This window comes from Taurulus bubalis (genome assembly GCF_910589615.1).
Source record: "Taurulus bubalis genome assembly, chromosome: 1".
Lineage (NCBI taxonomy): Eukaryota > Metazoa > Chordata > Actinopteri > Perciformes > Cottidae > Taurulus > Taurulus bubalis.
Window position 1 is genome coordinate 17,377,782 of NC_136589.1, and position 65,683 is coordinate 17,443,464.

Sequence of the window (65,683 nt, forward strand, 5' to 3'; positions counted from 1 at the left end):
ATCACATGGGCACACATGAAGCAATAGATGTCATGTGACCAGAATGAACAACGTAACATAGTTACAACACATTACATCAATATGACTGAAATTGAATAAATTGCACTCTGCCGCATTAAAAAATCCCTTCAAAATAAAAGCACAGGATTTTTTTTTTTGCCCATGCAAAGGCCCGTGATGGATTGAAAACGGCTCCGTGAAAGACTGAAAACGAGTCCGCGAAAGACTGAAAACGGGGTCGCGATTTCATAGCTTTCAAGCCGTCGCGCCTTGAGTTTGACACCAGTGGTCTAAAGTATTTTTTTTTTAACACAAACTTCATATGAACGTAAGAGCCGCATGAAACCAGGCAAAGGAGCCGGGGGTTGGCCAGGCCTGCTCTATAGTTACTGGTAGCTACCGTTTGTGAGTGCACTGCGTGTACCGTCAGTTTATCCAGTCTTACCGTCCGTTCCCTTCATGTCCCCAGGTGATGCACACCCTGTTAGAGGCAGAACAGGTGTGTACAGAGCTGCAGCACAGTGTGTCAGGTCTGGACAGTCGCCTGGCTGAACTCCTTTACTGGGAGACTGAGGCCCGGGAGCTCTACCAGCTGCTGAGGGCCGCAGAGCGACAACAACAGCAACAGCGGGGCCAGGACCCACGAGCCAGGGTAAGATGATCCATCGAATAAAAGAGGTCGTTCTGCTGCCAACGATCGAAGCTCCAAATGACAAACTTATTGTCCTTTTTATAAAGAAACCTTCTGGCGGACTTGATGAAACACTGATGGTTGTTAAACACCGTTTATTCCTCCAGGTCCTGATCTCGCGTGGTCTGCAGCTGGAGGGCCAGGTGGTCACAGAGGAGCAGGACCTGCAGGTGATGGTAATGACGAATCAGAGGACCTCTCCTATCCAGTACCTCCACGCCTCCGCCATGCAGGACCGAGTCCGAGCCGCTGTTGCACAGTCACAGGCCAGTTTGCTTTTTGTAAATTGTCTGAGCAACCTGTACTTGAGGCTGTAGGAAGGCCACAGCAGCTTAATGGGTTATAATGACTATGTCAGCTTTTCTAATGTGTGTGATTTCAATTCCAGGAAGCTGTAGGCATGCTGAGCAGCCTGGGAGCCAGAAGAGACCGAAGCAGAAGCCCTCCAGAAGGGTCCCCTCCATCAAAAGTCTTTAAACAGACCAAAGAACATCTGAGACAGACAAACTCGGTCAGATGGCCAACTCAGCAGACCGATACCAACTTAGTTGAGTCTCATGGAACCTTTGTGCCAAAGATAGTGGTGCAGGAATATAGTGACCAAAAAGTGACTTCTCCTCCAATGCCATATAGTTACGCACAGGCTGTGATGCAGACCGGGACAAAATCCCCAACAGAAGTCCAGGTTCAGGCCTGGGTAGAGACCACTGGACCACAACAACAACAACAGCAGCAGACTCAGGAACAGGGATGGATACAGCAGCAAGAGCAACTTAACAGACAGATGGAAGAAGAGCTGAAGCAGCAAGAACTCATGCAACCACAACCAGTGCACCAACATGGGTTAATGCAAACACAACAGCAGCAGCAGCAGGAACAACCACAAGTGGTGGAGCAACAGCAGCAGGTAGAAATGCATCAATACCAAGTTCAACAGCAGGTGGTGACAGACAGACGAACATCAGAGTCCCAAGAGCAGCCTTTACTTGAACAACCACCCGGAAAGAAGCCGCCTCTTAACTCCCAGGAGCTTCAAAGTAGAAAGACTCAGTCGATGAAGAACCGACCGTGGCTTCAGAAGCCCGCTTCAGGAACAACTCAGGAAACAATTCAGACGAGACAGACTCAGCCACAGTCGGACAGAGAAACAGCGGGATCAGGTCAGGTTGTTTCACAGCATACAACGACTGCCAGGCCACCGCCTGAGAAACATGCAAAGGTCACAGAGGCTCAACAACAAATGGTGCAACAAAAACAAACCCAGCCTCAAAATCTAGAGCTGCTACAGCAACAACAGCCACATCAAGAACAATGGCTTCAGCAACAGGAAGAACCACAGCCTACTGAAAGACATGCTCAACCAGATTCCAAGGCCAAATCCCCGACTGTATCGATAGCTCAGCCTCGCCCACAAACAAAAGCCCAAAAGCAGTCACAACCCCAAACTATGGTTCAGTCTAAATCTCAGACAGAGGTTCAAATGCAAATGCAGTCCACAAGTGTGTCCGACGTTACCACAGATGGTCAGCAAGCACTGAAGTCCAAGTCTCAAACCGTAGTGAGCCAAGGTCAGTCACAGCCACAAGTCCTTCCACAGCCCCATGGCCCCATGAAGACACAGCCAATGACCAAGCCACAGACACAACAACCGCTCCAGCACAAGGTTCAGACTCAGTTTGAAACATATGTCCCAGCTAGACCTCAGCTGTCTATGCAGCCACAGGGTCTAGCCTATGGCCCAGCTGTAGCTCAAATGCAGACATGGGGTCAAGTCAGACCTTCTCCCCCTATGCAGGCTCCACTGCAGGGCCAAATTCAGCCTCCAGTGCCATCCCACATTCACCTCCGTAGTCCTCTGCAGTCATGGGCCCCTCTCGGGCCGCCCTCCCCTAAGTCACCAACACATGGCCATATTCAAACCCATCCTCAGTCCATGACCCAGTCTCAAACCCATCCTCAGTCCATGACCCAGTCTCAAACCCAGTCTCAGTCTATGATGCAGTCTCAAACCCATCCTCAGTCCATGATCCATCCTCAAACCCATCCTCAGTCCATGACCCATCCTCAAACCCATCCTCAGTCAATGACCCATCCTCAAACCCATCCTCAGTCCATGCTCCAGGCTCAAACACATGTTCAGCCAATGGCCCGATCAAGTCACGCCCAACCTTTGACTCAACATCAAACTCAGGCTCAACTTGTAGTCCAGCATCAGGGTCATCCTCAGTCTATGACTCAGTATCCCACACATGCTCAGCCAGAGGTCCAACACCCAGCCCATATTTCCCAGGGCCAACTCCATGCTTGGACTCAAGTTAGAGTCTCATCTCCAATGTCTGTCCAGCATCTGCAGGGTTCAGCACAACCTCCACTCTACCCCCAAGGCTACTCTCAGAATCAGTCCCCATCCCAGCACTGGACACCCACACAGGAGCCACAAAACCAAGCCATTTCCCAGCAGAGTCATCCAATTCCTCAAACCTACCATCAGCAAATAGGTCAAGTGCCACAGTCTCAGGCATATCCAGCAGTTCAGGCTCTGCCTCAGTGGCCCCAGACTGGACCCCAGCAAGGACCTCAGGTCGAGCTCCTCGGCTATTCTCAAATGGGGCCATCATATACTCAGCCTCAAATGCAAGCACAAAACCAACCCTGGGCTCAAACACAACCTCAAATTAGAGCCCAGAATTCCATGCAACAACAATCTCAGATGAGTGCTCAAAGTCTGTTTCATATGCAAACGCAGCAAGGCCAAGTTCAGCAACAGACTTGGGTTCAGCCACCGCCTCAGCTTCAGCCCCAGGCTTATCTCCAGCTTCAATCTCAGCAATGTTCACAGATTCAGCATCAAATTCAGCGTCACCCTCCGCCTCAGATGCAAGCTCAAATACCTCCTCAATCACAACCACCTAATCAAGCCTATCCTCACCTTCCTGCTCAGCCTCAGCTCCAACCCCAGCTGCAGGCACAGTCCCAAGCACACATCCAGACGCAGTCATCGGTACAAGTAAAGCCCCAGGCCCAGACTCAGCAGCCTCAGCTCAATCTTCAGTTCCAACAGCCACCTCCACAACCCAAACATCAGGCCCAGCTCCAACCAAAGATGAAATCACCAACCCAACCAAAACTTGAAGCACTTCCACAACTCAAACCTCTGGCCCAGTTGGCACCACAACCAGGCGTTCAATCACAAACTCAGTCAAAGGTCCCATCACCAACCCAACCAGAGGCAGAATCACTGCCTCAACCATTACCTGAGCACCAGTTGCAACCTCAAACCCTGGCTCAGTCACCAATCAAGGCTGAAGCACCACCACAACCCAAACCACAGGCCCAAACAGGACCACTACCCAAAGCTCAATCAACAACCAAGCCCAAAGTTCAGTCACCAACTCAACCCAATGCCCAAACACCACCACAGATCCAATCACCCCCACAGGCCAGACCTCAAACCAAACCACTTTCACAGTCTCCTCCGCAGCCCAAACCTCAACAGCCCCAAACGATTCCCCTCTCCCAGGTCAATGTACTGCCTCAGTCCCTGCCTGAGTCACCAGACATATGCATCAAACCTCCGCCACTGGCCCAGGCGCCTCCCCAGGCCTACACAGAGGCTTATGCCAAGGCCCAGGCTTTGGCCAGAAATGGCTTTGAGGAGGCCAAGCACTGTCTGCAGGAGCACATTCTGGAAACCATTAACGTTTTCAAAGACAAGTGTATGTCGGCCGAGCAAGCGTCACTGAAAGAGGTAAACATAATCACTTTTGTTGTTTTAATATTCAAATCAATGAGTAATCTTAATTAGTATGTTTTAATCTGCAAAGTTATGCAAGTAGAGGTCTGTTTTGGTTTCTCCTCTTACCTGTCGTGCTATTTATCAATCTCAGGTGTTTGGGTGTGAGTTGCCGAGTGTTGGAATTATGGAGTGATGCCAATGCAAACATTAATGGCGTCCTCCTCTGCGGAGCATTAACGTTAGCTATTGGTTAGTGGTGCTAGGTGAGCTAGCAGTATCTAGTCTAGATGCACGCTTCCTTCTGCACAGTGGTACAGGTGCCGGCTGTAGCTTGGTAGAAAGAAAATGGTTCCTCAATCTGTGGATTTTATTGAGTAACCGGGTTATGATTTCTGGAAAGAGACATTGCTGATGAGGGCCATCTAGTTGTATTAGATCAAAGAGAGGGCAGACATCTCTACGGCAGACATCTCCAACACTCGCCAGCTCACAACAAAAACAATCTAGATGGATAAATAACACGACAGAAAACGTATAGCATATGCCAAACAACACACTTTTTTTTTTTTTTCCTACTACAGTTTTTAACTGAAGTTTACAAGCCAGTCCGTAACGTAAATGCTTTTCCCCTCAGGAGACTCTGAAGACCCTGGATCCAGAGCTGTTAGAGGAGTTCCTGAGAGCAGCCAAGGGAATGGGGGCCTTCTGTACCCCCCCACAGCTCAGAGACATGGAGTGCTTCACCCAGTCTGTCCGGACCCAGTGGGAGGTAGGACACGATCACCTACTGTGACTGTTGTTCATGTGCTGGACTTTAATTATTGTTAACAGGGAATCGATCACAAGTTTTATTGAGGCCTTATCATGCTCTTTGAGGTTAAAATAGAATTGCATGTGCTTGTGAATTATACATGTACTAAAGCCAGTCAGCTTTTAGATATGAATAAAGCGTTCATACAATACATATTTCATTGCGTAATATGTTCTAACATGTCGTGTGGTTTGTTTTGAATACATTTTTTATTTCATCTCCCAGGCTTTGAGAGCTGAGATCTCAGGCTTTTTGCAACAATTACATTTTGAAGTAACAAGGAAAGACTTTAACAAAGCTGCCGTGCAGTGTGAGACACTCTTAAGCTCCCGCTTAGAAACCCAAGCGCAGGTAGCTAAACTCCTGGAGCCAGTACTCTTGACGGGTGTGCTTTTGGTGGATGGGAACCAGTTATTCTTCTCTGCTTAACTAACCCGTTTCCCTCCGTCTTCTTTTGTATGCCTCCGAGGAGACTCTTCCAATGGGACTTGGTAATTTGCAGTCCAATATTCTGGGTGCTCGCTATGGGAGTGCTGTTTTTGTCGGGTGTGTTTCCAGTGTCCTATAAACCTATTTAGTGTCTTGATTTTATTGTAACTTGCTGGGCCATAAAAGATGCATACACAACGTTAAAAACTCATTGAGATTAAATGCTCAGCAGTTCTACACTACATAGTAAGTATAATGCAGAAGAAGCCACATGTTCAGTTGAAGATGAAAACAGCATTCCTTTATCTGTGGGCTGCTGTCATCTGGGGGTTGACTTATGTGTTGCAGTTTGTCTGTAAAGCTGTCAAAATAAGCTGAAATGAGATTATGTCATATTAGATGCTGTCAAGGAAAATGAAGTAAACCTTTCAAGTCTGTTCAGATTTTTATAAGTCTAAAAAAAAAATGTTTTGGCTTCGTCGACGTTCCCCAGGCTTGTTTCTCGGCGGAGGGGAGCTTTGCCCAGGCAGGGCAGCACCTCGAGGCCCTAAACGAGCTGTGTGACACCCTGAGCCCTGAGGACTCCCACCGCCTGGCCCAGACTCAGCTGAGGGAGTGCGAGACGAGGCTGGCGGCCATCCAGCGGCAGTTCAGCGGCGATCAAGACGCACCACTCCCTGATTCTAGGTCAGATATTACAAGTGTGAAATGGAGTCCTTTTAAAGCCAGTTCTTCTTCTCCTGAATCTTCTCCTAAATCAATGTGTGTAACTAAATTACAGCACCTCACCCTATTGACAGATGTTTTTTTCTCATCTTCATAATAAAGCCTGAATATGAACTCTTAAACTTGATGTTTGAAGTAGAAGCAGGATCGTTTTCTGTCTTATGTCATTTTAGATTTGTGGGTCATGAAGTCCGTCACACTTCACAAGCCTTCATGGATGTTTAAAGACAGACATTGTTTCATGCAGCAGTGAGGATGAAATGATCAAAGGAAACACATGGGAAATTATTACCCTAATTTCTGTTTCACAGGATTCCTGTTGACTTCACTGAAGATGTGAGTGCACAAACGGACTCCACAAGACCAAGTGACAAACCTCAGGTCTTCGCTGAGGTACGACTCCCTCCCATTGAAAGTGTGTTGGGATGTTTTCAGACCATGCAAACAGCTGTTTCACATTTCTGTGTAATCTGCATGTATACCTGTAAGCTTGTGCCCTCTCCTGCAGACGTCCTCTGATCAGCTCCGGAGTTTGGAGATAACAGAACACATGCTCCTCCTCTTTCTTTAGGTGTTTCCAGTGACAATGAAGCCAGTCGGTCTGGAGAGGAGGGAGATTGAAAAGCAGCCGTCCGGAGAGGAAGAAGTCACTAAAAAGGAGACTTTAGAAAGGTAGGAATATGAATTCAGCGCGGTTCAGCTTTGATGAGCTGAACAAAGATCAAAACTATGAGAAGGGTGTTATATTCATTATTATCTTGTTGTTTTAACGTCTTCCAGATATGAGAATTGTAAGAGGTCTCTGCAAGCCCAACTGGCTAAAAATGAGCAAAGCATCAAGGATGTCCCCTCTGACTCTGTCTCTCTGACCGGTCTGCATACACGGCTCCAGGAAATACAGGTACAGCATAAGTCTGTGCATCAGAATTAGATATAGACCAGAGACTGTGTTTAAGAAGTAGCCATCGTGATGTCACCCGTTGGTTTGTGGACTGATGTTTAGAAGCCATGAGTTTGGCATTTTAGTGGTTCGCCATCTTGTTTTTTTATATTTAAACAAGAAGGTGGAGCTGGAGAAAAGCAGTTTGACTCTAAATAGACCATAATTTACTAAATGAACATCATGCTGTATTAAAGAAGACTTGAAACTAGAGATTGAGACATAAACTCATGTTTACAATGCTTACTGAGGGAATAAATCAAGAGAGAAGTAGAGTCATTTTCTATAGACGTCTATATAACCCGAGGAGTCGCCCCCTGGGGGTCAGGAGAGATAATGCAGCTTTAACACATGAAGCATATACTTCTATACAACTAGAGGAGTCGCCCCTGGTGGTCAGTAGAAATAATGCAGCTTTAACGAATGAAGCATATACTTCTATACAACCAGAGGAGTCGCCCCCTGGTGGTGACGAGAGATAATGCAGCTTTAAAGCATGAAGCATAGACTTCTATACAACCAGAGGAGTCGCCCCTGGTGGTCATGAGAGAGAGTGCAGCTTTAACACATGATGCATATACTTCTATGCAACCAGAGGAGTCGCCCCTTAGTGGTCAGGAGAGAGAATGCAGCTTTAAAGCATGAAGCATAGACTTCTATACAACCAGAGGAGTCGCCCCCTGGTGGTCAAGAGAGAGAATGCTGCTTTAAAGCATGACGCATAGACTTCTATACAACCAGAGGAGTCGCCCCCTGGTGGTCAAGAGAGAGAATGCTGCTGGACTTCTATACAATGAAAAGTGATTCAGTCCCCATGACATGACAATAATCTCGAGTTGAACTCCCTCTTTCCCAGTTCTTGAGGCAGGAAACAGAGTCTCTGTGGTCTGAGTACACAAACCAGTGCTCCCAGTTGAGCGGTACCACTGGCCTGGATCAGGAGAAGGCAGAGCTGCGGGAGCAGTGGCGCGGCCAGCAGTCCAAACTCCAGAGGAGGGGCAGCTCACTGGGCGCCGCCCTCAGACAGATCGACTCCACCGAGAACCACATGGTGGACTTCACAGACCGCCTGGACCGCTACCTGAGGCAGCCCAAAAACATCACCGCCTTCACGCTGGCCAACACCAACATCCTGAAAGACATCAAGGTATTCCCTCCACCAAGAATACTTTTCTTGTGTGTCTCACAGAAGTCAAGGATGCAATAACAGATTTTATTAACGGATTTACTAGAAGGGTTTGCAAAAAACGTATACTATAAATCCCTGGGAATTGTATTATATTCATATCATATATCATGTATCATGTTAAAACATCCACAAAATTACCTTATTTACATTTAGAACAATTGAAGTAATATATGATAGATATGAAACATTCCTTAAGCCCCATTTACAGTAGCATGTTATTAAAACATTTTGGGAGCAATTATATGATTTAAATATGAGTCCAACATTTTTCAATTTTGAATAAAAACATTGGCGGAGAATCTGTGAAAATGGCAGAATATATTTGGGAAATAAAACATTTAAACACAGCTTACATTTGAGTAAATGCAGACAATGAAAAAAAGCGTTGCTTCCGACTGAATGCACCATAACATTGAATCAGCACATCTCACTCAACTGCCGTCTCCTCTCACGTTGCAATTTGTCTCCTTCTGCGACAGGAGCTGGACGACAACATCCAGAGCGAGCTGGACCAGCTGTCCCGTCTGGACCCTGAATCCAGCGACTTGGACCCCAGAGACTGCCTCCATCTGTCCCGTGAGGTGGAGACTCACAAAGCCAGCCTGGATCAGCTTCGACAGCAGGTACGGAAGAGCGAGGCAGCCGCCCGCGCCCTCGACCGCTTCCTCATGTCCTTGCGCACCGTGGACGAAGACGTCTCCGGGGTCCAGGGCGCCCCATGCAGTGACACTGTGGTGCTGCAGGACTGTCGCTGCAAGCTGGCTCTGATCCGGCAGAGCATCGACAGTCTGAAGGAGAAGGCGCCTCAGCTGGACGCACTCCTGCAGGGCGCCCGGCTGACCGTCACCAGGGAGGGCGTCCCGGCCTCCTGCCTGGACATGGTGACGGCCCTGCTGTCCAGGCTGGAGGAGGCAGACGGCGGGCTGGCCGGCCAGCAGAAGGGCCTCCAGAAGGAGACGCAGGGCAAGTCGCTGGGCCTGAGGAAAAGGACGCTGCTGGGGGAGCTGAGGAAGCTGCAGGAAAGCACCGAAAGTCAAGGCCTGAAGGAGCCCACCATACCTGCCGTGCAACACAGGTATGCGTTGTGTAAGATAGTAGTAGAGTCAGTAGTAGTAGAGTCAGTAGTAGTAAAGTCAGTAGTAGTAGTAGAGTCAGTAGTAGTAAAGTCAGTAGTAGTAGAGGCAGTAGTAGTAGTAGTAGTAGTAGTAGAGTCAGTAGTAGTACAGTCAGTAGTAGTAGTAGAGTCAGTAGTAGAGTCAGTAGTAGTCGTAGTAGAGTCAGTAGAAGTAGAGTCAGTAGTAGTAGTAGAGTCAGTAGTAGTACTCCTCTTGTTGTATAGAAGTCTATGCTTCAGGTGTTAAACAGTTTATTTATCCATTTACTGTAATGTAAAGGTGTATTATATTATATATAACTCCCAGCAATATATATTACAAAATAATATATTTAAAAAAAGCCTGATTACCTAAAACAAAGCCTGGATGATGAATAACCCGTCATGTCGCTCAGGCTTCGTGCGCTGTCGGACTCGGAGGCTCAGCTGCAGACTCAGCGCTCAGAGCTCCAGAACCTCCGGGAACTTCACGAGAAGCAGGGAGGAGGAGAGCACCTCCTCGAGGAGCTGGAGACCCAGTGGAAGGAGATCCAGAGAGCTTTCTCTGACAGGTGGGCATGTTCAGCTCAAGTAACTTTAACAAATAGTGATCAAATAAATAAAGCTCTGTTTAGATGAATGTTGACAACAGCAGTGGAGACTTTAAGCTGTGGTCTCCTCCCTCTGGCAGGAAGAAGGAGTGCAGCGCCGTGCTGGAGCTTCTGAAGAAATTCCAGAGCTGCCGCAGTCAGATGAGCAACACAATGCAGAAGGCCGAGCAAACCATCAGCGACCAGGCGTCCTACCTGAGCAAAGACAACCTGCAGAGGAGCATCATTAGGGTTCGTGCACGAAGCAACACGGCTTCCTTTGCAGAAGCCCTTCATGTGCTGTGAACGGGATTTACAGAGTGTTTGTCAAGTTATTATGAGTGGACACAACAAAATACAGTTAGAGTAGATTTAAGAAAACCAAAAATAACAGTGCATTTTTTTTTGCGGATAATATGGCCGGCGCCTCACATAGAACGTACGTCTTTGACTACGTTTGAGACTTAAATAAAAAAATATTTATTTACAAACAAGACTAGAACAGCTGAAGACACTAAACCAGAAACAACACGGCAAATACGGCAGGTGTCTTTTTCTATGGCGCACCGTGTGACCGTAGTTATGGCGGGAGTAAAGGAGGAATAACGGTGGCGTGATAGCGATAGAGTTCACAATGGGACGGGTCAAACACACACAGGTATTTCACACAGGAGACTTCTGTTCGAGTCAAACGTTGACTTAGAGATTCTGAAATAAGACCAGTCGTGTGCTCTATGTTCACACGTGTGTGTGTGTGTGTGTGTGTGTGTGTGTGTGTGTGCGTGCGTGTGTGTGTGTGTGTGTGTGTGTGTGTGTGTGTGTGTTTGTGTGCGTGCTCCAGATCCGTGAGGTTAAGGAGGGGCTCGGCGGTGTTGGGGTACACATGGAGGAGATGAGGGCTGTTTGCAGACAGCTGCAGGCCCAACTGAAGAAGTTCCCCGACTGCAGTGAGACGCCTTTTGAAGCCGAGGCCGACGCACTCATGGACAACTGGCTGGATGTGAGCGTCTACGTGTCTCCTACCCCGCAATCCAGACGGGACATATAGATAGTGCACCTTAAATGTTTAAAACACAACTGCACTGGGTCCAAGGAATAGGCCAGACTCCTGATTCTGCTGCATTGAAAATGTAGTGACTGCATTAATCACATTGCTATATACGGGTTAGATACCGAGGTCTCGTTTGGGATCTGAACTTGACTGAATGCAGTTGATTTTCTTGCAGATGACGGAGAAGACGGATGCCTCCATGGACAACCTGCAGGTGGGGCTGGAGCTGTGGGACAAGCAGCTCATGCTCGGGGAGGAGGTGGACGGCTGGGCGGGGGCCAAACTGTCCATGTTCGCAGAGAGCCACCCCTTCCACAACGAGCAGCAAGTCCTCGCCATGAGGGTACGATTCCCAGTGGTTTAGATGAAGAAGATTGATAAAGATGAATTTATCCCATAAATGAAGGTGAGAGTTGTGCCAAACATCTGTTTGATCTGTAGGATGAGATCCACGCCAACGAGGACAACGTCGAGCATTTCCACAAGAAGTCAGTCGAGATCCAGAAGATGCTGCAGAGTCCCGAGTCCCCGCTGGAGCTGCAGGTGAGTCTGAGCGATGGCTTCTCTTGCTTCTCCAGGCTGACGACCACGTTCAGCGCTCACAGTGCCGTGTTCTCGCCGTGGAATTAGGTGACGGAAACCCAGCTGAGAAAGAGGATGGAGCAAGTGAAGGAGCTGTTTGCCGACTGCACCGACGTCTTCGAAGAACTGGTTGCTGTGAAGAAGCACCTGGCCGAGAAGATCGAGGAGTGCCAGTCGGCCGTGGAGGGCATCCAGTGCTCCGTTAGTAAAGTGGACGCGTCACAAGCAACGTTCGGAGAGCAGATGCAGGTACACAGCTGTTTGAACTCACTTCATGTTACAGGCCTGGGATTATCTTAAATGTGTGGTTATGATAGAATTAATATAATAAATTATAAAACTTGGACACCCTCTTGGGGATATGAAAATACTAATACAGGGTGTTGTTCAGAAAAAGGAAATTTAAATGTTCTTTTGAATAAGTTTTGTTTCTTATCTATAACAATTATGAATAATTAATTATATTTAATTGCACCTTTCAAGTCCTAAAATAGGGCGAGATATTTTTTGTATCAAATACCTCGTTAATAATATTGTGACTATATTAACAAAATATTTACACAGAGATTTTTGAGTATGTATTGTGGATATAGTGATTAATAATAATAATAAAAATAATAATAATAGTGATAGAATGCAGCATTTAAAATAGGGAAGACTCTCTCAGGAGATTTCTAGTCTCGAATCACGACATCAGCGTCACACGTCATCATATTTTAAATGCCTTTCACACGGGGGAGTTTGACTGCGACTCTACGAGCGCCAACAGGATCTCACACGTCGGTTTGATCCCTCGTCCTCACCAGCGGGCGTGTGCCAACCTGGAGGCTCAGGAGCAGCAGGCCGATGCCGTGCTCGGCGAGGTGGGTCTGCTTTCCAAGGTGGCCAGTCCTCAGGTGCTGGAGGCGCTGTCTGCAGACGGCAACCGGCTGAAGGAAGCTATCGCCCGCACCAGGGACATGATCCAGCTGAAGGAAGAGGAGAAGGACAAGGGCCTGCTCAAGGTCATCAGAGGTGAGTGGGTCTCCTGTTTGAGTGGATGGTGGTCTGGTGGGAAGTAAAGTCCAATCTGTATCTGACAGGGGAGCAGTCTGTGGCTCAGGCTTCCTCCCACAATGCAACTAAAATGCTCTTGAATAAAGTTTGTATTGTATTATTCACATATATTTGCACAACAATTACAGGGGAGCAGTCTTTGTCAATTATTTTTGCTCAGGCTTCCTCCCACATGCAACACAAACATGTAGAGAAAAATGCTCTATAAATACAGTTCATATTTTTATTATTAGCATATCATTTTTGAAATTATTTTTATTAATTATATTACCTATAGCACAAATCATGTTTTGTCACCATAGATTTTTTTTCTATTTTTCTTCAGATGAAAGGCAGTCGTTTGAAGAGTGGTTCCAGGACCTGCAGCTGTCAGTCAACGAGTGCTTTGAGCACCCCGAGAGCCGAGCAGACGTGGAAACGTCCCTGCAGAGACTCGCTGTAAGTGAATGCTGCACTTTGACGACTCCATCGAAGGTGCTGGGTTGTGAACGGTCCTCTGGGTGGTAAACGGTCCTCACGGTGGTGAACCGTCCTTGCGGTGGTGAACGGTCATCTGTGTCGTGAACGGTCCTCTGGGTGGTGAACGGTCCTCTGGGTGGTGAACGGTCCTCACGGTGGTGAACGGTCCTCACGGTGGTGAACGGTCCTCTGTGTGGTGAACGGTCCTCTGGGTGGTGAACGGTCCTCACGGTGGTGAACGGTCCTCTGGGTGGTGAACGGTCCTCTGTGTGGTGAACGGTCCTCTGTGTGGTGAGCGGTCCTCTGGGTGGTGAACGGTCCTCTGGGTGGTGAACGGTCCTCATAGGTTCTCTCTCTCACTCGTCCCATCAGGGGTTCCTGAAGTCGAAGGACGCAGAGAGACGTCTGGAGCAGCTGAAGGAGCAGCTGCAGCGAGGCGTCCCGCTGGTTCCTCCACAGCAGCTCTCCGAGTTCAGCGACTGGCTGGCGGAGCAGCAGAAGGATGTGGGAACGTTCAGGACGCACTGCCACAACCGGCAGAAACAAATGGAGCCGCTCCTCAGGGACCTGAACAGGTAGTTTTAGTCTCCCTTGATTAATTCTGCAAAATGAATATAAAAAGTGTAAAATCTTCCCTTTTGAGCAGGAAGCTTACAAATGATGTGCAAAGTTTGATTTATTTTTGTTCCCTAGTCTGCAGAAGCAGCACAACAGCTTCAGTGAGTGGCTGCAGAACAAAGAGAAACAATCTGTGGAGTCGCACAACGTCAAACTTCTTCTGAAAGACCTTCAGGACGAGAGGTGATCATTCCTTCAGAGGCCCAAAGATTCGACCATGAAAACGCTGTCATGTTGGGATGATTTACCAAAAAGATCAAAGATTACATCCAATAATTATGAATAAAAAACACAAATGCAACAATATATATATATATATATATATATATATATATATTTTTTTTTTTTTTTTTTTTTTTTTTGAAACAGGGTGAAATGCAAAACATGCAACCTGTAGAACATATTTGCTATTAAATACGCCATTATTAATAAATCTGTGACATAAAACCATAAAAAACATAATTATAAAAATATAGAAACGTGACCACTAAATCGTCTCGCCATTGTAATGCCTGGTTAAAAAAATTGCAGACCCATCTAATGATTACTTATTATTATTATTATTATTATTATTATTATTATTATTATTATTCTGTAGGCTTTTTTTCTCATTCTTTTTTAGGCATCAATTTGACATTTACAGATGTTTTTCAGACAATTGACATTGCATGTGCACATTTTTAGATGAGGCTCATTTTAGTTATACACATAAGGGGTGTAAAACAAAGAATAAACAACAAAAAAGAAATAGAATGAAACGAAAAACAAAAAGAAAAACAATGTATAACTAGGGAGTGATAATTTGGTAGGCTTTTTATTTATAATTAGCTAAGCTACCAACAAACTAGAGAGGAAGCCATATTTTGTGTCCCTTGTGTTTCCTGTCTATCGTCTCACACCCCTCCCGTTGTCGCATCAGTGGCCGAGCAGACGGCATCGGGCATCTGTTGGCATCACTGCGCACGCAAGGCGTCCGAGCCGAAGTCCTCCTGAAGGACGGGGACAACGTGATCCAGCGCTACAGGAACCTGCGGAACCGGCTGCAGAGCCGAGCCGATGCCCACAGCGCGCTGGAAGGGGAGTGTGACCGGTTTGCCGGCCAGGCGGCGAGCACCAGGACCTGGATCACCGACCTTGCTCGACCCCGCAACTCCTCAGACGGAGACGCCCAGAAGGAGGAGATAAAGCACGTAGCGCAGGTGGATTATTTTATTAAAATATCCATGTTGGCCTATTATATATATTGTAGTATATGATTATATGTGAGAAATGCTCCATGCACTGTTTATACAAGTACATATTGTGTGATCGCAATTTATTTGAATTAAACTCACCTGGAAGGAAACATGAATGTTTTGGGTTCGTGGTGCTCTTCAGCCTCTTGTGGTCGAAATGAGTACTACAACAATAACTAGAGAAAAATAATCCTGACCAAAAAGAAAAAATGTTTTTCAGGTTTCACAGAAGAATAAAAAGGTAATTGAGAAAAAATATTATTTATTAATTCATTAAAATGATCAGATTTGTTTCAGTTGAGGCCGAAGGAAATTAAGACATTAGAAGTATTCTATCATAAGTCATTGGGATGCCATATTGAGAAGCTTCATCCTCTGAGGACCATGAATATCAGTACCAAGAGTTGTGTTGAGATATTTCAGTCAACAGACTCACATGCTGGTATTTGTACTTCCAACAGCTACTCCTAAAGTTTGCATCATCTTTCTTTCTTTTCTGTTCTTGTCTCCAGGCCGTCCTGAACTCCAAACCAGAGGGAGACTCGAAAGTGAACGACCTGAAGAGACAAAGTGAGAGTCTGTGTGAGCAGCTGGAGCAGAGCAGGAAACAGGAAGTTCAACAGTGTCTGAGAGAAACAGAGGAGCAGTGGAGGAAGGCTCTGCGGACGGCTGAGGGGAACCTCAGCGAGGCGGAAGCACAAGCCCTGCTGCACAAAGACTTGGACGCCGTCAAAACCCAGAATGAAACGGCCCAGTCCTGGATCAGAGACCAGGAGCAGAGCATCCAGTCCCTTGGTGGTCGCATCCCAGTTCAAGAAAAGCTCAAGGTTGTAAAGGTAAGTTTAGAAAGTGCATCAGATGGTGAAGTTTGTGGTGGGTTAGTATGTTTAGATCATCTCATGAAGGCTTTGAGGCAAAAGGGGTCTCCTGAAGGGATATTCAGGGTTCTTACGGTCATGGGAAACCTGGATAAGTCATGGATTTTTAAAGTGGTTATTTTCAAGCATGGAAAAGTCCTGGGGTCATGGGGTGTGAGACGATAGACAGGAAACACAAGGCACACAAAATATGGCTTAAATACTACATTTTCTCACTTTTTCATGTATACACTGAGATTTCACTAAATGTTTGGTCATGGAAATTTGGTTTAAATTCATGGAAAAGTCATGGAAAAGTTATGGAAATCCATTGGACAAAATGTGTATGAACCCTGTATATTTGTTCTCTTCAGGCCGTGCTGAGCTCCAGACCGGATGGAGATTCAAAGCTCAGGGATCTGAAGCATCGGGTCCAGAGTCTGTGTGACAAGCCGGGCCTGGACCACAGCGAGAGACAAGAGGTTCAGGACGCGGTCGGACAGACGGAGGAGCGGTGGAGGAACGTGTTGCAGGCGGCTGAGGAGGCTCTCGCCGAGGCCGAGGCCGTAGCTGAAGTTGCACCCGAGGGGGACTTAGACTCTTTCAAAAGCCAGAGCGACGACGTCCGGGCCTGGATCCAGCAGCAGAAGCAGAAGCTGCTGGCACTCGGTAGTCACATGCCGTTTGAAGAAAGGTTACAGGTCACACAGGTGAGTGAATCCCAGATTGTTCAACTTCTGTTGTGAGAAAATATGATTCAGTCTCAGTTTCTTCCTGTGTGTGTGTGTTAGTCAACAACAGGAGGAAGAAAGGGTTTTGTTGTTTGTTGTTGTAGTACTCATTGCAGCGAGTGAGTTCTAATCTACATGCCGTATGTTTAGAGTGAACGGAGACATTACAACTCACCTGGAGGAGAACACGGATGCTTTTAGTCCCATTCAGAACATTTGGGGTCGTGAAGTAATGAAAACATGATCCCGACAAGAAAATCCAAAAATCACTTGTCAAAATTGTTTCCTCACCTGTTTCACAGATTTAAAAAGATTATCTTTTTTGGAAAATCTGAATTTGTTCTTGTCTCACTGTGCTTCCAACTTATTTTATATAAACTTTTGTAATTTTATACTCAGAGAGAGTTGATAAAATAATACAATTGAAAAAAAATGCTCACGGAAGAATTTGTATTATTATCTGGATTTGGTCATTTTCTGTGATCAGGCTTGGTTCTAATCCCTTAATCTGTTGGTTTCAACACGAGAAAGAACACAAACTAACCTCGACTTGCTGACCTTCAGGCTGTTTTGACCTTGAAACCCGAGGGCGAGTCCAAGGTGCTCCACCTGACGACACAAGCCGACAGTCTGTGCGAGCGCCTGCAGGAGAGCGGGAAACGGGAGGTTCAGCAGGTGGCGAAAGACGCGGTGCAGCGCTGGAGGAGCGTCCTGCAGGCCGCTGGGCAGGCGGAGCTCCGGACGCTGTCGGACGACTTCGACGCTCAGAGCAGAAACACTCAGTCGTGGATCAGAGAACGACAGCGGAAGCTGCAGGCCGTGGGCGGGCACACGCCACCGGACGAGAGATGTCACTCAGCTCAGGTCTGCTCACTGTCTACTGTCCCGTAGTAAGGATGTGTTTACCAGGATATGGGCTTTAATTGAGTCTCTTAATCAAAGATGATGACAAAAGATGGAGTTCGGTGACTATGTGATTGGTGAGGAAGTTTTTTACAGGCAGACAGATTATCTGCAGAGGTCTCCTCCTCTCCAAAACAAGCAGAGCCGTGAAATTAAACCCAGTAAAAACATGAAAAATGAAGCAGCCTGTGTGAAAAATCTCATGTTTCTCAAAGGACGTCCTTTACTCCACTCGTTCCTCTGATAACTCAGGATGCAGACGTTCAGGATGTTTCTACCGAAAGCTGAATTATCCGCAGAGGTCTCCTCCTCTCCAAAACAAGCGCACCCTCTGATTGAAACTGATAAAAACACTGAATGAACAGCTCGATGGACAGAGGACGTCCTGCAGCTCATCTTTGCTCAGATAGTTGATAGTTTGTCTGATGACTAAAATTCTTAATCCGGTTAAAACATACATACTTAAAAACAAACCAAGAAATAAAATCGTTACGTAAAGAAGTTTTCCTTTAAAACTGGATGAAAAGTAAATTTCTGAAAGAATGCGATCAAACTACCGGACCGTTACTTTGATTACAATTAAAGATTTCTCAGGTTTGGGAAAATGGAAGTACACAACTCAACAACATATATGACGATTCTAGACATTTTAATGAGTAAAAGTTACAAAATACACCTTTTAAGACGTCTGTTGGGAATTGTAGAAATATTGGTGATCGATCGTCTCACAAAGTCCAACGTGACCTTTTTATTTTCCCCAACTCTTAGTTTTAAATATTTTAAATGTACGTTTGAATGAATGAACTGTTGCATTAAACGAACGCTGCGTGTTCTGTCGGCAGAACATCTTGAGCTCCAAACCCGACGGCGACTGCACTGTAAACAACCTGAGGAGGCGGGGCCAGAGTCTGTGTGACCACCAGGACATCGACCAGGGCCGGAAGGTCCACGTTCAGAAGACCATCCGGGACACGGAGGAGCAGTGGAGGACGGTGCTGCTGGCCGCCAAGCAGGTGGAAGCCGCCGCGGCAGCTGATATTACCCAGAAGACAGAGAGGAGAACGTCGGAGGTGAGAGAACGAACTTCTACCTGAGGGATTTGATCCTGTCGGCTGTTGGCAGGGTTGTTGCTGTCATGGAAAACCTGGAAAAGTCATGGAATTTTAAAAAGGTTATTTCCAGGCCTTGGAAAAGTCCTAGATGAAAAAATAAAATCCCAAATGTTTTGGAGAAGTCATGGAAATTTGCTACATTCATATGTTCATGACGTTCATTTATGCAGAGTTTGAAATAATTAATATGCTTTTAAAAGAAAGACGCTCAAAATATAAACAGGCATAAATACAGGCATCTATATAAATGTTTATTCTTTTAATCAAACTATTGTCTCTCATTCATTTGTGCCATTTAAGGTATACTGCATGCTTTGGAATTCTCATTGTTAGTTTAAATACTACATGTTCTCCCTTTTTCATGTTATACACCTAGATTTCATCATGGAAATTTGGTTTAAAGTCATGGAAAAGTCATGGAAAAGTCCTTGAAATCCATTGGTCAAAATGTGTATGAACCCTGTGTTGGGGAGAAATCCTTTGAAATCCTTTTCTATTTTTTTTGTCCTTCACACAGAAAAGCATGTTCTAAACCTATAAAACATTCTTCATCTTTATCTACTGTGAATGCATATTTCTTGGATTATATTTAAGTGCTAACCCTGCCCACCCCCAGTTGTAATTGATCCATTTAAAAGGACCTTAATCAACAGTCTCTCTCTCTCTCCAGCTGAGCGGGTTCGACAGCCTGCAGCAGGACGCTAGCAGCTGGCTGACGGCTCTCCAACAACAACTGGACTCTCTGAAGAGCCAAAGCAAAGCAGAGGACAGACGGCGCACCGCTCAGGTCAGCTGACGGGCCGAGTTTCAGGGAGAGAGAGAGAGAGAGGACGGACTCCCATGAACATTTTTTAACCACGACACGATAATCGTGACTTCCATTTCTCATCCCCAGTCACTCCTGAGCTCCAGAGCTGAAGGAGACTCCAAGCTGCAGGGGCTCAGGACGCGAGGCCAGAGTGTGGGCGGTCAGGACCTCACGGAAACCCAGAAGCAAGACGTCCAGCGGAAAGTCAGCGGCATCGAGGAACGGTGGAAAAGGATCCTGCAGGACACCAAAGAAGCCGTGGACCACGCCGACAAGCAGTGCGCTCTGGAGGGCCGGCTGAAGGACTACGAGGCCGTGAGGGACGACACCAGAGCCTGGCTGCAGGACAAGCAGCAGAGCCTGGTCTCCCTGGAGAGTCAGACTGACCCGGAGGAGACCATAAGCACTGCACAGGTCAGTAGGAGCAATAACACACATCATATCATATGTGCGAATCCCTTACCTTTTGTGATGTCCATATTTAACCACCAATGATCACAGTGTTTGTAGTTTTTGCCCTGGTTGGTTCCTCGTTTTATCAAAATGTCAGAGCCAGATCGTGGACTTCCATCACTGGTTGGAGTTCAATACTATATTTATTACAAAATAAGTTTTCTTCGACTTTGTCAGTTTATAATTTATTTTCCTGGCATGTATTTCTTCAGTTTAAAACCTTTTGGAAACCAACCTATTTTTAGGCCCTTTCCTCAAAAATGTCATACCCAAACTAAAAAGGGTGTATCTCTGCAGCCACTAGGGCTATTTTAATACTTTTGGTTATAATAAAAGGCTACAAATGTAAGATGTTCTTCAGATGTGTAAATATCAGTCTACATGTTACTGGTTAAGAGTAAATGAAGATGACACAGAAAAAAATGAAAAGGTTTCAGGTCCGTCTAGAAAAAAAGCACTTTCAGGATGATTATTTAGAAAAGAAAAAGAAAAAAAGAAACATGCACTTTATTAATCCCCTTGGGGAAATTCTTCTCTGCATTTGACCCATCCCTGGATAGGGAGCAGTGGGCAGCCCTATCCAGGGTTCAATATGTTCAATATGTGAACATTCTCTCTGCAAAGGTTGACTTTGATAAAGTGAAGCAGAATAAAGTTAGAGAGGGTTTAGTACAGAGAACATTCAAGCGAGGTCTCCAGAATTTGCATTGGGGCACATTTGCACGTATCTGTGACATTTACATTTTTTCATGTACCAAACCATGTATTTATAATAATAATAATAATTTCAATTTATATAACGCTTTTCAAGATACTCAAAGACGCTTTACATTATGCACAAGAGACAAAGACAAACAGAACAGAACAAAAATGAACGAAAGCAAACAAAAACAAACAAACAGGATATTTTGTGACAAAGAAAGAAAAGGAAAGAAAACTGGAGAAGCTGAGGGTCATAGTGGAGGATGGGTGCAGGGTTTAGCAGGTGAAAGCGAGTTGAAAGAGGTGTGTTTTGAGGGCTTGCTTGAATGATGGAAGGGTGGGAACCTGAAGGATGTGGATGGGGAGAGCGTTCCAGAGGAGGGGTGCGGCAGATGAGAAGGCCCTGTCCCCCCAGGTCCGGCGCTTGGTCCTGATGGTCTTCAGAGTGTTTGTGCCGGCGGACCTGAGGCAACGGGTTGTGGCGTGGAGGGGGAGGAGGTCTGAAAGGTAGGGAGGGGCCAGGTTGTTTAAGGCTTTGTAGGAGTAGTAGTTTGAAGTCTATCCTGTACTTGACCGAAAGCCAGTGGAGGTTGTGTAGGACCGGGGTGATGTGATCATAACGGCGGGTGGAGGTGAGCAGTCGGGCGGCAGAGTTTTGGACATATTGAAGTTTATTGAGGATTTTGTTGGGTGAACCGTAGAGGATGCTGTTGCAGTAATCAAGTCTGGATGTTATGAGGGCATGGATGAGGATTTCGGTGGTGGCAGGGGACAGGGAGGGCCGCAGGCGTGCAATGTTCCTGAGGTGAAAGAAGGCAGTATTGGTGATGTGGTTTGCGTGGGGGAGGAAAGAGAGGGTGGGGTCGAGGATGATGCCGAGGTTGCGAACCTGGGTGGAGGGGGTGATGATGGAGCCATCAATGTTCAAAGAGAAGGTCTGGGCTGAGTGGGTGAGGGTGTTTGGGCCGATAATGAGTATTTCAGATTTGTTGGAGTTGAGTTTGAGAAAGTTTTGTTGCATCCATGATTTTATTTCAGTGAGACAGGTGGTGAGAGTGGAGTGGGTGACAGAGGTAATGGTCTTGGAAGAGAGGTAGAGTTGGGTGTCGTCAGCGTAGCAGTGAAAACTGAGACCATGATGACGGATGATTTATCCAAGGGGAAGGATGTAGATGATGAAAAGGAGGGGACCAAGCACGGAACCTTGGGGGACACCGTGGGTGACTGGGAAGGTGGAGGATTTACAGTTATTTATATTTATATAACAATCGCTTCGTCTGCCCGTCTGCTGATTGGATTTTAAAAGGTTAAAGAGTGTGATTTCGTGCCCTCAGACCATCCTGAGCCGTAAGCCGGAGGGAGACTCCAAGCTGTCGGAGCTAAGGAGGCAGAGCCAGAGTCTGTCCGACCAGGAAGAGCTGGAGGAGGAGGCGAGGAAGGCGGTCGAGGACTCGGAGGAGCAGTGGACCGCGGTCCTGCAGGCCGCCGAGAGCACCCTGAAGAAAGCCGAGGTGCACTACTCGCTGGCCAGGGAGCTCGAGGCATTCCGCACCAGAGCGACGAGCACCAACAGCTGGGTGACGAAGCTGCAGCAGCAGGCCGGGTCCAAGGGGAGCGACGCTCAGGGCAGCCGGGCTCAGATAGAGGACCGGCTGAACACGGCTCAGGTACAACTAATGGGTTTTACAAAATGTCGTGGATTTTAGTATCCTAGATTTAAGTATCGTGACAAAAATGATGGTGGATATTCTCGTTCTTTCTCGACTCACGATGATGCTGTTGTTTTTACAAAGCACCGTATGTCTCATAAAACAGTCCATGATCTTGTCTTTAGGCCATCTTGAGCTCCAAGTCCAAGGGCGAGGCTCAAGTGATGGAGCTGAGGAGACGAGCACAGAGTCTGTGCGAGCAGAGAGAGCTGCAGGACGACAGGAAGCTGGAGGTAGAGAAGACGGTGGAGGACGGCGAACGGCAGTGGAGGGCGGTGCTGCAGGCCGCCGAGGAGACTCAGAGGTGCAGGAAGCTGCTTCTTTAGCTTCTTTAAGGGAAACCTTGTCTGTCGGTTTTTTATTATTACATAAATAGAAATATTCAGTTTCCATATTATTTTTTTATTTATTCATTTGTTCTTATTCTTTATTTTCTTGAATTTGAAGTTGAGCCTGAGTATGAGATCGATCCGGTTTGATCTGTAACGTGACATCATGACATTTTCCGGCAAATAAAAGAAAATACCTTTTATAATTAACATAATATCATGTCTGTTTATAAACAGACCGTAAGCTGAGGTCGGCAACATTATTTAGCTTTTTACTAGAAAGATCATGTTTCACTTCCCTCTGCCTCTTTCAGTCGCCTTATTTTCCACTCAGTCCACACAGTGCGACACCTAGTGATGAATCTCAGTACACCTGTCTGGTGTTCGGTCCAATTTTTCAACTGAATTAACTGTGATTCATGATTTCCAACGCTATCTGTAACATTCTGTCACCCGGCAGGGAACTGAAGGGGGTGGTGGAGCGCATGGTTTCCTGTCAGTACCAGCGAGGCCAGGCTGAGACCCGTCTGTCCGAGTTCCAGAAGCAGACGTCCAACCTGCCGCGCGTCTTCCCCTGGCCAGGCCTGGGGGAACGCAGGCAGGCGGTGGAGCAGGCCCGGACCCTGCTGGACCAGTGCGCGGCGTTGGCCTCCGTGCTCGCGGCCAACCGCACAAAGGTAACGAACGACCTCACGAGAAAAAAAGAGTTCAGCTGTTTTATAAACTTAAATAAAGCTGAAGGAGTGTGAAGACAATATAAATGAGACGCATGCTGTCAGGCTGCTCTCTAACACGCGATGCTTCGTAAATGCTCTCCTCCAGGCGATGGAGCTGTTTGAGATCACAAAGGACCCCGGCTGGTCGGATTCGTCCTGGGCCGCCAAGGAGGAGTCCATTCCTGCTCTGCTGAAGGAGCTCACGGTGAGTTCAGATCCACAGTGACCCTGGAGGATTGAGGAGGACATGTGGAGTCTCAATGGGACATCACTATTAACAGCCAGTATCTTCATACAGGGTTCTTGCGGTCATGGAAAACCTGGAAAAGTCCTGGAATTTTAAAATGGTTATTTCCAGGCCTGGAAAAGTCCTGGAAATGTGTTGTATTCAAATGCTCATGACGTTCATTTACGCTGAGTTTGAAATAATTAATATGCTTTTAAAAGAAAGACACTCAAAATATAAGCAGGCATACATACAGGCATCTATATAAATGTTTATTATTTTAATCAAACTATTGTCTCTCATTCATGTGTGTCATTTAAGGTAAACTGTATGCTTTGGAATTGTCATTGTTAGTTTAAATGCTACATTTTCTCACTTTTTCATGTATACACCGAGATTTCACAAAATGTTTGGTGGTTCCATGGTTTAATGTCATGGAAATCCATTGGTCATGTCTATGAACCCTGTTCATAACACTGGAAAGCTTTAATCTCACGCTAAGTGTGCTCATTTATCTTCTGGATAAAAGTTCAAACTCTTTTTCTGAGCTCACATATTTAGCACCACATCATCCTCTCCCCTCCCACTCCATTCCCTCCAGCCTCCTTTCATAAAGTAGAGCACATGTTTGACCGGCTTCTCTGTAAACGCGTCCGCCTGTTGCTGTTTCCAGGACGCGGTGGTGGAGCTGGAGCAAGGCATCCAGTCAGAGAGGCAGTGTACGCAGCTGGTGGAGCAGCACGGAGTGGCCCAGGACTGGCTGAGGGAGCACGTCAGAGGCCAGCGAGCTCCTCCAGAGGACCGGCAGGGTCTGCACAACGCGGTCAACACGCTGAAGGTCAGAGCAGAGGACACTTTTTTTAAAATATACATACAATTTAATTCAAATTTTCCATGAAAGAAAAGTGACACAAATGTGTTTGTATGCTGTCATTTAAGTTCTTAGATAGAAAGAAAATCAGGTCAGACCTTAAAGAAATTGGAATTGACCAAGAAAATGTATACTGGTGCATCTCTAATAAACGTGTAATCAAATAGTCAGAAGCCCTTTCTAAGGATTGTTCTTTATGCTTTCTAATAATCCGGCTCTCCTGGTTCCCCCTCCCTCATCAGGCTCTGCTCCAGACGGTGGACAGGGAGCAGCGGGAGATGAAGGAGCTGGACTCTGTCAGAGACGGTCTGCTGACTCGCTGCACACCCGGAGGTCGGGACGCCCTGACCCTGGAGGTCGGCCATCTCCATAACCTCTGCGCCGCCTCGGAGCAGGCGGTGAGGGAGCGCCTGGCGGCCTGCGAGGCGGAACTGCGGGAGCAGGACGGCCAGCTGGCGAGGAGGGCCCAGGGCCTGAAGGAGAGGGCTGCAGCCCTGCAGTGGGAGCTGCGCTCTCTGGATCAGGCGCTCGGCTACAGCGAGCCGCAGAACAACATTGCTCAGCTCCAGCAGCACTGGGGCAGCCTGCAGGTTTGTTACTGCTCCACTCACCCCGACCCAAAACCATCTGAACCGGACTAACGTGACATTGTTGTCTTTCTCTCTGTTAGAACTGTGAGAAGTCACTGAACGATTTGGGTGTGATGGTTTACGACCTTCACCAGGAGGTAAAGGCTACACCTGCTGCCGACGAGCTGCCGACAGAAATCCTGAGTGTGGTGAAGTCCTCGTGCCAGCAACATGACAGGTACCGTATCTCAACCAATTCAAAACCAACGCCCCCCTTTTTTTATGGAGAGAAAAAAGCCCAGAACTGCTGTATTTGGGTGTATTGAACACCATAAGTAATATACAAGTTAAATATATGGTTTGGTACATGGTTTGGTAAAAAATGCAATTATTGGTGACCTCGCCTGAATTTGCTCTGTACTAAACCCTCTGTAACTTTGTTCTGATTCACTTTATCAAAGTCAACCTTTGCAGAGAGTATGTTCACATATTGTGCTATGATTTGGGTTAGAGTTGGACCTTACAGCTGCATAATTTCAAAGAAATAATCATCCTGAAAGTGCTTTTTTTCTAGGCGGACCTGAAACCTTTTCATTTGTGCTGTGTGTCATCTTCATTTAATCATAACCAATAACATATAGACTGATATTTACACATCTGAACAAAACACAAAAAGTAAAATAGCCCTAGTGGTTACAGAGATACACCCTTTTTAATTTGGGTATGCAATTTTCGAGCAGAGGCCTAAAAATAGGTTGGTTTTCAAAGTAGTTAATATGACACGAAGCTGACCGGCTCGCATGACATGCAGTAACATCTGTTCACTTCACCACCGGGGCTTTTTAGACGTTTTATATATAGCTCCTATACAACAAATCCTCAGCTGGCATCCCTCCATTTCAATTTAGTTTTCCAATTATTCTTGCATACCCGAAACATACCGTAGTGGATCATTCTGCTCTTAATCAGTGACATGGAGACGCAGAGTTCTCCTGATTTATAACCTGGTTGAAGCATCCATAGATGTAATGTCCTCTAATGCCTGGATCCTTGAACTAAACAAGAGGACTTATTTTTGTGTTAATCTGTCCTTGTGCTTGCAGTTGATCCTTTTGCACTGTTTTATGCAGAAAGAAAGTACAGTTTTAGCCTGTTTTATATCTGTGTCAGAGTAAAATGCATGCAGGTACCATGCAAAATGATGTATATACAATAAATGTGATTAAATTCTGTCGACAGTTTGAAGTCCCGGCTGAGTGAGCATCGGGAAACCTGCTCTACACACACAGCTCGCTGTCTGATGGACTGTCTGCACGCCCTGCAGGAATGGAACCACAGCAACCCACCACAGTCTAGTTCTTCTGTGCAGGTTTCTGTTTTTTAATACTTTTACTGGTTTTGTTGTTTCAGTAAACATGTGTGCAGGTAAATGCAGATGTTGAACAAATGAAGTGCCCCAACTATCATAAGGTCAAATTATGTAAAATATACAATAATTAAAACTGAAATTAATTTGTCAATATTTTTTTATCAGAGAAAAGATTTTGGGGATTTGTGTAAAATCTTAAATCGAATGTGAGCATTTTTCAGTGGCTTATTCATGCTCAATAGAGTGTTATACATGTTGCTATGACATTTCACACAAAAACACAGATTTTTCATCACCACAACACTTTTTTTCGGATGTCAGGCCACGTTAGAGGAAGGTGAAAAGTTGCAGGCGAGCCTGAGGGAGGCGCTTTCCCACCAGACGTTTCTAAAAGACTCTTTGATACCAGTCTTGTCTGAGAAACTGCTGAGCGAGGGTTCAGAGATACTCAGAAAAGCAGACACACAAAAGGATTCTCTCAACCAGAGCTTAAAGGTATTTAAATCATATATAATTCATTAAATGTTATATTTCAGAAACATTCAAGTGACTCTGGAGTAATGAATGCTGTTTTTACTCTTTCCTTCAAGGAACTTGAAGGAAAGAGTAAACAAAAGATGCCTGATGTCCTTCTCGGTAATCCCAAGACATCTGCAGTGGCACCACCACGGAAAAGCAAGCGCTCGCCTGAGAAAAAGCATCAAGATAAACTCCAAAAAAACATTCCCTCATCAGAAGATTCTACACCTATTAAGGATGAATTGTTAGTTTCAGCTGAGCTGCAATTTGATGCTAAAACATTAAAGCCTACTGTGACAGTGGTCATTGGAGACATAACAGTTACTGGTGCGGAACAAACCATAATTAGATCTCAGAGTCCAACCAATCCTTCAGACCCTTTTACAGCTCAACGTGACAACACTTCTGAAGATGTACAGTTTAAAAGCATGAAACTAGAGTCCACAGCCGAGCCAGTTGGTGCAGAGCAAAAGAAACCTGCGGTTGAAGAACTTGTTCTGATTCAAGAGGTCACTGACCAGTCTGCGCCTGGCGTTAGTGAGAAAACTACACCGGTACCTTCCAGGAGAAAGTCCAAGACTTTGGCCACTGACACAGAGCCTTCCAAGACTCAGGTGGAGCCCGAAAAGGTGAAGACTATTATTACTCAAGGGTCACCCAGAAATCTCTTCGGAACTGCTGCTGTGGAAGAAATGAAGCGTATTGCAACCATTGTTCTAGATGTATCCGAGCCATTCACATCGGTCTCTGTGACAACCAGCACTACGTCAGTTACAGAGCAAGCTGAGACCACGGTTGTTGATCAGGCCAAGCTTGAACCTACCAGTAAAGAGTCAAAGAGTACAGACGTGTCTTTGAAGACTACTGTTGCCAAACCTGCACAGATGAGAGGCGACGCTGAGAATCTGATGTCTCTCCAAACTTCAGCGCCTATCACAGAAACGGATACTGAGCAACCTAAGTCTGCACGAAAGGGACAAGAGTCCAAGAGTTATGAATCTTCCACAACTTCTAAGCCAGTTTCTACCCGGAGTATAAGTGCTGAATACTATGCAGAGTTTAAGGGAAGTGAGAAAGAACCTGAGAAAGCTGCTCAGGGGATCTCACAGCCAGTAGAAACTGCTGTTAAGGGAGAAAGTAAGCGCTCGCCAACCAAAAGAAAGTCAAAGAGTTCAAAACTTTCCCCAGAATTTTCTAACAAGGAGAAAACAGCGACCGTGGTAAAGTCTGACAGTCCAATATCTTTACTGAGATCCAAGGAGCAAACTAAAGCAGCTTTTGTGGAAGATGAAGCTACGGTTATACCAACCAGGAGGAAGTCAAAGGGTCTTGACGTTTCCACTGTTTCAGAGCCAGTGTCCAGTGTGGTGAAGAATCCTGAGACTTCATCCTCAGAGTTAGTTGAGGCTTCAACTAAAACTGCTATTTTGGAACAAAGTGAGTTTTTACCACCAAAGCAAAAGTCAACAACACCCGACCAGCATGCAGCACAGATGTCAGAAGAGCCTGAAAGTCAGAGGACTGCTTCCAGTTTGGAGGTCCTAAAGTCAAAGAGTTCTGAACTGAACACAATTTTGGAGCAAATTGTTGCCCAGCGCAGAACCACTGATGTGGAACCTGAAGATGACCAGAAAGAACCTGACAGCCTGAAGTCTTCTTCAACTCCACAGGTGGTCACAGAATCGGCTAAAACTACTGTGGTGAAAGAAAAAAAGCTTTCTCCAACCAAAAGAAGATCACAGGGTCGAAAGCTCTCCCTAGAACAAGCTACCAAGGAGGTGGCAGCGACTATACCAGAGCCTGAAAGTCAGAAGCCTACATTGAGCTCCGGAGAGCAAAATGAAACTGTTGTTGTGGAAGAAACTAAAGTGACACCGACCAGAAGGAAATCAAAGGGTCCTGAGGTTTCCACCGTTTCAGAGCCAGTGTCTACCTTTGGTAGAATTACTGGCATGGAGTCTCAGGAGACAAAACAAGAACCTGAAAATGATCCCGCAACCCCAGAGTTTGTTCAAGGGCAAGCCAAAACTGCTGTTGTTGAACATAGTAAGCTTCTACCACCGAAGAGAAAGTCCAAGAGTACAGAAGTCCCTATTAAACTAGCTGACACTGAGGCACCTCAGACAAAGATAGAAACTGAAGATCGAAAATCTTCATTGAGTTCCAATGACCAAAATACAAGCATTGTTAAGGAAGAAGCAAAGCTTGTGCCAACCAGAAGAAAGTCAAAGAATGGTGACCTGTCAACAACTTCAGAGACAGTTGTTACCCAAAGATCACCTGATGTGGAGCCTGAAAAACATAAGAAAGAACTAGATGGTCAAATGTCTTCAACTCCAGATGTGGTCACAGGGCGAACTGAAAGTACTATTGTGGAAAAAGGAGAGCTTTCACCGACTAAAGGAAAGTCACAGGGTCTAAAAGTTTCCCCTGAACTTGCTCCCACAGAGCTGACTCAGACCAAAGAGACTGACAGCCAGAGGCCATCTTCAACTCCAGTTGAAGTTACTGTTGTGGAAAAGGGAAAGCTTTCACCAACCAAAAGAAAGTCGAAGGGTCTGAAACTGTTCCCAGACCGTGCTTCCACAGTGCTGACTCTGACCAAAGAAAAACCTGACAGCCAGAAGCCATCTTCAACTACAGAGGTCACAGCAACAACTGAAGTAAATCTTTTGGAAAAAGGAGGATGTTCGCCTACCAAAGGAAAGTCAAAGAGTCTGAAACTTTCCCCAGATCTTTCTCCCACAGAGCTGAATAAGTCCAATGAAAAGCTTGACAGTCAAAAGCCATCTTCCACTACAGAGGTGGTCACAGAACCATCTTCTCTTGTGGAAAAAGGTAAACTTTCACCAGCAAATAGAAGGTCAAAGGGTCTGAAACTTTTCCAAGATATTGCTACCAAGGAGCTGACTCATACCAAGGAAAAGCCTGAAAATCAGAATCCATCTTCAACTCCAGAGATGGTAACAGCAACAACTGAAACTACTGACAATGCTTTTGTGGAAAAGGGTCAACTTTCACCAACAAAAAGAAGGTTGAAGGGTCTGAAACTTTCCCCAGATCTTGTTCTTTCAGAGTTGTCTCATACCAAGGATGAGCCTGACAGCCAGAATCCATCTTCAACTTCAGAGATGATCACAGCAACAACTGAAATGATTGTTGTGGAGAAAGGAAAGCTTTCACCAACCAAAAGAAGGTCAAAGGGTCTTAAACCTTTTACAGAACTCACTAGCGTGGGTTCGTCCGTGACCAATGAAGAGCTTGACGGTCAGAAGTCTTCACTGGATTCTAAGAGCTCAGAAGTTAAGGCCGATGTTAAATCAAATGTGAAATCTGCTGAGGAGAGTCAAACGACTGGTAAGAACGTCAGTCCAGTATGTGAGAAGCTTCCTATTCCTGTTGTTGGCATTCTGGACACAGTTGTGCAACCATCAGAAAAATCTCCTCATGCTGAACCTCTGGAGTCTGTCCTCACACCCATTACACCCATGGGTAAACATTCACTTTCTGAGCTACAGGAGGCTAATGCTCGATATAAAGAGGCTTCAGAACGAGCCATAACCCTGTCTACAGAAAAGGTTCCACCAACACAACCCCCTCTCTCAACTGAACCTTGCGATGTGTCAGACGACATGGACAAGTTGTGGAAAAACACAGGTGAAATTCAGAAGCGATATCTGGTCCTGGATGTGCCTGAAATAGATGTCACCCAGACATGGGAGATGAAGCCAGATCAACGAGAGGCAAAGGGTGTGGCTGAAAGGTACTCCACTCAACATAGGGAAAAGGAAAGACCTCAAAAGATCAAGCATTGTGATGTGCTAGAAGTGCACACTAAAGTTTTGACAAAAGACGTGCATGATGTAGCCCAGAACCTGGGTGAAAAGTCTGTTAAAATGGAGAAAATCCACATGGGACCGGAAGTGCGCATCCTACAACTAGACATACCAACCCCTCTGGAGATGGATGAAAACACATCTGTGAGAAGAACAAAAGAGCCAAGAATAGATATTGTTCAAAAAAGTATTCAGTGTGAAAGAGCCCGAGAAAATAAAGATACTACTACACCTGATGTTAAGCCAGAGAAGGCTGCCGTTGGTACAAGAGTAGAAGAGAAACGCATCACCACTGGAAGGCAAGACAATGTGGCTCAGAGTGACTCCACTCAACCCACCTTGGTTGTTTCTGCAGCAGTGCTGCCAAGTGAAGCAGAGACACCATTTACAGAAGTAAGCTTATCTGATCAAGACTCTTTAAAACCAAGCGAAACAGGGATTAAACAAGAGCTCCTGAAAACCACAAAGGTAAGACTAAAAAAGAACAATGATTGTGATGTGCAAAAAGTGCATGCTAAAGTGTCCACAAAAGACGTGCATGATGCATCCCAGAGCATGGATAAAAAGTTTGTTGAGATGGAAAAAATCCCAAAAGGGGACAAAGTTCTGATTTTAACCCCAGGTACACAGGCCACTATGAAGGAGCATGCACTCACATCTGTTATGATGGCACAGGCACAAATAATTGATATAACTCAAATGAGCATGCAGGGTGAAAGAAAGCCTGAAAATAAAGACATGACTTCAATAAATGCTCCTGAAACTACTGACATTGCTTTTGTGGAAAAGGGTCAACTTTCACCGACGAAAAGACAGTTGAAGGGTCTGAAACTGTCCCCAGCTCTTGCTCCCACAGAACTGACTCAGACCATGGGAAATCCTGAAAGTAAGAAGCCATCTTTCACTCAAGAGATGGTCACAACAACAACTGAAGTAAATATTATAGAAAAAGGAGGGCGTTCATCTACCACAGGAAAGTCAAAAGGTCAGAAACTTTCCTCAGATCTTGCTACTAAGGAGCTGACGGAAACCAAGAAAGAGCTTCACAGTCAGAAGCCATCTTCAACTCCTGAAGTGGTCACAGCAACATATGAAATTACTGACATTGCTTTTGTGGAAAAAGGTAAACTTTCACCAACAAAAAGAATGTCGAAGGGTCTGAAACTTAAACTTTCCCCAGATCTTGCTACCAAAGAGCTGACTCAGACCAAGGACGAGCCTGACAGTCAGAAGCCATCATCAACTCCAGAGGTGGTCACAGCAGCATATGAAATTACTGATATTGCTTTTGTGGAAAAGGGTAAGCTTTCACCTACCAAAGGAAAGTCAAAGGGTCTGAAACTTTCCCCAAATCTTGCACCCACAGAGCTGACTCAGACCAAAGAAACGTCTGAAAGTAAGAAGCCTTCTTCAACTCCAGAGATGGTAACAGCGCCAACTGAAATTACTGTTGTGGGAAAAGCTGATCTTTCACCAATCAAGTCAAAGGGTCTTGAATATTCCCCAGATCATGCTGCCACAGAGCTGACTCAGACCAAAGAAAACCCTGAGAGTCAGAAGCCATCTTCTTCTCCAGAGATGGTCACAGCAACGACTAAAATTAGTGTTGTGGAAAAAGGAGCACGTTCACCTACCAAAGGAAAGTCACAGGGTCTAAAAGATTCCCCAGAACTTTCTACCACAGAGCTGAAAAAGACCACATATGAGCCTCACATTCAAAAGCCATCTTCAACTCCAGAGGTGGTCACAGCAACGACTAAAATTACTGTTGTGGAAAAAGGAGCACTTTCACCGACCAAAGGAAAGTCACCGGGTCTAAAAGTTTCCCCAGATCTTGCTACCACAGAGCTGACAAAGACCAAAGAAGAGCCTGACAATCAGAAGCCATCTTCAACTCTAGAGATGGTCTCAGCAACAACTGAAGTTACTGTTGTGGAAAAGGGTAATCTTTCACCTACCAAAGCAAAGTCAAAGGGTCTGAAACTTTCCCCAGATCTTGCACCCACAGAGCTGACTCAGACCAAAGAAAAACCTGCAAGCAAGAAGCCATCTTCAACTCCAGAGATGGTAACAGCACCAACTGAAATTACCGTTGTGAAAAAAGCTGATCTTTCGCCAATCAAAATCAAGTCAAAGGGTCTTGAATATTCCCCAGATCATGCTGCCACAGAGCTAACTCAGACCAAAGAAAAACCTGACAGTCAGAAGCCATCATCAACTCCAGAGGTGGTCACAGCAGCATATGAAATTACTGATATTGCTTTTGTGGAAAAGGGTAAGCTTTCACCAACCAAAGGAAAGTCACAGGTTCTGAAACTTTCCACAAATCTTGTACCCACAGAGCTGACTCAGACCAAAGAAACATCTGAAAGTAAGAAGCCTTCTTCAACTCTAGAGATGGTAACAGCGCCAACTGAAATTACTGTTGTGGAAAAAGCTGATCTTTCACCAATCAAGTCAAAGGGTCTTGAACATTCCCCAGATCTTGCTGCTACAGAGCAGACAAAGACCAAAGAAAGACTTGAGAGTCAGGAGCCATCTTCTTCTCCAGAGATGGTCACAGCACCAACCAAAATGACTGTTCTGGAAAAGGGTAAACCTTCACAAACTAAAAGAAAATCAAAGGAGCTGCAACTTTACCCTGAACTTGCTACCACAGAGCTGACAAAGAACAAAGAAAAGTCTGAAAGTCAGAAGCCATCTTCAACTCCAGAGGTGGTCACAGCAACAACTGAAGTTACTGTTGTGGAAAAGGGTAATCTTTCACCTACCAAAGGAGAGTCAAAGGGTCTGAAACTTTCCCCAGATCTTGCACCCACAGAGCTGACTCAGACCAAAGAAAAATCTGAGAGTCAGAAGCCATCTTCTTCTCCAGAGATGGTCACAGCAACGACTAAAATTAGTGTTGTGGAAAAAGGAGCACGTTCACCTACCAAAGGAAAGTCACAGGGTCTAAAAGATTCCCCAGAACTTTCTACCACAGAGCTGAAAAAGACCACATATGAGCCTCACATTCAAAAGCCATCTTCAACTCCAGAGGTGGTCACAGCAACGACTAAAATTACTGTTGTGGAAAAGGGAGCACTTTCACCGACCAAAGGAAAGTCACCGGGTCTAAAAGTTTCCCCAGATCTTGCTACCACAGAGCTGACAAAGACCAAAGAAGAGCCTGACAATCAGAAGCCATCTTCAACTCTAGAGATGGTCTCAGCAACAACTGAAGTTACTGTTGTGGAAAAGGGTAATCTTTCACCTACCAAAGCAAAGTCAAAGGGTCTGAAACTTTCCCCAGATCTTGCACCCACAGAGCTGACTCAGACCAAAGAAAAACCTGCAAGCAAGAAGCCATCTTCAACTCCAGAGATGGTAACAGCACCAACTGAAATTACCGTTGTGAAAAAAGCTGATCTTTCGCCAATCAAAATCAAGTCAAAGGGTCTTGAATATTCCCCAGATCATGCTGCCAGAGAGCTAACTCAGACCAAAGAAAAACCTGACAGTCAGAAGCCATCATCAACTCCAGAGGTGGTCACAGCAGCATATGAAATTACTGATATTGCTTTTGTGGAAAAGGGTAAGCTTTCACATACCAAAGGAAAGTCAAAGGGTCTGAAACTTTCCACAAATCGTGTACCCACAGAGCTGACTCAGACCAAAGAAACATCTGAAAGTAAGAAGCCTTCTTCAACTCTAGAGATGGTAACAGCGCCAACTGAAATTACTGTTGTGGAAAAAGCTGATCTTTCACCAATCAAGTCAAAGGGTCTTGAACATTCCCCAGATCTTGCTGCTACAGAGCAGACAAAGACCAAAGAAAGACTTGAGAGTCAGAAGCCATCTTCTTCTCCAGAGATGGTCACAGCACCAACCAAAATGACTGTTCTGGAAAAGGGTAAACCTTCACAAACTAAAAGAAAATCAAAGGAGCTGCAACTTTACCCTGAACTTGCTACCACAGAGCTGACAAAGAACAAAGAAAAGTCTGAAAGTCAGAAGCCATCTTCAACTCCAGAGGTGGTCACAGCAACAACTGAAGTTACTGTTGTGGAAAAGGGTCATCTTTCACCTACCGAAGGAGAGTCAAAGGGTCTGAAACTTTCCCCAGATCTTGCACCCACAGAGCTGACTCAGACCAAAGAAAAACCTGAGAGTCAGAAGCCATCTTCAACTCCAGAGATGGTCACAGCAACGACTAAAATCAGTGTTGTGGAAAAAGGAGCACGTTCACCTACCAAAGGAAAGTCACAGGGTCTAAAAGATTCCCCAGAACTTTCTACCACAGAGCTGAAAAAGACCACATATGAGCCTTACATTCAAAAGCCATCTTCAACTCTAGAGATGTTCTCAGCAACAACTGAAGTTACTTCTGTGGAAAAGGGTCAACTTTCACCTACCAAAGCAAAGTCAAAGGGTCTGAAACTTTCCCCAGATATTGCACCAACAGAGCTGACTCAGACCAAAGAAAACCCTGCAAGCAAGAAGCCATCTTCAACTCCAGAGATGGTAACAGCACCAACTGAAATTACTGTTGTGAAAAAAGCTGATCTTTCGCCAATCAAGTCAAAGGGTCTTGAATATTCCCCAGATCATGCTGCCACAGAGCTGACTCAGACCAAAGAAAAACCTGACAGTCAGAAGCCATCATCAACTCCAGAGGTGGTCACAGCAGCATATGAAATTACTGATATTGCTTTTGTGGAAAAGGGTAAGCTTTCACCTACCAAAGGAAAGTCAAAGGGTCTGAAACCTTCCCCAAATCTTGCACCCACAGAGCTGACTCAGACCAAAGAAACATCTGAAAGTAAGAAGCCTTCTTCAACTCCAGAGATGATAACAGCACCAACTGAAATTACTGTTGTGAAAAAAGCTGATCTTTCGCCAATCAAAATCAAGTCAAAGGGTCTTGAATATTCCCCAGATCATGCTGCCACAGAGCTGACTCAGACCAAAGAAAACCCTGAGAGTCAGAAGCCATCTTCTTCTCCAGAGATGGTCACAGCAACGACTAAAATTAGTGTTGTGGAAAAAGGAGCACGTTCACCTACCAAAGGAAAGTCACAGGGTCTAAAAGATTCCCCAGAACTTTCTATCACAGAGTTGAAAAAGACCACATATGAGCCTCACATTCAAAAGCCATCTTCAACTCCAGAGGTGGTCACAGCAACGACTAAAATTACTGTTGTGGAAAAAGGAGCACTTTCACCGACCAAAGGAAAGTCACCGGGTCTAAAAGTTTCCCCAGATCTTGCTACCACAGAGCTGACAAAGACCAAAGAAGAGCCTGACAATCAGAAGCCATCTTCAACTCTAGAGATGGTCTCAGCAACAACTGAAGTTACTGTTGCGGAAAAGGGTAATCTTTCACCTACCAAAGCAAAGTCAAAGGGTCTGAAACTTTCCCCAGATCTTGCACCCACAGAGCTGACTCAGACCAAAGAAAAACCTGCAAGTAAGAAGCCATCTTCAACTCCAGAGATGGTAACAGCACCAACTGAAATTACTGTTGTGAAAAAAGCTGATCTTTCGCCAATCAAAATCAAGTCAAAGGGTCTTGAATATTCCCCAGATCATGCTGCCAGAGAGCTAACTCAGACCAAAGAAAAACCTGACAGTCAGAAGCCATCATCAACTCCAGAGGTGGTCACAGCAGCATATGAAATTACTGATATTGCTTTTGTGGAAAAGGGTAAGCTTTCACCTACCAAAGGAAAGTCAAAGGGTCTGAAACTTTCCACAAATCTTGTACCCACAGAGCTGACTCAGACCAAAGAAACATCTGAAAGTAAGAAGCCTTCTTCAACTCTAGAGATGGTAACAGCGCCAACTGAAATTACTGTTGTGGAAAAAGCTGATCTTTCACCAACCAAGTCAAAGGGTCTTGAACATTCCCCAGATCTTGCTGCTACAGAGCAGACAAAGACCAAAGAAAGACTTGAGAGTCAGAAGCCATCTTCTTCTCCAGAGATGGTCACAGCACCAACCAAAATGACTGTTCTGGAAAAGGGTAAACCTTCACAAACTAAAAGAAAATCAAAGGAGCTGCAACTTTACCCTGAACTTGCTACCACAGAGCTGACAAAGAACAAAGAAAAGTCTGAAAGTCAGAAGCCATCTTCAACTCCAGAGGTGGTCACAGCAACAACTGAAGTTACTGTTGTGGAAAAGGGTAATCTTTCACTTACCAAAGGAGAGTCAAAGGGTCTGAAACTTTCCCCAGATCTTGCACCCACAGAGCTGACTCAGACCAAAGAAAACCCTGAGAGTCAGAAGCCATCTTCTTCTCCAGAGATGGTCACAGCAACGACTAAAATTAGTGTTGTGGAAAAAGGAGCATGTTCACCTACCAAAGGAAAGTCACAGGGTCTAAAAGATTCCCCAGAACTTTCTATCACAGAGCTGAAAAAGACCACATATGAGCCTCACATTCAAAAGCCATCTTCAACTCCAGAGGTGGTCACAGCAACGACTAAAATTACTGTTTTGGAAAAAGGAGCACTTTCACCGACCAAAGGAAAGTCACCGGGTCTAAAAGTTTCCCCAGATCTTGCTACCACAGAGCTGACAAAGACCAAAGAAGAGCCTGACAATCAGAAGCCATCTTCAACTCTAGAGATGGTCTCAGCAACAACTGAAGTTACTGTTGTGGAAAAGGGTAATCTTTCACCTACCAAAGCAAAGTCAAAGGGTCTGAAACTTTCCCCAGATCTTGCACCCACAGAGCTGACTCAGACCAAAGAAAAACCTGCAAGTAAGAAGCCATCTTCAACTCCAGAGATGGTAACAGCACCAACTGAAATTACTGTTGTGAAAAAAGCTGATCTTTCGCCAATCAAAATCAAGTCAAAGGGTCTTGAATATTCCCCAGATCATGCTGCCAGAGAGCTAACTCAGACCAAAGAAAAACCTGACAGTCAGAAGCCATCATCAACTCCAGAGGTGGTCACAGCAGCATATGGAATTACTGATATTGCTTTTGTGGAAAAGGGTAAGCTTTCACCTACCAAAGGAAAGTCAAAGGGTCTGAAACTTTCCACAAATCTTGTACCCACAGAGCTGACTCAGACCAAAGAAACATCTGAAAGTAAGAAGCCTTCTTCAACTCTAGAGATGGTAACAGCGCCAACTGAAATTACTGTTGTGGAAAAAGCTGATCTTTCACCAACAAAGTCAAAGGGTCTTGAACATTCCCCAGATCTTGCTGCTACAGAGCAGACAAAGACCAAAGAAAGACTTGAGAGTCAGAAGCCATCTTCTTCTCCAGAGATGGTCACAGCACCAACCAAAATGACTGTTCTGGAAAAGGGTAAACCTTCACAAACTAAAAGAAAATCAAAGGAGCTGCAACTTTACCCTGAACTTGCTACCACAGAGCTGACAAAGAACAAAGAAAAGTCTGAAAGTCAGAAGCCATCTTCAACTCCAGAGGTGGTCACAGCAACAACTGAAGTTACTGTTGTGGAAAAGGGTAATCTTTCACTTACCAAAGGAGAGTCAAAGGGTCTGAAACTTTCCCCAGATCTTGCACCCACAGAGCTGACTCAGACCAAAGAAAAACCTGAGAGTCAGAAGCCATCTTCTTCTCCAGAGATGGTCACAGCAACGACTAAAATTAGTGTTGTGGAAAAAGGAGCACGTTCACCTACCAAAGGAAAGTCACAGGGTCTAAAAGATTCCCCAGAACTTTCTACCACAGAGCTGAAAAAGACTACATATGAGCCTCACATTCAAAAACCATCTTCAACTCCAGAGGTGGTCACAGCAACGACTAAAATTACTGTTGTGGAAAAAGAAGCACATTCACCTACCAAAGGAAAGTCACAGGGTCTAAAAGTTTCCCCAGATCTTGCTACTACAGAGCTGACAAAGACCAAAGAAGAGCCTGACAATCAGAAGCCATCTTCAACTCTAGAGATGGTCTCAGCAACAACTGAAGTTACTGTTGTGGAAAAGGGTCAACTTTCATCTACCAAAGCAAAGTCAAAGGGTCTGAAACTTTCTCCAGATCTTGCACCCACAGAGCTGACTCAGACCAAAGAAAAACCTGCAAGTAAGAAGCCATCTTCAACTCCAGAGATGGTAACAGCACCAACTGAAATTACTGTTATGAAAAAAGCTGATCTTTCACCAATCAAGTCAAAGGGTCTTGAATATTCCCCAGATCATGCTGCCACGGAGCTGACTCAAACAAAAGAAAAAACTGAGAGTCAGAAGCCATCTTCTTCTCCAGAGATGGTCACATCAACGACTAAAATTACAATTGTGGAAAAAGGAGCACTTTTACCTACCAAAGGAAAGTCACAGGGTCTGAAAGATTCCCCAGAGCCTTCTACCACAGAGCTGAAAAAGACCACGGATGAGCCTAGCATTCAAAAGCCATATTCAACTCCAGAGGTGATCACAGCACCAAACAAAATTATTGTTATGGAAAAGAGTAAACCTTCACAAACTAAAAGAAAGTCAAAGGATCTTAAACCCTTTACAGAACTCACTAGTGTGGGTTTGTCCGAGACCAAGGAAGAGCTTGACGGTCAGAAAATGTCACTTGATTCTAGGAGCTCAGAGGTTGCCATGACTCAAAGGATCATGCCTATTGTGAAGACTTTCTCAGAACAGAAGCAAGTACCACAGACGGAAATGCAGCAAATTGAGATTCTTAGTGACAGACAAACTCCAGCTAAGGCTGATGTCCAATCAATTCAAGATGTGAAATCTGCTGAGGAAAGTCAAGCGACTGTTAAGGAGGTTAGTCCTCAGAGAGACTCCACTCAACACACCTCGGTTGCTTCTGCAGCAGTGCTGCCAAGTGAAGCAGACACACTGTTTGCAGAAGTAAGCGCATCTGATCAAGACTCTGTAAAACCAAACAAAACAGGGATTAAACAAGAGCTCCTGAAAACCACACAGGTAAGACCCAAAAAGGTCAAGGACAGCAAAGAAGTGCACGCTAAATTGTCAGGAGACGTCCGCATGAGTGTACATGATTACACAACTGTCATGAAAGAAAAGGAACCAAGGATGGAATCAAGTGTCCTGTTTCAGACAGAGGTCACCCCCGCTGACATTAAGCCGGGCGAGTCTTCGGATCTGCCGCAGGTGAGACGTGGTCATTAGCTCACTCGTCTGCAGCATTCATGTTAAAGTGAAAGTACTCTTTGGACTCTTTACAGTGAGGCTACTGTGTGTAGTTTATTTTGTGGGGACTGAATGGAAAACACTTTGTGAAACTAATGCAACAGAACTGACTCAGCACTGTGTTGCATGGCCATTAGACCTGTTGTGTTTAACACCGCATGCAGCTCCACTGGTTTACCTGCTAATGTTTCACATGTTTCACTGCATCAGCAGAGAGAGAGATTCTTGCTCCAGGGGAGTTTTACATGTAAAGCCTGTATTATGCTCGGTCTCTTGCAGACACTTGTTTGCACTTGCTCCAACATTCTTTGGAGGTGTATTGATGACTGGTCAATCTACTTTTTTAGAGTGTCTCTTAAAGCTTTCAATTATTTAGTTCTTAAGGTTTTGACTTTTAAATTTTAGGGCTGTACAAGTGGCATGCACAGCGACATCTAATTAGAACTAAATGCAAAGAAAAAGAATATAACTTTGAGAGTCATTTATACCCGTGCTACCAACGATTTCAGTGCCTCAGGGTTGTAATATGAGCTTCCTCTTGAATGTCATCTCTGACAATCACAGACAGTAAGGCCTGGTACACTTTTAGAGAAAAAAAAGTATGATCCACATGTGAATAGACTTGTTTTGCAAAGAGAGACACCGTTCTTCTTAACAGAAGCAGTTTACGCTTGAACATCAGACTTTTTTCAGCATTATTACTGTTTTTTTGTTTTCACAGTGGGAGGAGGTGGGCAAGGCTGACAAGATACCACTTGTATCACTGCTGGCAGTTAAGAAATTACCAACTGATGTTATCTGGGGCGAGGTGATTCCGGTGGAAGGATCTTCCTCTCGGGAGAAAAACGCTCCGGCAGAAGCGAGCGCTGTGGAGACTGAGGAGCTTCTGCTACAGGAACCGAAGGGATCCGTCATGAGGAACATTTTCACAGAAATACAGCTGCTCTCTGGGAAAGCACCCAGCAGTCAACTCACTGAGGTATCATTGTTGTGTGCCACAATGTCTTTTTTTCCAACTGACACTGGAAGTCTGGAAGCCTGTCTTAAGTGCAAGGTGTATTTTTTTAAATACCGGCGCGATGAGCATTTACTGTTTGAGTCAAGGTCATTGTTGCGTCGTTTTGTCTCTTTTACATCCTTCCTGATGCTTCGCTTTATACATAGTGAGTTGTCAAAAAGAGGTATATGTTCTAACAGCAGGGAAAGTTTAGCAAATTTCATGAGTAAAACAAAAAAAAACAGTTTCTTATAATGGCCTTAAATGGGCTAAACAGGATAAAGCAACATTGCTTTTTATATTGATCATGCTTGGAACTCACCAAAACCCTTTTTTTTCAGCTAGGAGTTTTTTTCCAAACGCATGGATCTCATGTGCTTCTGTTTCTTCAGGGTAAACGATTGGAAGATGCTCCAGAGGCTCTGATTGGATCCGCCAGTGATCTGGACGACCGCCTACGACGGCTGGTGTTGAAGGTCCTGAGCTGCAAAAACTGCCCTGCTGAGCTCCACCCAACAGCGATGGGCCGGCAGCTGGAGGAGGCTCAGGTGCATTTCCAAAAGACTCACTGGAGAAATATAAAAAAATATTAATGGTAGCAAATTTTTAGATAATGATGGAGTTGGACTGCATGTTGGGTAATAAGGCCAAAGTACTAATGCTTCTCTCGGTTTTTGGGATTGATTTGTGTTTAGTAATAATCAGATAAACAGACAATTTGCATTCATTTTACAGGCTTTGAGTAATTGTGTTTACTTCTGCCTGCTGAGTACAGGAGTGCCGAGACACCGCCCAGGCCCAGGTGCTCCTGCTCTCTGAGCCGAGGGGAGCTGATGCCGAGAACGAGGACGCTCTGGAGCACGTGGAGGACCAGTGGAGTACCGTTGCTCAGGATGCAGCTGCTGCCGTCCGGAGCAAAGAGGCCCAGCTGCAGCTGGTGAACGATTACTGCAGACAGACCCAAGCAGCCAAGACCACGCTCCAGAGACTCACAGCAGACCTGGAGGCGGTCAGACTGTGAGTTCTCATCTATGGTGTCCTTTTTTTAAATCTCTTAACTGAAGGTTTGCAGTTTCAATGTGATAAACAATATGTTGCGATATTAAAACCAAGGAGGAGCACGACTGGGTCTAGGCCAAAGGGGTCAGACACTGGAAGAAGAGGAGTTTTAAAGCTTTCTAAAGATATAATTTAAAATCTCAACACTCCCTTTCAAACATACATCTTGTACAACCTGTAATATTGTAAATGCAGAGCACGTGAAGACTTGACTGTTGTTCTTTCAGGTCCCCGGAGGAGAGCATCTCGAAGGAGGCCGAGCGACTGTGCTCGCTACAGAGAAGTATAGAGGAGAACAGAACAGTGCTTGGCGAGTTGCTCGTGACCCATACCAAGTTACGCCCGAACCTCAGCTGGTCCGAGCGAGCAACCGCACAGACTGAGCAGAATAACCTGCACGAGAAGTGGAGAGGCCTGAAGAAGGCTGTGGAGAGGACGTTGTATCACACAAATGTCACTTCTGACAACTCCAGAAGCCTTCTGTGTGCGCTATCGGGTCTTCAGGAACAGTTGGAGACAATCGGCAAAGACCTGGAGCCTTCCTCGGCTCCTCGGTGGACCTGTGAAAAGGGGCAGCAGCTGATGGTTGCAAACGCTGAGGTTAAAGCTGCCCGGCAAAAATACCTCCTTTTGCAGCAGCAGTCTGAGGAGTTCATCCTCAGCTCACAGAGGGAGAAGGATGCAGCAGAAGTACAGCGGGGACTTCAGAGGGTGAACGACAAGCTGTGCCACACAGAGGAGCTAGTTTTCTCTCAAACTCAGAACAGCAGCAGCCCCATCATGGAGAAAATCATCCTTGTGATGAGGGATGGCCTCGCTTGGGCGAAGCAGACAGAGAGTGAGATTGAAGGCAGAAGAAAGAGTGTGGCTCTCCTCCCGGAGGAGGTGCACCGGCAACTCCGAGATCTGAAGAAGCTGCAGTCCGAGGTCATGGCCAAACAGGGCCAACTGGAGTCGCTGGCGGAGGAGGTAACGGAGCTCCTTCCGCAGCTGGACCAGGCCGAGGAGGCGCCCGTGGTGCGCTCCTCCCTGAAATCCCTTGAAAAGCTCTCAAAGTCCACGGCGGAGGAGCTGGCCAAGGCCGTGAGGGAGCTCGAGTCAGGGTTGCAGACCAGAGAAAAACTGTCAGCGCAGATGGCCGACCTGGACTCCTGGGTTCTGGCTCATCTGCATCGAGAGGCTTCCAGGAGTCCAGACGGTGAGCTCAGGAGCCCAACGGAGCTTGATCGTAGAGTTCGTCAGATCCGAGAGACACTGGCGGAGGCGGAGAAGCAGGCCACTGTCTGCGAGGCTCTTCTCATGAAGAGCAAGGACATCGCCTCTGAGCTCAGCATCACGGAGAACTGTCAGCTGTTCGACAAGCTCACCGACCTGCAGGAGGACATCCGAGCCATCAGCGGCTACGAGAAGGCCAACAAAACGGAGGTGGACGAACTCGCCCAGACTGTGGAGTCGAGCAAGAAGCAGCTGGTCGCCATCGAAACGAGCCTGAGGCAGATGTCGGGGGATCTGAGTAGACACAGGTTCCCCATCACAAGCGAGTCCCTGCAAGCTTTGGAGCCTTTCAAACACGTGATTTTGGAGCACAAGTCCCAGGTTGACCTCCTGCAGCCGTGGATCCCCCGAGAGAAGACGAGGGAGCTGCACTCGGCCATTTCAGAACTCCTCGGCGATATCGTCACGCTGGAAACCAAAGCCAGAGGTCACGAGAGGTACCTGAACAAGAGCCAGTGTGTGGAGGACCTCAAGGAGAACGTTCAGGAGCAGGTCTGTCTGACTAAAGATGACAGCAAGGCGCACGAGGACAAGTACAAAGTCTGCCAGACCCTCCTCGTTCAGCTGCCTCTCATTAGGTACATGTCCGAGGAGGCCGGCCACGAACTGCAGGTGATCTCCGCCGATCTCTACCCCTCGCAGCTGAGCACAGAGCGGCAGAGACTGAAGCAGAACGAGGAGAGCCTGGACACACTGGAGATGATGCTCTACAACAACCTCAGCATCATCGAGTGGAACCTGCTGAAGAAACTGGACCTGGACGCGGAGCGGGCGGCCACCCGGGCCTTCCTCCGGGAGAGCCAGCTGGAGCTCTGGAACGCTGGAACGCTGGAGCCCAACGACACGATACTTAACAACCGATACCAGAGGATCATGTCTCTGAAAAAGACCGTAGAGTTCAGGATGAGAGCGCTGGAAGTTCTCGAGCAGGAGAAGGGAGACAGCCAAGGAAGTGGATCCCGGGAGCTGATCGACTTGAAGATTGAGGTTCTCGGTGAATGCGACTCGCAAATGGCAAGTCAAATTCTTCTTATTGGCTTTTTGTGTCTGACCTTTACAAGTGAACCTGATCATGTGTCGGACAACTTTCAGTGCATTATTTTATGATCATGATAAAGTGAAACACACCCTTCCTAGACTATATTGTTGAAACATTTTCAAATTATTTGACACTTGGTCAGAATCCAAGCCAGAATACATTCAAGTCATGAGAAAGATAACATTACTGCAGAAATCTCATTGATATAAGTGTGTTGGAGGGCATCAGTAGTGATAAACCTGTGAAGCTGAGGATATGTCTGCCAGAACAGGAAGAAGGTACAAGTAAGGGCCGTGGCTTGTTGGTTAGTGCTCATTCCAGTAGATATCTACAACACAATACATGGACGTCTTTGACAAAACGTCAACACTTGAACCTCCTCACTTCCTATCCATAATGTTAGTACATTTTTTTCAAATGCATGTCGTAAAGTTGTGTTTATTGTATTTTAGGAGAACCTCTCCCGCGCCAAGGGGTCTCTGAGGCGCTACACGAGTGCCGTTCGACAAGCGGCGCTCTTCCTGAGGAACATCGAGGTCTCTCTACTGCCCCTGCAGGGCTCTGCCGGACTCTGCTGCGACCGGCTGGAGGAGACCCAGCAGGCCTTGGCCTCGCTGCAGCAGCGCTTCCAGACCCACGTGGAGCAGCTCCAGAGCCAGGATCCCCCACACCCTTACCTGTCCCCCCAAAGGGTGGAGCAGCTCCGGGAGAACATTCTGAGCCGGCTCCTGGTGAGGATGTCCACTCTGCAGGCAAAGGGACACATGCAACTGGAGCGTCTCACCAGGTATTTCATACTCACGGATAAAAGTCTCGACTTCTCGTAAATGTCTCATCTCGTTTCTCGTTGGATAACCTTTAGGACTTTTGTCTTACAGTTGTGCAGAACATCACAGAAAATACACCGAGAGCCAAGAGGAAATCATCCAGAGAGTGAAGAGTTCGGCAAAAAGCCTCTCGCAGTTCACCTGTCAGAAGTTCACCTGTCTCTCTGACTGCACCGACCAGCACGACAAGCTCACCGTACGTATACGAGGCTCCTCCCCTTTTCACCACTTGGTCCTGTTTTGAAGTGTTTTGTCAGAAAGTGAGAACAGTGAAGCGTTCAAGACAAAATAGATCAAGATCATGTTTTACAGCGTTTTGTCGTCGAGGTTTTCTTCTTGCAACTGTTGATTTCATTCTTGTTTTTAGACATTCAGAGAAAAAATATATTCGCGATTAAAGTCTTAAATTTACGAGAAGAAAAACTACTAAAATCAGTATTTTGTTTCCTGATTAACGGCAATGTCGGTTCAAAGAGTGCTGATGACAATATGGGGATTCTGGACAAAAATCACAAATATATAAATGCCCCTCATGCCCCATCAGACTCACAGTGTAAGCGCCACCCATAAAACCTACTTTGATTGTGCAGGTTCTCTGGGAGGAGGCGGAGTCCCTGCAGGGCCGCCTGGAGGAGCTGAAGGAGTGGTGCCCGGAGCGGAGCTGCCGTGGAGCCCGGGAGGTGGCCGTGGCTAATGTCTGGAAACGCGTATCAAGACTCCGCCGCTGCACACAAGAGCTGACGACTCGCAGTCAACAGAGGATCAAAGAATGGATCCAAATCACCAGCAGCGTAAAACACACTTAAATCCAACTATAATGACATTTAAAAGAAGACTTGTATCATGCTCAACAATTATTATTATTTTGAAGAACTTGTTCAGCACCGCCTACCGTTTCTCCTCTTTTTCCGCCAAAAAAAGTGTGTTTTTAAAAACAGCACCTTGCATATCCTCGTAACCACATGGTTGATTAAATTAATTGAAATTGCTAAAATACAGTAACTCTTGTGAGATGATTGCTGTGGTTTAAAAAAAATGTAAATGATCGTTAGACTTAATTATTTACATAAACTCCCTAACTTGCTGTGGCGATTTTAACGTTAAACTAAAACCTTTTATAAGTACCTTTTACAACGTCGGATTTCAGTCAAAGACAAATCCCTGTAACCGTACGGGTATGTGGGAGTCTAATAAAGCATCAACACTCATAGCAGACCCAAGTAGTATCTCTACATTTACAAACACGGAAAGACTTCTCTTTTTTCTCTTAGCGGGTCCTACGGTCTCATTGGTCTGTTAATGCTGCGTAGACCGTGTCATACGGCACATGCAGAAACAGCATCATTTTGATACTAGGGTCGACTGGATCAGACACTGTCTTGGCACAAAGTGGGTAATTAAAAAAAAAAAATGACTGAATATGATTCATAACATGTCAATGCTTTCCTGGATTGTGTTTATTGTTGCAGATGTCGATGCTTTAGATCTTAATCTTTCTAAAAAGGTGCACTATTAGTCTGTGGGTTGTTGTTACAGCACCGAACAATACTTTTTTTTAAACTCTGGAGCTCTTGAGGACTCCTTTTTGATACACTTTGCTCATACTCATGGTGGATGTTCATAGTTATGATCAAAATATCTTTTAAAAGTGATTTTCTTTTGCAGATATACATTTTTCCCCCAAGACTTTGCTGAACAAATACAAACAATAAGCACAAGTTTAGGAATTAATTTGGGGTTCCTATGACGACTCAAACACAGGGGAAAAGAGGTCTAGACCCTATGGGGTCTACAGTGTTCTACGCGTGTTAAGACTACGTGTGCTTCCTCCTCTCAGGTGGAGAAGGCCGCCGCCCTCTTGGAACAGGTGGAGGCGGAGCATCCCAATGGATCCCGGGCGAAGGCCTCCGGCACTGAGGACCTGCAGGACCTGCTGCAGTGCTTGGAGCAGTACCAGGACCGACTGGACTGTGAGCATCGAGCCCTGTCGGCGCTGGAACTGCGCGCCGCCCGGCTGCTGGGCGTCCCTGCCCACCTGGAGCGAGCGCCACCCGCTCCTCTCTGCCAACAGCTGCAGGTCATGCAGGGGCGCTATGGCAGGTACGGTGGAGCTTGAGGTGCACTCCAGGTAAGAAGCTACACAACTATTTATCTGATTGATGTGTTTTGTGTGTTTCCTCCAGCGTGAAGCAGCGGAGCAGAGAGGGTTTGAAGGCGGCCAGGACGGAGCAGGAGGAGAGGGAGCGGGTCCACAAGGAGCTGCAGGGCGTGCAGGTCTGGCTGGAGGCCGCAGACGGCCTTCTGTCAGAGATGCAGCAGAGCAGCAGCACGGAGGAGCTTCAGGTGGGACGCTCTTCTGAGCTTGTGCACTTCCTGTTTGTCAAAATCCGAAAGAAGACGTTTCATAGTTCCTTTACGGCACCAGCTGTGCATTTATTTAGACTTCGAGGGGATTTTGCCTTCATTTTGTTGGTGAATCACTTCACGAGGACTCGCTTTATTAATGTTATGCTTCAGCAGTAACAAACAAGAACACGCACATGTAATCAGGATGTTTAATCCGTATGAATAGTTTTGTTTTGAATATGTTGGATGTCACGATGACTTCACTGCTTTGTGCAATTATGGTTTTAAATACGTTTTATTGGCTAAATGGAAACAAGTTCTCCAGAACGGTACGGGCACCATCATGAGAAAAATCTACAATATTCATGTCTCTCTTTTTGCTTCTAATAGCAGATTAACAACAGCACATTACAGCCATTGTAGGTAAACAAATAAAAGGGGATCATAGGGGGTTCATATTTAAAAATAAAAACGTTATGGTTTTCTTCTGAATAAGCCCGATTCACAGCCATGTCTCTTCAGAGTCAATATTGATTATGACAATAATGGTGATTCTGGTCATAAACTCAGTACTTTGAGTTTTAAATCCGACTGCAAAGTCCATCTTGATGAGGTCGTCCACTGCAGCCGTAAAACGAGGTCGGTCTTCACCGCGTAAACCTGAATCAACACAGTTGATGCTCCGCTGGTGGCGAGCGTACGAATACATGAAGGTTTTTGCTCTCCGCTTTGCCGTTGGGCATTTGAATAAATGGTTAAATGAATACACGGAGCTCCTCAGACCTGAGAGAAGGAAGAGGAGGAGGAGGAGGCTGACGATGCCCAGTAAACATGAACCATCTGAACGTAACCGTCGGATTGGCCTCGCGCCCGAAAGGCTTGTTGGTGTTTGGGTTCGCTTCTCTCTGGCCTTTGTCCCCAAAGCTCCATCTCCTTTCCCCTTATAGAGGGTATGTGTTGATGAAAGACCTGACCCTCCCCCCTCCTCTTGTTCCAGCTTTTGTTCAGGTTGTAAGTGGATCTTCCAGGTGGCCTTTGTAGTCATTCCATGAACACACCCACACATATACACACACCCACACACACACATACACACATTTCCACGGTGCTCATGAGGTCGCTCATGGACAGAGTAGATTCTCACCGTGATTGAGTCTTAATCCTTAAATAGCTCTTTCAAGTAGTGAGGACCTCCTCCGTTTACTGTCCTCGTCTTCATCAACACGTTCTCCATCGACTTCCTGTATTCTACAGACTTTAATCAAATCTAAATAAATATTGAAATGTTCCCTACTTTCCTGGAATGTCCTCATGTTCTTAAAATGTCTTTTCTCTCCTAAAATGTCCTAACTTTCCTAAAATGGACAGACTTCCCTAAAATGTCCTACATTTTATAAACATGTAAACATTTTCATATTTTTTATAAAATGTCCACGCTTTAATATTCTAAAATGTTCATAAAAACTACTCACTGTCTTAACATTTTGACTCTCCTAAAATGTACAGACTTTTTTTAAAGTCGTCGCTTTTCCATTTATTTATTTTAAGCAAATCGGTCCTCAAAGACAGACAAATAAACACACGCACCAACTTTGCTCTGACCATGTCCCACTCTCTCATGCAAAAAAAAGTCTCTCCAAACCCTCTCTTCATCCCATCCTTTGGTATCTCTCTCTGTCTCTCTCTCACACACACACACACACACACACACACACACACATACACAGCTCCCTCTTCATCGGATGTGTTCAGACCCAAGTCGCCTCACTTTGCATCATCTCTCACATTTGAACTTGTCTTCTTCTTCTTCTTCGTCGTCGGCTGTTGTTGTGAAGCGGGTTCTGGTGGAAGATAAGAAGAGTTCCCTCGAGCCGACAGTGTGTCGTCAAACTACTCTGAAGAGGTTCTGTTGGATGAAAGAGAGCCGACCGCTCAACTTTTGAAGAAGGATATTTTATGGGTGTCAACCCTCAAAACCTACAGATGCTTTTAAGGGAAAAACAAACAAATAATTTGATTTAAATAGTGTTTACTCAAGAAAAAGAAAGAAAACTATTTGCCGTTATAATCTTTCTACGTTCCTGACTTTATTTGATCTGTGACAGTTTTTGTCAGGATACATTTTTCGTGAGTGTTGTAGTTCTCCTTATGACCACAAGAGAAACATTACTAAAAAGAACCAACAGCATTGCTTTCAGACACACAATAGATGTTCTTTGCGTTGAGAGTGCGTGGAGAAATAAATAAAAATGTTTTATTTATGCAATTTTTTTTTTAATCACCTGCAATTTTTTTATTAAGTAATTTAAAAAGATTATACTGACAAAACCTTTTCTTAAGTCATTAACGCAGGAGAGAAAACGATATACTGAAAATGGATTAACCAGAATATATATTTTTTCACAGAGCTGATTGCAAAGTAAATATTGAGATTCAGACTTTAGGCTCTCGTTCATGAACTCAAGTCTTCTCTCCGTCTGGTTATCAGGAGGTTCACAGCGAGCTGTGTACCCAGAAGGCTTTGCTGCAGCGCCTCGAGGAGAACCTGAAGATGAAGTACTCTGACCTGCACGCTGTGGTGCCGCTGGAGCTGGACGGACGGCTGCAGGAGGCCACACAGGCGCTGCAGCACGTGGAAGTGAAGGTGCACGAGGAAAACTGGTTTCACAATAGAACACCAACCTATTTGTAGGCCCTTTTCTCGAAAATTGCATACCCAAACTAAAAAGGGTGTATCTCTGCAACCACTAGGGCTATTTTAAACTTGTTGGTGTTATAATAAAAGGCTACACATGTGAGATTTTGTTCAGATGTGTAAATATCAGTCTATATGTTACTGGTTAAGAGTAAATGAAGATGGCACACAGCAAACATTAAAAGGTTTCAGGTCCGCCTAGGAGAAAAGCACTTTCAGGATCATTATTTCTTTGAAATGATGCAGCCGTAAGGTCCAACTCGAACCCAAATCATAGCACAATATGTGAACATTCTCTCAAAGGTTGGCTTTGATAAAGTGAAGCAGAGCAAAAAAAACATCCGTCCTGCTGTCATTGCTGACGTCTGTACTGGACTCCTCCGTCAGGTGGGCGAGGCCGTGGAGAAGAGCGGCCCCGTCTACCGACTGGGGGCCAAGCTGTCGGAGATCCTGGCCGGCCTGACGTCGGTCCAGAAAAGACTTGAACAGAGAAGTCCCAACGTGACTCAAGCAAAGAGCACCCAGAAGGTGAGCCGGGTTATTATAGTAGTGACGTGTCGAGAGAGAGCTTTCCTCAAGCACAACTCCACTTTCACATAAAAAAAAACGAAGAATGTAAACGCAAAAGGGATTTTATTTTTATGTTGTTATTTTAAAATCAATGCATGTCAATGTGTGATGTGTGTGTGCTCAGCGTGCGTGGGACGAGCTGGACGTGTGGCACTCCTGCGTGGCGGCGCTGGAGGTGGACGTGCAGGACCTGGAGAAGCCAGAAGAGGTGCTGATCCTCACCGAGAGGCTGGTGGAGGTCCAGCAGCTCCACTCGCTCCTGGCCATGCAGGCGGAGCAGAGGACCACCCTCATCAGCAAGGTGAGAGGGGCCACAATCAGCCCCAAATAGTCTGGAGCCGTTTCAGCTGTTGGCTGAAAAGGCTCATGGGTTTTATTTGATCAAAGTTGTTTGCATTATAAAAACCCAGAGGTGTGCTCTATCTGACTCAATGTCTGATACTAAATGTGTTGTGATGGTAGGTTTCTTTTATGTGTTCACATCCCGTTTTGACCTGAATGTTGTGTTGGTGGTTAGATCCACACGTGGCTCCAGGAGCACCAGGAGATGATCAGCAGCTCTAAGAGCTGGATGGCCGAGGCCAAGTCGTGGCTTGCGACCCCTTGCAGCTACACCACGGCCAAGTGCCTGAGCGGCCATGTGCATACTCTGCAGGTCGGTACCCTGAACCTCTCCACCCGTTGTTACCTGTTTTCCATTTCTAAAATGTTCCATGCATCGGGCCTCCTCCTGTCTGGAGAGGAACGGTTGCTTCTTGATGGCTTGGTAACTGAACCGTCTTGTCATCGTGTCTCGCGTTGCAGACAGTGTTGGACGACTCAGCCCAGATCCGAGCCACGCTGCAGGGCTTCGGCTCTGTCCTGAAGGAAATGTCTCAGGTCTGTGATGTCACAACGCTGCAGCTGCAGCTGGACGAAGCTGACCACCAGGTGGCCGTCGTTCAGGACGCCTTCACCGCTCCACTGTCACACCTGAGCCACGCCACCGCTGTGAGTCTGCTTTTTTATCCCGTTTTTGTATTTTCGTGTGCTTATTTGTTTTGGAAATGGTCAAACATATGGATCGCTGTCTAGGAGGTGGAAGCCATCGAGAGTGAGGTCAAACTGATGGAGAACAACGTGGCTGAGATCAAGATCTTGTTGTCGTCTCCAGAGACTTTCCCATGTCCGAAAGAAGAGCGCCTCAAGGTGAGACGCTGTGAAGGAAACGCCGATTTCATCTTTTATACAGATATTGTTATGACTGAAACGAATTAAATGATTTTCCGTTGCTCCAGAGTCGGTCAGTGCGTGTTTTTATGACTGATGAGTTTCTGAGGTTATTGTCCAGTTTGTCCGCCAGAAATTCCACAGAATGTCTGTTTTTCATACTGCCCCGCCACCCTCTGGTGTGTGCAGGTCATTGAGCAGAAGATCCAGTCCATGAGGACGACCATCGCTGAGATCCAGAAGTGTAAACCAGGCCTTTGTCTCCCAGAGAAGGCTGAAGAGACTTTGGTGGTCTTTACGGTCGTGGACCAGCTCCAGAACCTGCTGCTGGATCTGGAGAAGGTCAGTCAGTCAGCCAGTCAGTCAGTCAGCTAGAAGTGGCCTTCAATGACCCGTCTGCTTTACTTCTTTTGTAGAAAGTCCCTGCTCTGTTCATCCAGCAGCCTCCAACTCCGACCCAAGATAAAGCTCCGTCCGCTAAGCAGACGACCTCTCGACCCCGACTCATGAAATCCACTTTAGAGGAGGCCGAGGTGAGTTCACTTCTCTTTCCGTATTCAAAGTTGTTGTTCTATAATTAACTCCTAGATGTGCTCGGAATAACGTAACGGAGCACCTTTTGTAAAGTTATTTTGGCCCTTTGTGCTGTCTCTCAGGAGAAAGACGTGGATCAGGGGCAGATCCGAGTCGTCCACGTTAAAAAGGACGTGCTGACGGGATCCGGAGCGTCGCTGCAGACGGTGGAGCGGTCCTCACCTGAGCAGAGACAGGCCCGCTCACCGGACACCACTCAGGTGAGGAAGCCAGGGAGCCGTGCTTCTGCTTTTATGTTGTTTTTTTGTAAGCGCTCTGTGACGTTCTGCTGTGTAATAAATACGTATCACTTACTGCCACCAAGCATCACGGCCCAATAAAGTCTGTGTTTTAAATATAAAATACTATACCTGTAGTGTGAATTTGAAAGAACAAAGTGGTTGATACTAACATGCCTGCTAACCCGTCCCGCCGTGTGTTTTAAAGTTATTTAACAAATTGTAAATGGTGTGTTTTTTCCCGTGCATGCTCGTGTTTTTTCTGTTAAATTATTGAGGGTGATTAACAAACAAACAAACAAACAAACATAAGCTCTTTTCAGAGGTTCTAAAGCTTCGGTTCTGAAGTAAACGTTGGCCGTCATCGGCAGCGACCACTTTGCAGCTCACTGTCGACCACCTCCCCTGTGACTCTGCACATGAGCATGTTTCCGTGTCAGCAGAGGGAGCGTCCGGTCGGGCTCCAGGCTGCCGGGGCCACGGGGGCCACAGAGCAAACAAGGAGTCAGGATCAGAGAGTGGAAGAAGGTGGCGGAGGTGTTTTGTGGTGGCTCTGGGATGCTTTCCTGGCCGCTTCGCCAGAGGTAACGAAGATCTAGAGAGAAGAGAAAAGAGAAAACTTTCATCCATTTTTTATTTCTCTGTCCTACCTTCTCTTTCTCAGTCCTATTTCCTCTTTCTCTGTCCTACCTTCTCTTTCTCTGCCCTACCTCCTCTTTCTCTGTCCTACCTTCTCTTTCTCTGTTTTATCTCCTCTTTCGCTGTCATACCTTCTCTTTCGCTGTCATACCTATGTGGTTTTGGTCATTCCTCCCCCCTCTTCCTCCCTCCTCTTCCTCCCCGTCTTGTGACCCAAGGTCAGCTCTTTACAATAAAAGGTGGGAGATATTAACCACACTGGACGCTGTAATGAGTTTTAGAGCAAATTATAGGAAAAAGTTATTTTCAATTGCTCATACACCTGAGACCACATGACTAATCCCTTCAGCATAAATCACAACAATCTACTTCCAATGAAATAGTTTCTAACAACTACAAGTTCTGACCTTTTATCGACCCAGTCGCTCTGTCCTCTACGGCACTGCTCCATACCTTTCCTCACCTCCACTACCATCTACTCATCCAATCAGCTGCTTCCACAAACCTCCCAATGTCACCTCTCCTGGATTGCGTTCGGCCTCTAGAGGGCAGTGTTGAACAGTGTTTGTAACATGTGTAATGCATCTGTGACCACCATCCTTCTCTCCTTCAGCCATCCAGCACATTGCTTTGGTTTTGTTTGTGTAGAGTGACTCTAAACGTGTGTCGTTGCTGGTGTTAGGTTCCTCTGGTGGTCGCACCAGAAGAGACTGGAGGGGCTACTGGGCGAGGCACTGGGCAGACTGGAGGAGAGAGACAGGTAACCTCCAACACTGTCGCGCATCTTCATGGATTCCTTTTGGAATGATTCATTCTCAGGTTGTTTGGTTTAATAGGATAAGTCTGGTGATATTCTCTGTTTTTCGTATTGACAACAAATCTATTTAAAAGACCAAAACCAACAAAGAAATTATCCTACTACGGATTCTGGCCTCTATCGAGCTCCATTGTATTGTAAAAACTAATAACACACACACTGTGGTTTATAGTGACTACTCAGTAGTGACACACACCGTCCTGCTACCACATAAACTCACCGGATCAGAGTCTCAGATCGGATCAGCACGAAAGGAAAAAAGAACAAAATATAACTTTTAGATCCCTGACCAAGTTTTTTTAATTGACAGATACAGATCTCTTTGGATCCAGAATATTTATTTTTTATGACCGTCCCAAAAATAGTTTCACTGCTCTGAAGTCAGCAAACCTATCCAAAAATCTAAATGTTAAACTTTTACTTTGTTATAGTCATTTATATTGGTTTTCTCCTTCATGAAAAACACAATTCAAATGATCATGAAATAAAAGATATAATTTTTATGGATTAAAACGAATCTCGTCAGTTAATTGACTTGATGAGAGGCTTCGGATGCATTAGCCCAGGTGCATCTTGGGACATGTAGACATTGGCAACACAGCTCCACGAGCATGATAATTCATACTCAACATTTACCATCAATACCAATTGGACATCCACATACACGTCGGCAGATCTTCCCATTATCTACTTTTTTGACAGTTAAGTTTTAATCTTTTTATGGGATTTATTGACAGTAACAAAATATAGAACATCACCAGCCTTTTCTTGCTATCAGTTGCTATTAGTATATTGTGATTAGATCCTAAAAGAGAAAAATACATTAAATCTTTACATTTATATAATTAATTCCAACGTCCATATTGTTGGTATATTCCATTAATAAGTATTGATAACTTCAATAACAGCGTTGAATAACTGAGAATAACATGACGTAATACACCTCCTTAACAGACTGTATCGTAACCGTGTGACTCTGAACACTAAGTGATGCTTGTGTTTAACCAACTGACCTTCTAACCCTGCTCATGTTTCTTCAGGATGTTGAGGGCCTCACTGAAGCAAGTTCCTCCGAAGCGTTATCAGATCCCCCTGGGGCCACAGCTCAGTCACTGCCTAAGAGCATGGTAAAAACATCCTCCACCACTCAAGTCTCCAAGTCCGACTCTGGGCCCCAGCAGAGATGTGTAGTCTCCTAGGTCTGTAGACCTGGTGTCACTAGATCTTCTTCTTCTTCTTCTTCTTCTTCTTCTTCTTCTTCTTCTTCTTCTTCTTCTTCTTCTTCTTCTTCTTCTTCTTCTTCTTAGCATCGGACTTTCAGCCTCTTGTGCAGAACCCCCCTAGATTCTACTGCTTCTTCTAGAATCAGAGACCTTTTTTTATTTGTTCATCCAGATCCAATCAAATAACTCCCATTCATTCTGAAACCAATGCCAGAGCCGCCGACTTTTTCTTGAACCCACTCTAGGATCCCCATGTGTTCAAACCCGCCATTCCTTCTAGAACTTTCGTCTAGAACACCAATGTTTACAACCTATTGTAGATCTCCCACCTTTGTCTAGAACCAACCTTTAGGCGGAGATTCCCCCTCGAATCCCAAATACTCAAGAACTCCCCTTTCTAGTTTTTTTCTAGAGATAGATCCAAGCCTTTAATTACCACTTCTCCTAGTCTAGAGCTCAGTTGTCTATTGAGCCCAATATAGAACCAATGCTTCATTTTCTACTAGTGTCTAGAATCCTTGTAGAACAAGTCCTTCATTTTTTATAGAGCCAAACTCTCATCTCCTTCTAGAACTAAACCTAGAACCCCTTCGTTTTCCTAGAGCACCTGAAATATTCCACACCTTCAGGATTCTTCGTAAAATGTCCTGACCCTCAGTGCATTTACATGGCGGTGAGGTGTGTTCCATATTGGCCTCCAACAGTTTTTACATTTGCATCTGTGTGTCTTACTTAATCAAATAGAGGACAGGACTATGGAACTAAAACTCATCATGTGTGTGTGCCAAAGACATGACGTGTGTTCAGGTGAAGGATTGCTGAAGGACTCTATGTGGTTCAAGATGGCTCCACTATGTGAGAAGTGGTTAACGTGGGGCGGGTACTATTTTACCAAAAGCAGACTGATGCTAGTTAGCATGTCGCTAAGTGGATGGTTTTTGGTCTCTAATAAGCTTTAGCATGGACCTTAATTCTGATGGGTTAAAATGTGTTTTTATATAAATAAAAGGCAGAAACAAAGTGTACTAATAGACATATATTTTGTGATGAATGGTGATTTTAAACTAGTTATACCTCTTTGATTGTTGACCTTTTGCTATCTGAGCTCATTTACCAGCAAATGCAGAGTATTATTTGTTAAAATAAAACGTGCTTGCTTTACATGCATCTGCCCTTTTTAATTTCCATAAACTGAACATGGTTATACATACATACAATATTCATTTAAATTGCTCAGCCCCTGCCTGGCAGCAGGAGGGTGTGGAGAACGATTCCCCGCTTTGTTGTGAATCAGAGGATTTACTCAGATTGTATCCTTCATAAAGTTTCCCTTTCATTAGATGGCTGTTGGCCATGTAAATGCACCGGTTTGACATGATTATTAACACATGCGGCTGTTGGCAGGTGAAAACCACGCAACTCCAAATGGTTTTAGTTTAGCATTCATGAATTGGAGGGGTTGCACTCAACTAAATAAATATAACAACATTTTCTTGCTCTCGTGCAAATAATTGTAATGCTTTATTTATAATTTCACCACAATAATGATGCAGCGTTTTCACCTGGAAGCAGCGGCCCTTGAGCTATCTGATGTTACGTGGCATGTGCTGTACTTTGTACTCTGTTCCAGTTGTTTGTTTCCTTCTGTCCACACATCCCATGAGAGCACACGCACAAATAAACCCACAGCAGTGATCCACTCCTCCGTCTCTTTCTCTTGTGTCAGAGCTCATGAAGGGACAGTGGGGTCTTGCATGGAGGGGTGGGGACCCAGAGGGACTGCAGACAGTACTCGCTGTGTGCGCACACGCACAAAGTGAGAGCACACACACGCAGCCCGCAACAGGCTAAGGACTTGCACACACCTAGTGAGGCAATCCAAGCTTCACCAGTTGGAGGACCAGGAAGTAGGGAGGCGGTCCTGCCAACGCCTGGAGAAGGTCCTCTAGAAACGGAAGCAACACGTGCACACGCAACATCTCGTGCACATGCAACATCTCATGCGCATGCAACATATCATATGCACGTAACATTTTGTGCGCATGTAACAATAGCAGAGCAAGCCGAGGCCTTGGAGCAGCCAGTCGGGCCGCAGCATCAGGACCACACGAGGGCCGGCGGCGTCCTGCAGCTGCTCCAGTGAGCCAAAAAGATAAATACATAAATGAAAGCTCACACACTCTGCGCCACATTTCCAGCATGACACGAAAACAAAAGTCCTCCTCCTAACTCCCTAACCGAGCAGGAGGCAGGACCTGGTTGCACATAATTAACTCACTGATGGACTGAGATTAAAAAAACAAACAAACTGCTATTTAATTACAACATAACCACCTGATTTTTATGTTTGACCAATAATACAATCAACGCCGGTGAATGCTGTATTTCTATCACTTGCATTTACCTTTTAATGTATTTTTAACACATTTTGTATTTACATTTGTGAACTGATATTCATATAGAGAGTAGGGAATATCAAATCTTATACAAATCTTAAAATGAATGACTAAAAATGACTAATTTGTGCTTTTAAAATAGTTATTTTGTGGCCTAAATTAAGCCATTTGTACTCTTAAGAACAGGTGAAAAAAGAAAGTTTACACTTTTTCCATCTTTGAAACTAGTTTTGTCAGGTGAATTATTTATTGTTTGGTCAGAATCATTGTTGGTTGTTGTAATACTTGTTTTGGCCACAATAGGCTAAAGTGCACCAATACTCCATGTTCTTAATAGGACTTAAAGCATTAAAGTTTTTTTTTCAGGTAAGTTTTAACTTAAATAACTGACAAAACTTATATATTCCACCTGGTTCACATCTAGAGAGTTGTGGCAAACCCACATTTCTCCAAATGTAGATCAAATTTAGAACATTTATTTATCTTTAGTGCTCTCTATATTCTCATTAGACTTCCATCAGTGGCATCACAGCTTTGAGAACATTTGAGTCATTCAAAGCAGGTGTGTTGACTGTTGGCGTTGACCTCAAATCCTCAGCGGTTCGCTGCCACCTGTACGTACACATGTGATGTGACATTGTGCAAAATTCTCATAATAATTCACTCTTTTGAGGAGAACACAAAAGGAGGACAGTGAAACCTGAGATGATTGACAGCTATGAAGAGTTTGAGGAGGAAGCAGAGCAATGTGTTGGTATTGTGAGCTCCACCCCTGCAGTCCTCCAACCACTCTCTCTCTCTCTCTTTCTCTCTCTCTCTCTCTCTCTCTCTCTTGCTCTCTCTCTCTCTCTCTCGCTCTCTCTCTCTTGTGTCACTGGAGCCCTGCCCGCCGCTCCAGGAAGTGGTTCCTGCCACAGGTGGGTGGAGCAGAGAGGGAGGGAAAGAGCAGGCAGAGTGAAGAGGTTGAGGTGTGAGAAGTATTTATAATATTGGATCAATATTAGAGCTAGAACCAGCTGCTCAGGAGCCAGTGCAGCTCTCTGCCCCTTTGTGACCCTGGAGCACAGAGGCTCAGCCGGGTGTGTTGTGTTTGTGTCCCAGGACCCAGAGGAGCCTCAGCACGGGTCCCGCCCCCGACGAGGTATCCTCCATGTGTGCTTGCAGAGGATCGGCCAGCTGGAGCTGTGGCTGCAGGAAGCCCAGAGGAGCCCGGTAACCGGCAGAGCCACCATGCAGGACTACGTAGAGCAGCAGCTTCTCACCTGCCAGGTAAAGCCCCGCCCACCACGGGAATAGGTCACTGCTCGGGTCAAAAGATCCACAGTGAGGTCAAACTGGGTTAAATGAGTTAGAGAGGTTTATTTATCTATATAATTATTGAATTATATATAATTATTTAATTAATTATATAAATGTATTTATTGTTATATAATTATTTAATTATATTTATTTGTATATAATTATTTAATTATATATATATTTATACCCAGGAATACGAGCCACCACTGTGTGAAGCTAATGAGGAACCAAATAAGGAATATAGGAGTGATGTTGAAATAATGGATGAACAGTTTACGGAGCTCAGATGTCCAAACAATATTTTTTCAACTTCAATTTTAAGTCTTCCACCAAATCAGTGCTTCCTGAGCTGCTGTGCGGAATAAAAAATCTGCTGTTATTCACGAACTTTTGACAAAATTAAAATATTAAATTGTGACTTTACAAACATTTCAAGTTGCACAATGTCGTGTGAAGAGCACAATATGAATATGAGCACAATATGACTCATGGAAAACGTCCAAATTGTTGCTGACTGGTTCAGATCTTGAAAAAAGTCCATCTGGCTGCAGACTGACAGATACATCGTTCAGGAAGTGGAGCGTGTTTCTGCATGTCGGAGGTCAGATAGTGCGCAATACCTTCAGACTGCACATCTGGCTTCGCTCGTGCACGAGTCAAAGTTCAGTCGGTTCCAGTGTAACACGGTCCCGTGGGGCCGCTTCCTCACAGAAGTCCTCACCTGCCACTTGCTCTGATTTTATTGCCTCTAAAGTTGCTTTAAGCTCCGGCCACCACCAATTATTATATATAATATTATATATATATATATATATATATATATATATATATATATATATATATATATATCACTTCAGTTTCAGTTTAAATGGTATTTACATGAAAGATCCATAAAATTGTACACACATTCGGCAAAAGCCGACAAAAAGTCTGTTGTTGTGGGCTTTAGACTCTTTTCTCATGTTGACTGAGATGTGAATATGAAAAGAAACTGTAGAGAGAAACACTGAATATTTGCCCAATATAAATATCTGAAACTAGCTCAGCACACCAGTAGATGCACTGGGTGGGGCTTTTATGAGGATCCTTGAGGGTTGAGGATCAGTGAGTTTCTGTCTGTGACAGAATGGTTCTCGTCCGATGGAGTCGCGCCCTCACAGCCTTCTTTGTTGTGTCTGTCTCCTCTCTGTTGACCAGAGAGTGAAACCAAAGCATCCATTAGTTTCACAGGTAAACACGTCACACCTGAATGAATGAATGAATTAAACTTTGTGCGCAAACTAACAGCCACTGGTGAGCTCTCCCATTCAGAGGGACTTCAGATCCAGTCTCACACTGAAACTATTGCGACTTTTCTCTAAACGTCTTATTAATATAATATTGTAGTGACTGTGACTTCATAATTCACCCTTGTTCTTAGTGTGGTTCTATACACTGTTGTTTCATGCAGTTATTCAAGTAATGTGTTATACACGTAGCTATTACTGTTCCAGGATCAAGAGTTCAACTGTGGTTGATGACGTATGCCCCAATGCTTGTTAGGTTAGTGGGCAGCGCCATCTTGTGTTGTTTTTTTCGACATGTAAAATAAACGAGACACGACTTGTGTTCTCAACTGAAGGAATTGCCTTTTACTTTTAAATGCAAGTTCCTCAATATCATATAAATATATAATATCATGTAAAAACTTCTTTCTGTGAGAAAAAGATTCTTAATTTAAATATTTTTCTCTCCAGTGTTATGACTAATGAACAACAGAAATATAATTTATCTTTGTGTTTGTTGTTGTACATGATAAAATGCACAATGAATACACGCTGTAGTACACGATAAATACACGCTGTAGTAAACAATAAATATACGCTATAGTACACGATAAATACACGCTGTACAACACGATATAAACACGCTGTAGTACACGATAAATACACGTTGTAGAACACGATATAAACACGCTGTAGTACACGATAAATACACGCTGTAGTACACGATAAAAACTGATTAAATACACGCTGGAGTACACGATAAATACACGCTACTACACAATAAATACACGCTAGTACACGATAAATACACACTGTAGTACACGATAAATACACGCTGTAGTACACGATAAATACACAATGAATACACGCTGTAGTACACGATAAATACGCGTTCTAGTACACAATAAATAAACGCTATAGTACACGATAAATACACGCTGTAGAACACGATATAAACACGCTGTAGTACACGATAAATACACGCTGTAGTACACGATAAAAACAGATTAAATACACGCTGTAGTACACGATAAATACACGCTACTACACAATAAATACACGCTGGTACACGATAAATACACACTGTAGTACACGATAAATACACGCTGTAGTACACGATAAATATACAATGAATACACGCTGTAGTACACGATAAATACACGTTCTAGTACACAATAAATAAACGCTATAGTACACAATAAATACACGCTAGTAAATGATAAATACACACGATAAATACACACTGTAGTACATCACAAATACACAATGAATACACGCTGTATTACACGATAAATACACGCTAGTACACGAGAGACACGAGAAATACACAATGAATACACGCTGTAGTACACGATAAATACACGCTGTAGTACACGATAAATACACGCTGTAGTACACGACATATACACGCTATAGTACACGATATATACATGCTGTAGTACACAATAAATACACGCTGTAGTGCACGATAAAAACACATTAAATACACGTGGTAGTACAGGTTAAATACACGCTGTACTACATGAGAAATGCACGCTGTAGCACACAATAAATACACACTAGTACACAATAAATGCACGCTTTAGTACACGATAAATACACAATGGAAACACGCTGTAGTACACAATAAATACATGCTGTTGTACATGATAAATGCACAATGAATACACGCTGTAGTACATGATAAATACACGCTGTAGTAAACAATAAATATACACTCTAGTACACGATAAATACACGCTGTAGAACACGATATAAACACGCTGTAGTACACGATAAATACACGCTGTAGTACACGATAAATACACGCTACTACACAATAAATACACGCTTGTACATGATAAATACACACTGTAGTACACGATAAATACACGCTGTAGTACACGATAAATACACAATGAATACACGCTGTAGTACACGATAAATACACGTTCTAGTACACAATAAATAAATGCTATAGTACACAATAAATACACGCTAGTAAACGATGAATACACACTGTAGTACACGATAAATACACGCTAGTACACGAGAAAGACACGAGAAATACACAATGAATACACGCTGTAGTACACGATAAATACACGCTGTAGTACACGATAAATACACGCTGTAGTACACGATATATACACGCTGTAGTACACGATAAATACACGCTGTAGTACACATTAAATACACGATAAATACACGCTGTAGTGCACAATAAATACACGCTGTAGTACACAATAAATACATGCTGTAGTACACACTGTAGTACACGTTAAATACATGCTGTAGTACACCATAAATGCACACTGTAGTACACCATAAATACACACTGTAGTACACCATAAATACACGCTAATACACGAGAAATACACGCTGTAGTACATGATAAATACACGCTGTAGTACACGATAAATACACGCTGTAGTACACAATAAATATTCGCTGTAGTACACGATAAATACATGCTGTAGTACACAATAAATACACGCTGTGGTACACGATTAATACACGCTATAGTACACGATAAATACACAATGTGCACACGCTGTAGTACACGATAAATAACTAAATTAAAGCCACATTACATTTCTCAGGTGTTGCTACCTGGATGAGAGCAGCCTACACATTGAACGGAGAAATTGAAACTAACTTTTAAGAAAACATTTTATTTTATAATTTTTTTTAGTTGTATATACATCCTATTTAGAACAATGCTGTAGTGGTGCACTTCAGCCTCTTGTAGTATATTACAACAGTGTAAATGACTCAATAGCTTCTATTATTAAGGTGACTATTTTCGGCAAGTCCTTATTTTGTAAGTGTTTCCGGTCTTTTATTTTGAAGCACTTCTGGCAAGACCGGAAGAGGTACTAGATCTCGTAACTTGACTTTGCACTCAAAGTTTGTACTGAAGGAAAAGGTATTCATAAGGTATTCCTCTGTAGTACAATAGTCTCTTTGTGAAGCAAATTTAGGTTTTTGAGCACATTTAGTGGCATTTGATTTTAATGAACCTGTAAAAGTGGTTAAATTAATATTGTAATAAGATGCTAATGCTAGCTGAAATGGCTAAATTGCTGCGCTGTAAGGTTATTCTAATGCTAATGCTAGATTTAAGCCTTTGTAGGTAATTTTCGAGAAGGAGAAAATGTTGTGATTAATGTCATCTAATTAATGTTTACACTCGTAATATAACATTGATGTTTTATTGGTTCTTATTTGACTGCGGTCAAGGCAGCCTCCACTTCTAAAAACAGTCAAGCCATTTATGCGTATGAACTGAGCATTACGGTAAGAACTGACTTCAAAATAAGAGCCAAATTCCGGTGAATGCAAACTGTATTCCAAGGACATTTCGTATTTCTATTGTGTGAATCCTAATGCCACCTCGGAAAGTACCTCTTCCAATATGAGGACATTCTGTTTTTGAATTTCAAAATAAAAGCAAATGTGTCTCTAACTTCAGATTAGATTGAAAGGAAATGCTCCATAGTTACAAACTAATTCCACTTTAGATTAATAGTAAACAAACTCAAGATGTCACTCGGAGAAAATCAACACATTCTGTGAAAAAAGCCCTTCAAAATCTCCTTCATGAGCTAACTTCAAATCAGTTTTTGAGGCAATTTATGAAGCAATGGTCCATAGTTACAAAACCATAGAATGGCTGGCTTGACTGTGTTTTTCAAAGTGGAGGCTGGCTTGACCGCAGTCTTATTTTGGTGTCCGCTACAAACAGCAAATCCTGAGAAATGATTCTGGCAAAACCTTATTTTTATTTTTTTCACCGATTTTCAAGACATAAACACATTAGAGAAAACTATTTAAACCTGTGTGTGTGTGTCCGTGCAGGAGATGTTCCTGGAGATCGAGCAGAGTGTCTCCGGCCTGTCTCCAGCTGATCGGCTGCAGGACGAGGCGGCCGAGCTGCTCTCCTCCAAACTGGAGCTCCTGAAGGCCAATCTGGTCTCGTTCCAGCGGCTGCTGCAGGACCGACAGCGGGAGGAGAGGAGGGGACCACAGGGGCCTCAAGAGCAGGTACACCACCTCTGCAGGACTAGACGTGCAGGGAAACAATACTCGTCAAATTAAATTGCAGCTAAACAGTAAAAAATGGCGATTTATGCCAAGAACACTTTATGTCCCACATTATATTTACATGATGTCATTTCACTCATGTTTGTCTTTCTTGGCGCAACAGTTTTTTTTCTTTTTCATGAACAGAAAAGTGTTTAAAAGTGTTTGTTTAAATGTGTTTGTGATGTTTGGATGTGCAACTTCACTCTTTTTGTTATCAGCTTAAACCATGAAAAGCAAACGTGGTTTTAACAAAGTCTGAAAGAATATGGTCAAACAAAAATAATACAAATATTCCTAGTCCATAATTCATTTATTTGTTCTCTCTCGTTCGACATTTTAATTTAAGTTTACGCGTTTTAAAAGATGCTCCCTCGCTGATGGCTATTAACACGTTTCCCAGAGAACATCACAAGCTCATAACAAGCTTGTTACTGGTTTTACCGCTGGGCACGGAAGCAGCTGTGAAGTTTCTTTGTGAGCAAATTAAAAGACAAAATAAAAGTATTTTGAGAGCTTTAAAGTCTTCTGCAATTAGTTTATTTGTCTTCAAACTAGACAACTAGACTTCAACTAGACTTCAAACTAGACAAGAAAAATATTTATATTTAAAATTAAAATTAAATAATTTGTATTGTTCTATTGTTCCAGGCTGACAAAGCCACAACTTGAGAGTAGTTTTTCATGGTCAGTGACTAAATCTCAAGTAGGTCAAGTCTGATTGGGAAGATAAAAAAGGCGAACATGATGAGATGTTAATGCGTCTCCTTCCCCTCCCATGTGTTTCCTCGTCCCTGGTTCCTCCTCAGACCTCGGCTCCTCCTCACACCTCCTCGGCTCCTCCTCACACCTCCTCGGATCCTCCGCAGACCTCGGCTCCTCAGACCTCGGTTCCTCCTCAGACCCCGGCTCCTCGTCCAGACCGCCGGTTGCAGCGCAGCAGCAGCGTTCAGGAGGTCTTCTCCTCCCCGAGGAACCGGCTGCTCAGGCAGCGCAGCCTGCAGCAGCAGAAGGTAGTGTGGTATTAGTACTGTTATTACAGTGTGGTATTAGTACTGTTATTACAGTATGGTATTAGTACTGTTATTACAGTGAGGTCCTA

At 44.7% G+C, this 65,683-nt stretch overlaps 1 protein-coding gene and 1 long non-coding RNA gene across 2 annotated transcripts; both read left to right on the forward strand.

Moving 5' to 3' along the window:
- The first annotated feature begins 13,793 nt into the window (after nucleotides 1–13,793).
- Nucleotides 13,794–14,971, forward strand: LOC306733582. The gene is made up of 3 exons (XR_013770949.1): nucleotides 13,794–13,928; nucleotides 14,047–14,154; nucleotides 14,891–14,971. It is a non-coding gene; the product is annotated as an uncharacterized lncRNA (long non-coding RNA).
- Nucleotides 14,972–30,712: 15,741 nt separating this feature from the next.
- Nucleotides 30,713–57,258, forward strand: LOC306741590 (nesprin-2-like; the record flags this gene model as incomplete). Its single annotated transcript, XM_079223896.1, has 25 exons — nucleotides 30,713–31,060; nucleotides 31,706–31,802; nucleotides 32,097–32,216; nucleotides 38,934–40,009; nucleotides 40,770–41,027; nucleotides 41,438–41,593; nucleotides 41,821–42,062; nucleotides 42,332–44,393; nucleotides 44,871–45,205; nucleotides 45,297–45,441; nucleotides 45,836–46,036; nucleotides 47,083–47,345; nucleotides 47,429–47,588; nucleotides 50,080–50,235; nucleotides 50,674–50,814; nucleotides 50,981–51,157; nucleotides 51,374–51,511; nucleotides 51,661–51,846; nucleotides 51,931–52,044; nucleotides 52,255–52,407; nucleotides 52,482–52,598; nucleotides 52,722–52,859; nucleotides 53,318–53,461; nucleotides 54,199–54,276; nucleotides 55,374–57,258. 25 exons carry the CDS (start codon nucleotides 30,713–30,715, stop codon nucleotides 55,530–55,532), a joined length of 7,164 nt encoding a protein of 2,387 aa, XP_079080022.1. The 3' UTR covers nucleotides 55,533–57,258.
- Between the last annotated feature and the right edge of the window lie 8,425 nt (nucleotides 57,259–65,683).